The sequence below is a fragment of the Scyliorhinus torazame genome, chromosome 14, assembly GCF_047496885.1.
Source record: "Scyliorhinus torazame isolate Kashiwa2021f chromosome 14, sScyTor2.1, whole genome shotgun sequence".
NCBI lineage: Eukaryota > Metazoa > Chordata > Chondrichthyes > Carcharhiniformes > Scyliorhinidae > Scyliorhinus > Scyliorhinus torazame.
This window is the reverse complement of record NC_092720.1, coordinates 8,289,135-8,361,223: the sequence shown is the minus strand read 5'-3', so window position 1 is coordinate 8,361,223 and position 72,089 is coordinate 8,289,135. Positions and strand designations below refer to the sequence as shown.

General features: G+C 48.2%; 1 protein-coding gene across 1 annotated transcript; it reads left to right on the top strand.

The window, feature by feature from the left end:
* Positions 1-16,259: 16,259 nt before the first annotated feature.
* On the top strand, positions 16,260-53,288 carry LOC140389468 (EEF1A lysine methyltransferase 3-like). The gene is made up of 4 exons (XM_072473597.1): positions 16,260-16,323; positions 16,489-16,726; positions 41,338-41,449; positions 53,227-53,288. The coding sequence occupies exons 2-4, from the start codon at positions 16,559-16,561 to the stop codon at positions 53,286-53,288; spliced, it is 342 nt and encodes a 113-aa protein (XP_072329698.1). The 5' UTR covers positions 16,260-16,323; positions 16,489-16,558.
* The last annotated feature ends 18,801 nt before the right edge of the window (positions 53,289-72,089 follow it).

The window sequence follows — 72,089 nt, the reverse complement described above, 5'->3', positions numbered from 1 at the left end:
AAATACTTTTTTGTTTCACAAAAAAAATACACACGCAAACAGGCATAATAATATAGTCCATTTTTCTTTTCTCATCTTCCTCCAACCAAAATCCTTCTCGATTTACATTCTCTTTGAACAAAGTCTCTGCACGATCCAGCCATTCCTCTACTTCTCGGCATTTCTCTTTAGACTCAGATACGTTAGTTCAATCTGACCACAGAGCCCCTTGCAATTCTCCAATACAGGAACATTGGTGATCACAGCTTTCAGGCAGTCAAATGCCTGTTGAAAGTCTGCAGTCCTTGACATTTTTGACGTTTCATTCGCAAGTCCATCAGTCGAGTAATCACGCCACAAAACTTTTGCACAAATGTTCGATCAAATCCACTCATGCTAAGAAATCACATTATTTCCATTCGTCTTGAGGATATCGGAAACTCCGCAAGGAAAGTGATTCGGGTTTCTCCAAATTCACTTTCGGCTAGGTTCATCACCAAACCCGCCTCCTGATGTCGATCGAAGAACTCCATATGATGTTTTGAAGGTTCTTTCCATGTCCGAAGTTGGAAATAAAAACGGGTTGTCCTACTTTCTCAATGCAATCCTTCAAACGTAGGATAGGGTAAGAGTCCATTCTTGTAACTGCATTCACCTTTCGACAGTCCACACACAACCGTTGGGTACCATCTGGTTTAGGTACCATCACTATGGGTGATCTCCATTGGCTGCAACCCACTTCAATTATGCCATTTTTAAGCATACTCTCAATCTCTCTGTTAACCTGTGCCAATTTCAAAGGATGAAGTCCATATGGATGTTATTTGATAGGAACAGCATTTCCCACATCTACATCATGTATAACCATTTGAGTACTTCCCAATTTATCTCTACAAACTTGCACATGTGATATCAATAACTCTTTCAGGTCAGTTTGTTTTTCCTCTGGAAGGTAACTTAACAATTCATCCCAATTTTTAAGAACATCCTCATTTTCAAATTTAATTTGAGGTATGTCAAATTCACAGTCATCTGGATTTGGTTCGTCACTTTGAGTTAGAATCATTAAAACCTCCTTTTTCTCTCCTTCCCTTTCAAAGTACCTTTTAAGCATATTCACATGACACACTCGGTGAGTCTTCCTTCTATCTGGTGTTTTTACCACATAATTCACGTCACTTAATTTCCTTTCAATCTGATAAGGTCCACAAAACCTTGCTTTTAAAGATTCACCTACCACTAGTAACAACACTAAAACTTTATCCCCACTGGCAAAACTATGAACTTTGGATTTCTTGTCCGCTACCCGTTTCATCACATTTTGTGCAACTTTCAAATGTTGTCTAACCAATTCACCTGCTCTATTTAAACGTTCCCTAAAATTTGACACGTAATCCAATAGTGTAATTTCCGATTTCTCACCCATCAATTTTTCCTTAATCAATTTAAGTGGTCCTCTTACCTCATGACCAAAAATTAGTTCAAAAGGACTAAATTTGGTAAACTCATTAGGTGCATCGCTAATTGCAAACAATACGAATGGAATTCCTTTATCCCAATCCACTGGATAATCTTGACAATACGTCCTCAACATTGTCTTTAATGTCTGATGCCACCTTTCTAATGCTCCCTGCGATTCTGGATGGTACGCAGTTGATTTAAATTGTTAACTTTGAAGTAAAATTTGATGCTTGATCCGATATTGAATTTCTGTGGGTAGTCCATATCGAGTAAAGAATTTAAGTAACTCCTCCACAATCCTTTTTGCTGTAATATTACATCCTGGAATGGCCTCTGGAAACCTAGTAGACACATCCATTATAGTCAAAGGATATTGATTCCCACTTTTTGTTTTAGGAAGCGGTCCTACACAATCAATTATGACCCTCGTAAAAGGTTCCTCAAATGCTGGAATGGGTATTAAGGGCGCTGGTTTTTTCACTGCTTGAGGTTTCCCTATCACTTGACATGTGTGACATGATTGACAAAATTTAACTACATCTTTATGTAGTCCAGGCCAATAAATCTGTTTCTGGATTTTAGCTTGAGTTTTCCTTATTCCCAAATGACCTCCCACTGGTACCTCATGTGCAACTCGCAACACCTCCTTTCTATAGCCTACCGGCAATACTACTTGATGAACTTCTGCCCACTTTTCATCCGCCTGCATATGTACAGGTCTCCATTTTCTCATCAAGACATCATTTCTACGGTAATAACACTCTGGTATACTCTCAGATTCCTCCTCCGCATATGCTTTCTGATATATCCATTTTATTTCTACATCTTTCTGTTGTAACTCCGCCAATTTTCCTGAACTAAAAATAGCCGCCTCACCTTCATAGAATTTACAGTGCAGAAGGAGGCCATTCGGCCCACCAAGTCTGCACTGGCTCTTGGAAAGAGCACCCTACCCAAGATCAACACCTCCGCCCTACCCCATAACCTAGTAACTCCACCCAAAACTAAGGGCAATTTTGGACACTAAGGGCAATTTAGCATGGCCAATCCACCTAACCTGCACATCTTTGGACTGTGGGAGGAAACCGGAGCACCCGGAGGAAACCCACGCACACACGGGGAGGATGTGTAGACTCTGCACAGACAGTGACCCAACCGGAATCGAACCTGGGACCCTGGAGCTGTGAAGCAATTGTGCTATCCACAATGCTATCGTGCTGCCCACATCCTCCACCTGTTCTTGTTCTTTTTCAACCATCTGATCAAAGATCATTCCTGATAATTGCACTTCAACTTCATCTTCACTCTTTGATTTCTCCTCTTGTCTTAACCTGTGGCTTTGCGACCTTGTTACTACACAATCCGGAAAAATCCCAGGATATTCGTCCTTCAACCCTTCAGTTGTCTGATTTTCCACTGGCTTATCAACCACAGTAGGCATCACTCCCACCTGCGATCCAGCTATATCATTACCCAAGATAAACTGTATTCCTGGACAAAATAGTTTATCTATTACTCCGACTACCACTTCACCACTCTTCACTGGACTTTCCAACCTTACCTTATATAATGGAACGCTACTCCGCTCACCCTCAATTCCACATATCACCACCTTTTCTGGCAACATTCTTCCCAAACTACATAATTCCTCATCTCTTCCCATTAAAGATTGACTAGCCCCTGTATCTCTTAAAATTGTGACTTCTTTACCTGCTCCTCCTGATACACATGAGTAAACTTTACCCACACAAGTAAATTCTTTAAATACATCTGGCACCTTCTTAACAAATACTTCTTGAACAGGCTGTACAATCGTTTGCACCTCCTACGCTTCCCTTGGGCTTTCCTTTACCACTCTAACAAACCCCACTGTCTTATCCTGTTTTACCACATCAGCCTTCCCAGTGCTTTTCTTCAACCACCAACACTGTGACTTTACATGGCCTAATTTATTGCAGTGAAAACATCTGAAACTTTTCATTTCTTTTCCACCCTCCTGGATTTCTTTTTTAATCTGAGGTACACTCGCTTTAATGTCTCCCATCAGATCACCTTTACCTTTACCACTTGAGTATTTCTCAAGTCCCCAGTTTCTATCCCTCACCGGCTGAAACTGATGTCGGAAACCAATCTTTAATTTATGAACAAATTCATAATCATCTGCCATTTCCGCTGCTAATCTCACAGTTTTAACCCTCTGCTCTTCCACATGAGTTCTCACTACATCAGGAATTGAATTTTTAAACTCCTCCAAAAGAGGAGCTTCATACGTTTGGTCTATTTTCAAAGCCCTTATCCACCTATCAAAATTACTCTGTTTGAGCCTGTATGTTTGCCCAAATTCTTTCCTTAAATGTCTAAACCTTTGTCTGTAAGCTTCAGGCACTCACTCATATGCACTTAAGATGGATTTCTTCACCTCCTCATACGTTCCAGATACCTCCTCCGGTAGTGATGCAAACACTTCACTAGACCTACGTACCAGCTTTGTTTGAATCAATAATACCCACATATCCTGTGACCATTACATTTGTTTAGCTACCTTCTCAAATGAAATGAAAAAGGCTTCTACCTCCTTCTCGTCAAACCTTGGCAATGCTTGGACATATTTAAATAGATTCCCACCCTGTCTTCGACTATGATGCTCTGTCTCATAATCCTCATCTATCTCCTCCAACTGTACGTGTCCCTTTGCGTCTGCCAATTTTAACTGATTTTCATGTTTCAGAGCCATTTTCCGAAGTTCAAACTCTCTCTCTTTTTCCTTTTCCTCTCTATCTCTTTCTTTGTTTCTTTCTTCTCTCTCCTTTTCTTTTTCCTCTCTATCTCTTTCTCTTTCTTTTTCCGCTCTCTCTTTCGTAATCAAGCCGCTTTATTTCTTTCTCATGTTCCATTTGTTTAATTTGCAACTGAATTATTGCCATTTCCCATGAGTCAAACTCTATCTCAGGCAACTTTAAATGCTTAACCACCACCATAATTACCTCACCTTTTTGCATTTTGTCAGGTAATGATAACTGCAATGTTTTTGCCAGACCCAACAGTCTGCTTTTTGCCTCTGTCCATAAAGAACTGTGTGTGACAGTCTCCACCCCCCAAAAACATCTGAGCCTCTGAAAGAGCCATTGTCCACAACACACTCCCCACTTAAACTAAAATACCACACCGGGAAAGCAACAATCCTTCACTGTCTTTAAGTTCACAAAAGCCAATCTAATAGATAGACTTTTATTCCCCTCGAGCCCCCAATTGTTATGGGCGAGGCATTTTCAGAACCCCAAAATGTATCATGGAGTTCAACCATCCTCCCCCTTTAATGTATTTGTTGATTTTCCTGGCACACGGCTTGTTCCCTAGGTGTGGGATTACAATTATGGACACGTGGGTTTTTAAACACAAAACAATGTTTATTCCATGAACTCAACTTAACATCTTAAATAAACATTGGATCTCTTAACACCCCTTACTTCAAAGATAACTCCGAAAATATTACAACAGTAAATAATTCCTCAAAATGTTCCTTCAAACTTACACAAGACTTACCACCTTTAAACAGAATCACATCAGGTTAAAGGCTTTACTATTATGAGTTTAAATCACCCAAATGATCCAGAGATAGTCTTTCATGGCAGAGATCACAGAAAATCCAGCTCACTGCAAAACACAGACACTCCCCAAGCTCTTTTCCTCCAAACTGCAACTAAAAACTAAAAATGGCTTATCTAAAGCCCAGCTCCACTCACACTCTGACATCACTGCATTTTCTTAAAGGTACATTGCGTAAACATCCACTTCTTAAAGGCACTCTCACTTGACAATTGATAATATATGTACTTAGCGCTCTATTCTTGTTGACGCCATAGGAGGAATGCATTTTGATTCAATAAAAAGGCTCATAAATGGTTAATGATTGGAGGATACGGTGAACAAATTAACGTAAAGGTGCTGATGGAATCTTTTTACTGCGAAAACGATAGCTAGACCTTCTTTGTGCAACTGTGAATGCTCCATACCATTGCGTCCTTTATTTTATATTTGTAATTCCTTTTTCTATAAAATGAACTACCTTCTTGTTTAAGTAGCGATAGAATATCTTTCAATTCATCTTAATATTTCCATTTAACTTTTTCTTGTACCCTAATCTTCGTCCCATATTAAACAATTTGTAATCCTTTGCTGCTCTTTGTATTCTATCCCATGTTCTGACGTGCCATCTGTCCTTCCAAGTATAACAATAATCTTGATTAGTGTCACAGGTATGCTGACATCAACACTGCAATCTAATTACTGTGAAAAGCCCCTAGTTGCCACACTCCAGCGCCTGTTCGGGTACGCTGAGGGAGAATTCAGAATGTCCAATTCATCTAACAGCACGTCTTTGGGGACTTGTGGGTGGAAGCCTGAGCATTGAGAAGAAACCAACACAGACACAGGGAAGAACGGCAAGACAGTGCACAAGCAGTGATCTAAGTCAGGTATCTAATCCGGGTTTCTGGCGCAGTGAGGCAACAGTGCTAAATACTGTATATGCCTTTTTCCCGTTATGTTTGATACTATATTTAGTTACCTAAGCTCAGATAGTGTCCTCTCCTCAGAATGTTTCTTTCCAAATGGAATATATCTATTCTCTGTATTCAGAAATATCGGGCAAAATTCTCCGTTATTGGCGCAAAGTCCGCCGATCGGCGCCAAAAACGGCGCAAATCCGACCTTCATCACGCCGCTCCAAATGTCGCAAAGTCTCCGGCCCGGAATGGGCTAGCAGCGACGTGACGAGATCTGCGCTTGCTCACGTGGTTCACGCCGTGCGGCGTGTACGGCTCATCAGGACGCGCTGCTCCCCCCACCCGACCGGAACACCCGACCGGAACACCCGACCGGAACACCCGACCGGATGGCCGCCCGCCGCTCAGCCCTGAGGTACCAGTCATGGGATGTGGAGGCGCTCCTGGATGCAGTGGAGCAGAGAAGGGACGCCCTGTATCCCGGGCACGGCCGCAGAGTTGCCCCACGCCACAGCCGGCGTCTGTGGAGGGAGGTGGCAGAGGCCGTCACCGCTGTGGGCCTGACACCACGGACAGGCACCCAGTGCCACAAGAAGGTGAACGACCTCGTCAGAGCAGCCAGGGTGAGCCTCCCCCTGCCCGATATCCATATCCCCCATATCCCCCATATCCCCCCTCCCCATATCCCCCCTCCCCCATATCCCCCTCCCCCATATCCCCCCTCCCCCATATCCCCCACATCCCCCCTCCCCCATATCCCCCACATCCCCCCTCCCCCATATCCCCCTCCCCCATATCCCCCCTCCCCCATATCCCCCCTCCCCCATATTCCCCCTCCCCATATCCCCCCTCCCCATATCCCCCATCCCCATATACACCCTCCCCCATATCCCCCATATCCCCCCTCCCCATATCCCCCTCCCCCATATCCCCCTCACCCATACCCCCCATGTACCCCCTCCCCATATCCCCCATATCCCCCCTGCCCCATATCCCCCATATCCACCCTCCCCATATCCGCCCTCCCCCATATCCCCCCTCCCCCACATCCCCACTCCCCATATCCCCCCTCCCCAGATCCCCCATATCCCCCTTCCCCATATCCCCCCTGCCCTATATCCCCCTCCCCATATCCCCCATATCCCCCTCCCCATATCCCCCCTCCCCCATATCCCCTCCCCATATCCCCCCTCCCCCATATCCCCCCTACCCCATATCCCCCCTCCCCCATATCCCCCATATCCGCCTTCCCCCATTTCCCCAAGTGAATCCAGCCCTAACCTTAACCTCTGCAATACACGCGCAACCGATGGCGTGCATTCATATACCTGTCTAACAGTGTTGCCTTTTACCCCTGCCACCACCACCACCCCCCACCCCCCCACAGGAGAAGCGCGCACACAACACCAGGGAGCATGTGAGGACTGGAGGAGGCCCCGCTGATGAGAGGCCACTGACCGAACACGAGGAAAGGGCCCTGGAACTGGCTGGCGGACCTGAGGACCGGGAGGTTGCTGATGCGGAGGTCGGGGGCCCACCAGCAAGTGAGCCACCGACAGCCCGTCCCCATATCCCCTCTCCCCCATATCACCTGATCACTGCCTGATGTCTAACCATGCATGCTTCATTGTGTATCGCAGGAGCAAACGTCTCGGCACCCATCCCCGCAGATGCAGACCGCCCGCAGGATGCCCCTTGGAGGCCACGGGAGACGGAGAGACCCGGACCCTCCGGCATGCGATGCCCGCAGGATGCCCCTCGGAGGCCACGGGAGACGGAGAGACCCGGACCCTCCGGCATGCGACGCCTGCATGATGCCCCTCGGAGGCCACGCGAGACGGAGAGACCCAGACCCTCCGGCATGTGACGCCCGCCGGATGCCCCTCGGAGACCACTGGAGACGGAGAGACCCGGACCCTCCAGCATGCGACGCCCGCAGGATGTCCCTTGGAGACCACTGGAGACGGAGAGACCTGGAGCAACAGGGAGACGACGCCCCTGTCTCATGCGGGTGCGACGACGCAGGCGTGTGCCACCCAGCGACGAGAGGGGCAGCCACAGGCCCCCGTCACAGCCGAGCCAGGACACCACTACCCAGGACACCACTACCCAGGACACCCCTACCCAGGACACCACTACCCAGGACACCCCTACCCGGGACAGCACTACCCAGGAAAACAAAATACCGAACAGTGACACAGATTGGATGGGTGGAGACGAACCGCCACCCCAAAGTGCCATGGACTCAGAGTGGGGCGAAGAGCACGACACAACGCCACTGCTGTCACCAACACCCTCCACCATCGCAGAAACACTCACCTCGGTTGGGCACTTTAGTGATGAGGCGTCTGGTACACTCACTGGTGCGCACAACACAGCCGTCCCGGTACAGCAGGTGGAGGTAGGAGCAGCAGAGGGGCTGGGCGGTCGGAGGGCAGCCCAGCCCAAGCAAACATCTGCCGCCCAGATGGATCCCGGGTTCCTGGAGTTACCACACCCACCCATAGATCCGATGCAACCACCGACCCGAAGACGAGCGAAGAGGGTGACGGGCGGCTTGCGGCGGCTGCAGTCGTAGGTGGAGGAGTCCACCCGCGACCAGGAGCTGGGAGTGGTGCCGGTCATACGTGCCACCCAGGCCGACACCGCACGGGTGGCGTCCGCGGTGGAGGCAATGGGTGCAACGGTGTCAGACATGGGGAACGGTTTGCGAGGCCTGGGGCTTTCCGTGCAGGCGGCGTCTGTGGCCCAGGACATGGCTGCCCTCTCACAGGAAGCCATGAGCCAGTGCCAGCGGCAGATGGCAGAGGCGCTCAACGCTATAGCCCAGTCTCTGCAGGCCATGGCCCAGTCTCAGCAGGCCATGGCCCAGTCTCTGGAGGCCATGGCCCAGTCTCAGCAGGCCATGGCCCAGTCTCAGCAGGACATGGCCCAGTCTCTGCAGTCCATGGCCCAGTCTCAGCAGGCCATCGCTGAGGGCATCGGCGCCATTGGCCATGTGCGAGCCGGCGTCGCACAGTCACAGACAGGGTTTGCCAATCCCCTGAGCTCCATGGCTGCAAACCTGCAGACCACTGTCGATACCAGCACGGGCCTCCAGGACTGGCAGCGCCAGATGTCGGGGGGGCGTCGGATGGCCAGTCCGTTCGCATCCCCCACCCATGTAGAGGCCTGGGGGCCAACGGGCACCCCGAGAGAGGAAGAGGTGCTGTGGTCCGTCCCGGGTCCCCCTGTAGGGGAGGTCCCGGAACACCGCGACACCTCAGACTCCCCCCCTTCCGTCCCAGGTGCATCGGGTGGGCAACGGGCAGGACAGGCTGGCAGCTCGCCATCCCAGTCGCCCGGGCCGCAGCCTGACCCATCTAGGTCAGGACGCCCCAGGAAACGGCCGCCAAAGGGATCCCGTGTCAGAATCAAAGGAGTCCACCTCCAGTTCTGCTGTACCGTCTGGGGAACCACGTAGACGTAGTCATAGGGTCCGTAAGGCCAAACAGCTAGACACTGAGTAAGTTGGCACGGGTGCAGGGCACAGATGAGTTTTAGGGGCTAGGGCACGTGCATGAACTCCTTTGGTTATTAAAGTCAATGTTACACCTACAGAAGCTGCCTTTGTGCTCTGTCCAAAGCGTGCGGTGGTGTCATATACATTGAGCACAAGTATGTGTGTGAGGGGTGGTCTTACCTCAGCCCCAGGTGAGTCTGCCCCCTTCCCCCTGGGCCGCCATCAACATCCCCCCGGGCAGAGGACGGGACCGTGCGCTGCAGTGTCACAGCCGCATGCAGGGATGGTCCGGGTGGATGGCGGTACTGTGGCCATGGGTCAGACATAGTCCAACGATGTGGAGCCAGGAGCTCATCGCAGGGCGGGTTGCCATCATCCTCCATGGCCTGTGATAGACACGCGTCCACACGCAACTGTGTGAGCCCGGCCGATGTGCCGCAGGTGGATCGGCAATAGGGGAGTGGTGTGCATGCGGGTGGGGTAGGTGGGGTTGGGGAGGGGGGTGAGGGTGCTGGGTGGGTGGATGGGTGGGGGGTGTGGGTGGTCGGCTGTTGCCATGGTGTGCGGTCTGTGGCCATACTACCCGATTCCCACGCCCATCTAGTCAGTGAAGCGGGCGGCTATCAGCCTGTCCCGTGCCCGCTGGCCCAGCCGGTAACGGTGGACAGCTACCCGCCCTTGTCTACCCCGTCTGCCCTGACCATTGCCCCCATCCCCCTCATCTGGGGAGGATGGCACCTCTTCCTGCTACTCCTCCAGTCCGCCTCCTCTGCCTGCGGCACATCGCCCCTCTGCTGGGCTATGTTGTGCAGGACGCAGCACACCACAATGATGCGGCCGACCCTATCTGACCGATACTGGAGGGCGCCCCCAGAGAGGTCCAGGCACCTGAAACGCATCTTCAGCACGCCAAAGCACCTCTCTATCACTCCCCTTGTCGCTACATGGGCATCATTGTAGCGGTTCTCCGCCTCATTGCGTGGCCTCCGTACAGGTGTCATCAGCCGCGATCGCAATGGGTAGCCCCTGTCGCCCCTCAGCCGGGGATGGCGTCCCTCGTACATGCCGGTGATGGATGACCGCGACAACACGTATGAGTCATGTACACTGCCCGGGTAACGGGCGCAGACGTGCAGGATCATCATGCGGCGGTCGCAGACCACCTGTATGTTCATCGAATAGGTCCCCTTCCTATTGGTGAACATGGCCCTGTTATCTGCAGGTGGCCGCACGGCGACGTGCATCCCATCGATCGCGCCCTGGTCCATGGGAAACCGGCCACGGCAGAGAAGCCCACGTCCCGGGCATCTTGGCTGGCCCGGTCCACAGGGAAGCGGATGTAGCGGCGCACCATGGCATATAGGGCGTCTGTCACTGCCCGGATGCACCGGTGCACCGATGTCTGCGATATGCCAGACAGGTCCCCACTCGGTGCCTGGAATGACCCCGTTGCATAAAAGTTCAGGGCCACCGTAACCTTGACGGACACGGGGAGATGGTGTCCCCCGCCAGTGCCACGCGGTGACAGGTGTGCCAGCAGGTGGCAGATGTGTGCCACGGTTTCCCGCCTCATCCGGAGTCTCCTCCTGCATTCCCGGTCCGTGAGGTCCTGGTATGACTGCCGGGGCCGGTACACACGGGGCGCCCTCGGGTGCCTCCGTTGCCGTGGGGCCGCGATGTCCTCCACCCCCTCCTCGTCCTGTCGGGTCAGGTGTCCCTCCAGCTTGGGCGGCTGCCGTTTGCCCCTCTGCGGCAGCCTGTGCCGCCTCTCTGGCACGCTCCTCCTCCTCCTCCTCCTCCTCACCCAGGGCAACATCGACATTAGCGGCTGCCGTCACGGCGGCCAACATCGCTGGCTGATCGGAAAACTTGACGGCCTGGTGTGGGGGTGGGGGCGGGGTGGGGGAGGGAACGACGACATGTCATCATTGCCCATACACCCTCCGCCCCCCAGCCAGGTGGCATGGACAGCATGGGTCCAACTGTTGGAGGCTGGCACCTGGCCAGGTGGACCAACTCACTTGCCCTCGCTCCCCCCCTCCCCGGCACGGACCCCCCCATCCTCCTCCCCGGCACGGACCCCCCCATCCTCCCTCCCCGGCACAGGCCCCCCCATCCTCCTCCCCGGCACGGACCCCCCCATCGTCCTCCCCGGCACGGGGCCCCCCCTATCCCCCTCCCCGGCACGGACCCCCCCCCATCCTCCTCCCTGGCATGGACCCCACCATTCTCCTCCCCGGCACGGACCCCCCATCCCCCTCCCCGGCATGAGCCCCCCATCCTCCTCCCCGGTGCCCACCGATCCGCGGGCGGGCCTGTGCCGTGGGGACACTCTTTCCCTTCCGCCTTCACCACGGTCTCCACCATGGTGGAGGCGGAAGAGACTCCCTCCACTGCGCATGTGCGGGAATGCCGTCAGCGGCCGCTACGCTCCCGCGCATGCGCCGCCTGGAGATGTCATTTCCGCACCAGCTGGCGGGGCGTAAATTCGTCCGGCACCGACCTAGCCCCTTAAGGTTGGGCTTGGCCCCCAAGATGCGGAGCATTCCTCACCTTTGGGGCGGCGCGATGCCCGACTGATTTGCGCCGTTTTGGGCGCCAGTCGGCGGACATCGCGCCGATACCGGAGAATTTCGTCCCTGGAGTGTGAAAATGCAAGTTTTCTCAAAGGCCAGTAACTTTCGAATTGCGTGTGCCATGGGCTGGGAGAAGCTGAAGAATTGAGGACTAAAGTGGGGGAATTTGTGATAAGCCACTAGAGTCTTATACAGGAAACAGGCCAGTAAAAATATTGCTAAAGAGCAGGACAAGAGCTGTATTGCTCTCGCAGGAAGGTCAAACATCCATTTGATGGCAGAATGGTAGACGTGTACCATCATTTTTTTCAAATTTAGAATACCCAATTATTATTTTTTCCAATTAAAGGGCAATTCAGCGTGGCCAATCCACCTAACTTGCACATATTTGGGTTGTGGGGATGAAACCCACGCAGACACGGGGAGAATGTGCAAACTCCACACGGACAGTGACCAGGACCATGATTCGAACCCGGGTACTCAACGCTGGAGTCCCAGTGCTAACCACTGCGCCACGTTCCACCCTGGAAGTGTACCATCCTGAGAATCATGTGTTTCGCACCATCTGCCGGCGGGCGATGTGACCTGCACTGATCTGAACTCCCCTGGACTTAATTCCACCTCATCGTTAAATAACAAAATCGCACTGTCCTGGAATTCTTTGGTGACCCACCACCTAATGGTGGAAGGACAAAATTGTGCTAATCTGAATCTCTCGATTGAATCTATTTCCTGGAGGCTGCAACTACCGTAGGGAAGACTCATCTCAGACCTGCCCCTTTAATCTCTATTTTCATTTCCCTGCTGGCCATTACATTGGGCGTCATTCTCCAACCCCCCGCCGGGTTGGAGAATCGCCGGGGGCTGCCGTGAATCCCGCCCCCGCCGGTTGCCGAAGTCTCCGGTACCGGATATTCGGCGGGGGCGGGAATCGGGCCGCGCCGGTTGGCGGGCCCCCCCGCTTGATTCTCCGGCCCGGATGGGCCGAAGTCCCGCCGATAAATTGCCTGTCCCGCCGGCGTGGATTAAACCACCTTTCGAACGGCGGGACAAGGCGGCGTGGGCGGCCTCCGGGGTCCTGGGGGGGGCGCGGGGCGATCTGGCCCCGGGGGGTGCCCCCACGGTGGCCTGGCCCGCGATCGGGGCCCTCCGATCCGCGGGCGGGCCTGTGCCGTGGGGGCACTCTTTCCCTTCCGCCTCCGCCACGGTCTCCACCATGGCGGAGGCGGAAGAGACTCCCTCCATTGCGCATGCGTGGGAAACTGTCAGCGGCCGCTGACGCTCCCGCGCATGCGCCGCCCCGAGATGTCATTTCTGCGGCAGCTGGTGGGGCAACAAAGGCCGTTTCCGCCAGCTGGCGGGGCGGAAATTCCTCCGGCGTCGGCCTAGCCCCTCAATGTTGGGGCTCGGCCCCCAAAGATGCGGAGCATTCCGCACCTTTGGGGCGGCGCGATGCCCGTCTGATTGGCGCCGTTTCGGGAGAATCTCACCCCTTGTGTCTGTTTTATGTGTGTCTGGGTAGAGGGTAGGACGGATGTTTGGGATTATTTAGTCTGGCAGGCAATTATCTTGTCGACCAAGGAACATTCATGTTCATTTTTTCCATTATTTATCAATAATCATGTTGTTAATTTTAAACTTGTAATCTTGTGTCTGTAACTCATTGGAGAAGTCAAGGGTTAAAGATATTCGGAAAATACAAATTAATGGTCTTTTCACTTATTTTGGGACTCCAGGGGCGGCATTTTCCCCTACCCGGCATGATGGAGTGGCGAGAACCACTCCAGCGTGGGGTCGCCCCAAAGGTGCGGATTTCTCCGCCCCTTTAGGGGCCAAGACATCACCTTGAGGGGCTAGGCCTGCCCCGGAGTGGTTGGCGCAACGCCAGCCGGCGGTCAAAAGGACTTCGCCGGGCGGCAGAAGTCCGCGCATGCGCGGGAGCGTCAGCTGCTGCTGATATCATCTCCGCGCATGCGCGGGGGGGGGTGTCTCTTCCGCGTCGGCCATGGTGATGACTGTGGCCGAGGCGGAGGGAAAAGAGTGCCCCCACAGCACAGGCCCGCCCGCGGATCAGTGGGCCCCGATCGCGGGCCAGGCCACCGTGGGGGCACCCCCTGGGGCCAGATCGTCCCACGCCCCTCCCCCCCCAGGACCCCAGAGCCCGCCCACGCCGCCTAGTCCCGCCGGGAAGAGAGGTGGTTTGATCCTCGCCGGCGGGACAGGCATTCCAGCAGCGGGACTTCGGCTCATCGCAGGCCGGAGAATCGCCGGGGGGGGGCTCGTCGACCGGCGCGGTGCGATTCCCGCCCCCGCCGAATATCCGGTGCCAGAGAATTCGGCAACCGGCGGGGGCGGGATTCACGCCAGCCCCCGGCGATTCTCCGACGCGGCGGGGGGTCGGAGAATCCCGCCCAAGGTCTATGAGGCCTGAAATTGACTGTGCACCCACAGGGTGTTGTAACACTTACACCTGAGTTGGGAAACCAATGAGTGGAATAAATAATAATTGAACACAGGAATTAATATCTCTAATTCGAATCACTGGCCCAAATTCACAAACAGCGTGTCACTTTTTCACATGATGCCTAGCTAAAATGGAAAGTTAAATCATGACAGACAATTGAAAACACATAGCATGAATTAGGAAAAGATATTAAAATGAGAAGTACAATGTGCATAACATAGAAATAAATAATATGAATGGTTCATGCTATTGGGAAGACGGCGACATACTGTCTTTTTTTGTTGAACTCGTAATCCACAGGCACAGGTTAATGCCCTGGGGCCCCGAGTACAAATCCCACCAGAATGCAAAACAAATCTGGAATTAAAAGTCCAATGATGACCATGAAATCATTGCTGATTGTCGAAAAAAAAAATCTGTTTCAATAATGTCCTTCAGGGAAAGAAATCTTCCATCCTTGCGGGGTCTGGCCTACATGTGACTGCAGACCCACACAGAGATGCGGTTGACTCTTAATTGCTCACAACTGGAATGACCCAGCAAGGCCACTCAGTTCATGGGTAAATTGGGATGGGCAGCAAATACTGGCCCAGCCAGTGACGCCCACACCCCAAGAACAAATGAAAAAAACATACTCCTGGAATAGTGTTGAAATGGGATGAGACTCGTGGAGTCACAGGAGTCAGAATGGAGTCAATATTCACTATGTCTAACTAATCCCGCACGGATACCAACAAGGCAAGGTAATTCCGAACCAAACAATCAGAAATTGGAACATGTAAGTGGGAATATTGATCAAATGCGTGCATTGGTAGGCCAAATCTGGAATACCATGTCCAATTCGGGTCGCTGCCAAGTCAAAAAGGCATTCTGGTGCGTGCGATACTGCAGAGACTGGTCTTCAATGTAAGGGATGACTTTTGAGCAAAGTATTGGATGAATGTACAAGTTCGAACCAGAAATTAAGTGATCCATGTGATATTTCCAAACCTAGCACATTGTTTGTAATTAAATTGTCAGCATAACCCCAGTAACTGAAGTTGAAACTAAAAAGTGTACCTTAAGGGTGGAGATCAGGACACTGCATTGAGAGAGAGATGCGGGAATGTCATAAATCTTTGATTTGATAAAATAACCAGTGGCTGGTTTAGCACACTGGGCTAAATCGCTGGCTTTTAAAGCAGGCCAAGGCAGGCCAGCAGTACGGTTCAATTCCTGTACCAGGTGCCGGAATGTGGTGACTAGGGGCTTTTCACAGTAACTTCATTTGAAGCCTACTTGTGACAATAAGCCATTTTCATTTCAAATAATCTGTCAGGCTTTTAAGGAAGTATTTGGATGCAGCAACTGGAAGATGTCCAAAGATCAGTTGGATCATTTAGTCCACTTGACTTGCTTTTCCTGCTATTGGCAGTGGTGATAGTTATTTATTTTTGACAGGATCTGAAGGTCGACAATTTGGAGTTGAATATCAGCAACATGTGAAGCACTATCAGCACCGCAAGGTCTAAGGTTTAAATTGTTCATTATTAAACGTACTTTCTGTTTGTGATTGCTTAATGTTTTAAATGTTTCTGGCAACAGTTTCATTTACTTAGAACAAAACTAGACATCGTGTTCAGAGCAAAATATCCAAGTTTCTTTGGAACAGTTATACTTCCCATAGCTGTCAGTGTTATAATTGTGTCAGCTCACTGCTCTACTCTTCCGTTAGTCAATGTTATTTTCAGAGTCACTTGGACATTTGTGGAAGAGAAGTGACATCAAATCCATAATTTGGTCCCCGACCCGCTCGATAGTCATCTCTCTCTGGTTCAATACTGCTGAGGGTGGAGGGTATAACAGACGTCCAGTTGGACACAGCCAATTTTAATTCAACTACGAAGATGAATTTCGACATTAATGTGTCTAAACTTTTCCTAGACTCTGCTTGTTGTTCTGAAAACAGAAAAGGACGTTTCCAAACTTTCTGATTGAAAAATCTAATTTTCTTTTACACAGAAAGAATCAAGTGAAGATACACGGCTGCCTCTGAGATTGGTCCACCAGAAACCGCACAGAATCCAACAAAATGTGCGAGACGAAGGTGATGAAACTGATGGAAAAATCCTCTTTTCAGCTTATCGACAAGGACCATGATTTCATCATGATAGACTACTACCGCACCTGTGGTTTCAAGATAGGAATCGGTGTGAATCCATTTTCTAAGCTAGGCTATGGAGCCATAGTCTGGAGCACTGTAAGTTGACCGCAGTTTCCTTTTCCCTAATGTACAGGTTCAACTGGGTGCATTGATCATGTTTCTAATCTTCCAAAGTTGCATTTAACTGGTAGGGAACATGAGTTGGGTTTGGTTCAGAAGTAGATAATTCACCAGCAGTTGATTGAGCGTGCGGAGAGGTTGACTGGAGTGAATACATTGCAGCAAGGTAGTATGTCCCTTCATTGCTGTTATATCGAAATATGAATACATGGCAAAGGCAGAGGTCGTTGTACATATTGCTATTAACGACGTAGGCAGGAAGGGGCACGAGGCCCTGCAGCAGGAGTTCAGGGAGCTAGGCAGAAAGTTAAAAGACAGGACCTCAAGGGTTGTAATCTCGGGATTACTCCCTGTGCCACGTGCCAGTGAGGCTAGAAGTAGGAAGATAGAGCAGCTAAACACGTGGCCAAACAGCTGGTGTAGGAGGGAGGGTTTCAGTTATCTGGACCACTGGGAGCTCTTCCGGGGCAGGTGTGACCTGTATAAGAAGGACGGGTTGCATCTAAACTGGAGAGGCATAAATATCCTGGCCGCAAGGTTTGCTAGTGTCACACGGGAGGGTTTAAACTAGTATGGCGGGGGGTGGGTACTGGAGCAATAGGTTAGAAGGTGAAAACATTGAGGGAGAACTAGTGAATTGGGCCAGTATGGCTCTGAGGAAGAGCAGACAGGGAGACGTTGCTGAAAACACCGGGTCTGGTGGCCTGAAGTGCATATGTTTTAATGCAAGAAGTATAACGGGTAAGGCAGATGAATTTGGAGCTTGGATTAGTACTTGGAACTATGATGTTGTTGCCATTACAGAGACCTGGTTGAGGGAAGGATTGGATTGGCAGCTAAACGTTCCAGGATTTAGATGTTTCAGGCGGGATAGAGGAGGATGTAAAAGGGGTGGCGGAGTTGAGTTGTGCTTCTGGTTAGGGAGAATATCACAGCTGTACTACGGAAGGACACTTCAGAAGGCAGTGAAGCTATATGGGTAGAGATCATGATTAAGAAGGGTGCAGTCACAATGTTGGGGGTTTACAACAGGGCTCCCAACAGCCAGCGGGAGATAGAGGAGCAGATAGGTAGACAGATTTTGGAAAGGAGTAAAAACAACAGGGTTGTTGTGATGGGAGACTTTAACTTCCCCAATATTGACTGGGACTCACCTAGTGCTAGGAGCTTGGACGGAGCAGAGTTTCTAAGGAGCATCCAGGAGGGATTCTTAAAACAATATGTAGATAGTCCAACTAGGAAAGGGGCTGTACTGGACCTGGTATTGGGGAATGAGCCCGGCCAGGTGGTAGAAGTTTCAGTGGGGGAGCATTTCGGGAACAGTGACCACAATTCAGTAAGTTTTAAAGTGCTGGTGGACAAGGATAAGAGTGGTCCTAGGGTGAACGTGCTAAATTGTGGGAAGGATAATTATAACAATATTAGGCGGGAACTGAAGAACCTAGATTGGGGGCAGATGTTTGAGGGTAAATCAACATCTGACATGTCGGAGGCTTTCAAATGTCAGTGAAAGGAATTCAGGACTGGCATGTTCCTGTACGGAAGAAGGATAAATACGGCAAATTTTGGGTACCTTGGATAACGAGAGATATTGTAGACCTCGTCAAAAAGAAAAAGGAGCCATTTGTCAGGGCTAGAAGGCTGGGAACAGACTAAGCCTGTGTGGAATATAAGGAAAGTAGGAAGGAACTTAAGCAAGGATTCAGGAAGGCTAAATAAGGTCACGAAAAGTCATTGGCAATAGGGTTAAGGAAAATCCCAAGGCTTTTTACATGTACATAAAAAGCAAGAGGGTAGCCAGGGAAAGGGTTGGCCCTCTGAAGGCTAGGCTAGGGAATCTATGTGTGGAGCCAGACGAAATGGGTGAGCTACTAAATGAATACTTGGCATCAGTATTCACCAAAAAGAAGGAATTGGTGGATGCTGAGTCTGGAGAAGGGTGTGTAGATAGCCTGGGTCACATTGAGATCCAAAAAGACAAGGTGTTGGGCGTCTCGAAAAATATTAAGGTAGATAAGTCCCCAGGGCTGAATGGGATCTACCCTAGAATACTGAAGGAGGCCACAGAGGAAATTGCTGAGGCCTTGACAGAAATCATTGGATCCTCACTGTCTTCAGGTGATGTCCCGGAGGACTGGAGTACAGCCAATGTTGTTCCTTTGTTTAAGAAGGGTAGCAAGGATAATCCAGGGAACTCTAGGCCGGTGAGCCTTATGTCAGTGGTAGGGAAATTACTCTTCGAGACAGGATCTACTCCCATTTGGAAGCAAACGGACGTATTAGTGTAAGGCAGCATGGTTTTGTGAAGGGGAGGTCGTGTCTCACTAACTTGATAGAGTTTTTCGAGGAGGTCACAAAGATGATTGATGCAGGTAAGGCAGTGGATGTTGTCTATATGGACTTCAGTAAGGCCTTTGACAAGGTCCCTCATGGTGGACTGGTACAAAAGGTGAAGTCACATGGGATCAGGGGTGAGCTGGCAAGATGTATACAGACATGGCTAGGTCATAGAATGCAGAGAGTAGCAATGGAAGGGTGCTTTTCTAATCTGGGGGCTGTGACTAGTGGTGTTCCGCAGGGATCAGTGCTGGGACCTTTGCTGTTCATAGCATATATAAAGGATTTGGAGGAAAATGTAACTGGTCTGATTAGAAGGTTTGCGAATGACACAAAGGTTGCTGGAATTGCGGAGAGCGATGAGGACTGTCGGAGGATTCAGCAGGATTTAGATTGTTTGGAGACTTGGTGGAGAGATGGCAGATGAAATTTAATCTGGACAAATGTGAGGTAATGCATTTTGGAAGGTCTAATGCAGGTAGGGAATATACAGTGAATGGTAGAACCCTCAAGAGTATTGAAAGTCAGAGAGATCTAGGTGTACATGTCCACAGGTCACTGAAAGGGGCAACACATGTGGAGAAGGTAGCCAAGAAGGCATATGGCATGCTTGCCTTCATTGGCCGGGGCATTGAGTATAAGAATTGGCAAGTCATGTTGCAGCTGTATAGACCCTTAGTTAGGCCATACTTGGAGTATAGTGTTCAACTCTGGTCACCACATTACCAGAAGGATGTGGAGGCTTAAGAGAGGGTGCAGAAGAGATTTACCAGGATGGAGGTCATTAGCTGTGAGGAGTGGTTGAATAATCTTGGTCTGTCCTCACTGGAACGACGGAGGTTGAGGGGGAGACCTGATAGAGGTCTACAAAATTATGAGGGGCATAGACAGAGTGGATAGTCAGAGGCTTTTTCCCAGGGTAGAGGGGTCAATTGCTAGGGGGCACAGGTTTAAGGTGCGAGGGGCAAGGTTTAGAGGAGATGTACAAGGCAAGTTTTTTACACAGAGGGTAGTGGGTGCCTGGAACTCATTGCCAGAGGAGGTGGTGGAAGCAGGGAGGATAGTGACATTTAAGGGGCATCTTGACAAGTACGTGAGTAGGTTGGGAATAGAGGGATACAGACCCAGGAAGTGTAGAAGATTTTAGTTTAGACGAGCAGCATGGCTGTACTTTTCTTTGTTCTTTGTTCTTTGCCCATTCTTCGGTAAACAATGCAATTGGTGGAGAGAAATAATGGAAGGCACTGGCTAATGTCGACCGCATTGGTGTTGTCCTCATCACCGCCCAGAAAACCTGGTCGGTTCCTCAGCCATTTCCTCATCTCCTATTATTAAATCTCCCTTCTCATCCTCTAAAGGACCAATATTTACCTCAGCCACTCTTTTTTGTTTTATATAATAGTAAAAACGTTTACTATCTGTTTTTGTATTCTGAGCAAGTTTACTCTCCTAATCTATCTTTCTCTTCTTTATAGCTTTTTTAGTAGCTTTCTGTTGCTCCCTAAAGTTTTCCCAGTCCTCTAGTCTCTCACTAATCTTTGCCACTTTGTATGCTTTTTCCTTCAATTTGATACTCTCCCTTAATTCCTTCGATATCCTCAGTCGATTTTCCCTCTTTCTACCGTCCTTCCTTTTTGTTGGTAGAAACCTTTGCTCAGCACTGTGAAAAATCGCTTGGAAGGTTCTCCACTATTCCTCAACTGTTTCACCATAAACTCTTTGCTCCCAGTCTACCTTAGCTAGCTCTTCTCTCATCCCATTGTAATCTCCTTTGTTTAAGCACAAAACACTAGTGTTTGATTTTACCTTCTCACCCGCCATCTGTATTTTAAATTCCACCATATTGTGATTGCTCCTTCCGAGAGGATCCCTAACTATGAGATCATCAATCAATCCTGTCTCATTACACAGGACCAGATCTAGGAACGCTTGTTCCCTCATAGGTTCCATTACATACTGTGCTAGGAAACTATCGCGGATACATTCTATAAACTCCTCCTCAAGGCTGCCTTAAATGACCTCGTTAAACCAATCGACATGTAGATTAAAATCCCCCATAATAACTGCTGTACCATTTCTACTTGCATCAATTATTTATTTGTTTATTGCCTGCCCCACCATAATGTTACTATTTGGTAGCCTGTGGACTATTCCTATCAGTGACTTTTTCGCCTTACTATTCCTGATTGCCACCCAAATGGATTCAACCTTATCCTCCATAGCACCGATGTCATCCCTTACTATTGTCTGGATGTCTTCCTTAAATAACAGAGCTACACCACCTCCCTTGCCATCCACTCTGTCCTTCTGAATAGTTTGATACTCTTGGATATTTTACTCCCAGTCGTGACCATCCTTTAACCATGTTTCAGTAATGGCCACTAAATCATAGTCATTCACGATGATTTGCGCCATCAACTCATTTACCTTATTCCAAATACTACGAGCATTCAGGTAAAGCTTTTATACCTCTGTTTTGAATCTTAACACCTTGATCAGTAACCTCTCCAAAGTTATTTTTTCTCTTAACTTTTCTCCTAATTTTCCTTGTCGTTGAACCCATATCTTCATGTAACAACCTGCCGCGTCGCTTTCCATTTATGTTTTTACTTCCCATTTTATTCCTTTCAGTATTACTCCGCCTATTCACTGAGCTCCCCTCAGTCACAATACCTTGTACTGTCGCCGTTTTTGATTTTGACTATGGCTTCTCTGTCTTATGCTTTCCCCCTTACTGCCTTTTTTTTCTGTCCCTGTTTTACTACCTTCCGACTTCCTGCATCGGTTCCCATCCCCCTGCCACATTAGTTTAAACTCTCCCCAACAGCTCTAGCAAATTGGACATCAGTTCCAGTCCTGCCCAGGTGTAACCCGTCCAGTTTGTACAGGTCCCACCTCCCCCAGAACCGGTCCCAATGTCCCAGGAATCCAAAGCGGTATATCTGTTCTGCAGGGGAATGGCCACAGGAGATTCCTTCACTACCTGCCTGGCTCTCTTGCTCTGTCTGGTGGTCGTCTATTCCCTTCCTGCCTGCGGAGTCTGAGCCTGTGGTGTGACCACCTCTCTATACGTGCGATCCACGATGCTCTCCGACTCGCAGATGCTCCACAGTGTCACCAGTCGCCGCTCCACCTCTGAAACTCGAGCTTCCAGGAGGTGTAACTGGAGACACTTCCTGCACACATGCTGACCCTGGGGACTGGAAATGTCCCCAACCTGCCACATGGAGCAAGAGGAGCAGACCACGCCTTGGAGCTGTCCTGCCATAATTTATTCCTTTAAATTAAACTTTTGAAATTAAACTTTAGAAAGATCTTGTTGTGTCGGATTACATCCGATCTCCTATATACTATTTAATTAGCTTTATCCCTGAGGATTTATATTTCTTGATCTGACAACAAATTAAATAGTTATTTAATTGAAATTTAAAAAGTTATTTAATTAAAATTTAAAAAATTATTTAAATCAACTTAAAAATAGTAATTTAAATCGACCCAAAATACTTATTTAAATGAGATTTAAACATTTAAAAATAGTAATTCAAATCAACTTAAAAATAGTAATCTAATTCAAATTTGAAACATAGTAATCCAAATCAAATTAAAACTAGTAACTCCACAAATATTCAAATTTAGCCCAGTCTGCCTTGCAGCCAATCAGGTGACCGTCTCCTGTGACGTCACTTTACCGGGTTTACACTGTACCAGAGGACTAGAGAATAGCTAATATGGCAGACTGTTTAAGAAAGTTAGCAGGGATAATCCTGGAATCTATAGACCGGTGAGCCTCATGTAGAAGGAAATTTATTGGAGATAATTCTCCAGGACAGGATGTATACCCATTTAGAAACAAATTGGCTCATTAGCGATAGACAGCATGGTTTTGTGAAAGGGTGGTCGTGCCTCACGACATGATCGAGTATTCGGAGGAGGTGACAAAGATAATTGATAAGGGGAGGGCGGTGGGTGTTGTTTACATGGACTTCAGTAAAACCTTTGACAATGTGCCTCATGGCAGATTTGTACAAAATGTGAAGGCACACGGGGTCAGAGGTGAGGTGGTAAGATGGATACAGAACTGGCTCGGTCACAGAAGGCAAAGAGTAGCTGTAGAATGTTGTTTTTCTGAATGGAAGGTTGTGACTTGTGGTGTTCGACAGGGATCTGTGCTGGGGCCTCAATTGTTTGTAGTACACATAAACAATTTGGAGGAAAATTTAGCTGGCTTCATTAGTAAGTTCGCAGGTGATGTCAAGGTTGGTGGCGTGGCAGATAGGGCTGCGGATTGTCAGAGAATACAGCAGGACATGGATAGGTTTGAGACTTGGGCAGAGACTTGGGGCTGTTTAGCACAGGGCTAAATTGCTGGCTTTGAAAGCAGACCAAGGCAGGCCAGTAGCACGGTTCGATTCCTATAACAGCCCCCCCGAACAGGCGCCGGAATGTGGTGACTAGGGGCTTTTCACAGTAACTTCATTTGAAGCCTACTTGTGGCAATAAGCGATTTTCATTTCAAAATGGTGAATGGAGTTTAATCTGGACAAATGTCTGGTAATGAATTTTGGTGGGGCTCACATAGAGGGAAATGTACCATAAATGGCAAAACACTTTAGAATATTGAACATCAAAGAGACCCAGGGAATGCAGGTCCACAGCGTTTTGCAAGTGGCAACACAAGTTGACAAGGTAGTCAAGAAAGCATATGGAATGCTTGTGTTCATTGGATGGGGCAGTGAGTATAAAAACTGGCAATTCATGCTGCAGTTGTATGGAAACTTTGTAAGGCCGCATTTGGAATATTGTGCACGATTCTGGTCGCCACACGACTAGAAGACTATGGAGGCTTTTGAGAAGGTGCAGAGGTGTTTTTTCAGGATGTTGCCTGGTCTGGAGGGTGCCTCTATGCGGAGAGGCTGAATAGTCTTGGACTGTTTGCATTAGAACAACGGAAGCGGAGGGGTATCCTGATCGAGGTCTACACAATTATGTGCCAATGGATAGGGTGGATTTGCAGGTACTCTTTCCCAGGGTGGAGGGGTCAGTCTCAAGGGTCATAGGTTTAAGGTTCTTCGGGCAATGTTTAGAGGCGTTGTGCAAAGAAGGTATTTTACACAGAGGGTGGTAAATGCCTGGAACACGTTGCCAGGGGAGGTTTTGGAAGCAGATACATTGACGGCATTCAAAAGGCATCTTGACAAACACATGGATAGGTGGGTGTGGCGGGATACGGCACTAGAAAGTGCGCAGGGTTTTGGCCAAGGTAAGTATCATGACCAGTACAGTCTTGGAGGGCCAAAGGGCCTGTTCCTGTGCTGTATTGTTCTTTACTCTTTGTTCAGAAGATTTATCTTCCTCAAAGTCCATCTCTGTAAAGCAGACATTCCTGATTGCTAACTGTTGAACAGTGAATTGAGACTGAAATTTTTTTTGGGTTGTTTGAGTGTGAATAAAGATAGCAGTTAAGCATTACTGTAATCATTTTATTGTTTAAGGGGTAATTGTAAGCTATTTGTTGGTGTGATGTTAAAGGTATTTTGATACTGTGTTGGGAATAAAGTTTGTTTTAACATTGTTTTAACTCCTGGAGCGAGACAACCTTTCCTCACAGTCTTACAAAATTCAGATAAAATGTTGGGGAGTCTGTTCAGTCGCCGAGCCACTGTCTGGTCAGAGATCGTGAAACACATTCTGTGCTAAGTCGCACTAAAATGTTTCTTTGTATCCTGCTGAAACTAAGGATTTTGCTCACCCCAGTTAGAGAAATACTGGACTGGATTCTCCATTTCTGAGACGGTGTTGGCGCCGGCGCAGGCCTCGTGGAGCTCCACGGCTGGCAAAATTGGTGCCGCACCAGGACCGTTCTAGCTCCCGTTGAGGGGCTAGCACCGGCACTGGATGGAACACAATCTATTGCAATGAAAAATGTTGCGGGACTGACACTCAGGTTGCTGACAAGCTGCATTCGCATCTAGACACATCACTCCCCGCAAAAACCGTCCCTGCCAACAAGATGTCGGCAAGGCACACAGCACCATGCTTCAGTGATGGGAACTGGAGACGCTCCTGGATGCGGTGGGGGAGAGCCCGTTGACCCTGTACCCAGCCCGGGAAGAAGGCTGCCAGCCATAGCCATTCGTCGTGCCTGGGGCAGGTGGCAGAGGCGGTCAGTGCCACCAGCAACACTGTCCGGACCGGCCAGCAGTGCCGGAAACAAGTGGACAACCTCACCAGGATGACTAGGGTGAGGAGGCAACACTGCCCCTAGCACTAACCCCCTCAGACACACCTGTAACCCTACTGCCCCCAAACCCGGAGGACAGCTGAACCCCCATCCTGCACCACATACTGGCCAACATGTCCGGGTGCCCTGGCCAATGAGGCCAACAGCTACCCAAACGCAGGACTGCATGCGTCATCAGACTGCCTAACACTGTCGTTTTCAGTTTGACCCCCGGCCCCCAGAAGCAGGCCGTCCAGAACCGCCGGGAGCAGTAGACAATTGGAGGGGGACCGCCGGGCATGCTGTGATGATATGCATAAGCAATCTTGTATATAATGCTGCACATGACCCCGAACAGCAGATGGCAGTGTAAACCTACTCTATGACTCTGTGCCTCGGGGAGTTGGGAGTAAGTCTTGTTGGTGGATAGACATATTGTGCAGTAGCTCTAGGATAGTGACCCCTTACCGTGGCATCACCACCACCGTCACCCTCACACCATCCTCACACTCACCATTCCCGCACCCCCACATCACCCTCACCCTCACCTCCTTCCCACACGACTTTCACCCCACATCACCCTCACCATCCCCGCACCCCCACATCAACCTCACCCCTACCGTTACTCCAACCAACCGCACTCACCAACCTCCCCAGCCCCCGTCATCTAGTCATGGATTTCCTGTCACAGCTGTCTCCAAAAGCCTCTGCCATCCCAGAGCCAGTCACCTCGGTTGGTGCTGGCACTTTAGTGAAGAGGTTTCCCGGACACTATCTGGTGTGCACTACACAGCTGACCCAGTACAGCAAGTGGAGGCAGGAACTCCCGAAGGGGCAGACGGTCGGAGGGTTGGCCAACCCAGGAACTGCCTGCCACCCTGGCGGGATTTGGAGGCCTGGAACAGACGTTCCCATCGAGTGTAGAGATTGTGGAGATTCGGTTGCAGAGCCAGGGACAACATGAGGGGTTGTCGGTGAGCATCCAGCATCTATAGGCACAGTTGGAGATGTCCAACCACGTTCAGGAGCAGAAGGTGGTACAAACCATGCATGCCACACAGGCCAACACCGCACAGGTGGAGGCATTGGGGGCGATGCTTTTGCCTATGGATCTGCATGTCCAAGACCTGGGGCAATCTGTGCAAGCACTGCCCGAGGCCTAGGGCAGGGTTGCCACCTGACAGGTAACCATACGCCAGCGCCACCTGTAAATTGCAGCTTCTCAGCGTGACCCAGACACAGTCACAGTAGATCAAGGTTGGGAACATCGGTGGCAACGCCCATGCGATGACCGAAATGGGACAGAGACAGAGGGAGGTGGCCCAGTCCCAGAGGGAGATGGCACAATCACTGGCTGATGTGACAGAGACCTAGAAGGTGGCACCACAATCAATGGGTGATGTGACGCAGTCCCAGGTGGAAGTAGCCCACTCCCTTTGCTCTATGGCCGCAAACATGCAGACCCTGTTCGCAAAATGAGTAAAACTCCAAGAGTGGTAGTTCCAGGTGGCAGGGGAGCGTCAGATGATAGCTCCACTCACACCCCCGTCCCACAGATTAGCCAGGGTTCAGCAGTCTCCCCGAAGGAGGGGAAGTGATGCGGCCATGCCAGTGACACCCACACGGAAGGTACCGGAACACCGCAGCACTTTGGACTTCCCCACCTGCTGTCCGTGGTGCATTTGGTGGACAGAATGGGGCAGCACCACACACCTGGGGCGCCCGAGCAGCTGCCAGGCCCATCCACGCTGAGTCACCCCAGAAGACGGCCACCAATGGGGAATAGGTAGCAGGGCAGGAATCACAGGAAGCTGCCTCTAGTCCTTCTGTACCATCTGGGGATCTACCAAAGCGTCGTTTAGGGACCTTTAAGGCTAGAAAAGTGAACATCAGTTAAGTTGGCATGGGTGCAGGGCACAGTTCAGTGACAGGGGCTAGGGCACGAATCTGTATATACATTGTCACATTAAACACCTGTTCACACTTTTACAACCTGCTTCGCTGTTCTGTCAGATGGGTGTGTGGGTTGGTCTGGTCAGAGAGGGGATGTGAGAGGGGGGTTATGTGCAGTCGTTGTGGGTGGCCTGAGCGCGTACCCTCCCTTGCCGATCGTCCCCATCACCGCATGGATCTGATGTGATGGAATGCCCACCTCGCATGCAGGGATCACCCAGCTAGACCGTGGAAAATACAACCAGGGGCAGGACTCAGACGTATTCAAATGATGCGGAGCACCAGAGGTCATCACGGACCGGGTTATCATCATCCTCCATCCCATGGACCAGACCCGGGACACTGCAAACCCAGGACCCCCACCCTGTAGAATGAAGGTGTCATGCACATTGTCGGGTGCCGGGCACAGACGTGCATGGTGTGCAGCTCATGGTCACATATCAGCTCCACGTTCATTCAATGGAACCCCTTTCTGTTTTTGTAGAGTGGCCAAGAATCTTCAGGTGCTCAGAGATAGACATGCATCCCGCAGACCACCCCCTGGACCCTCGGTATGTTGCAATAGCAACGAGTCCAGCTGCCTGGGCATCCAGGTGGTCTCTGTCCACAATGAAATGGATACAATGAGCCACCTGGGCATATAGGCCCTCTGTGACTGCGCGGATGCACCTGTTCACCAGGTTCTGTAAGATCCCGGACAGGTCCCCACTCGGTGCCTGCAAGGACCCCATGGTGTAGACGTTCAGTGTGACCATCAGCATGACTGCCACCGAAGCCGAGTGCCTCCCCCATACCCTCGCAGTGCCTGATGCGCCATGATCTGGCAGATGTGTTGCACTGTCTCCCTGCTCAGCTGGAGTATTCGATGGGTTGGCCAAAGAACAAAGAACAATGAACAAAGAACAATACAACACAGGAACAGGCCCTTCGGCCCTCCAAGCCTGTACCTGTAATGATACCAACCTTTGCCAAAACCCTCAGCGCTTCCTTGGGCAGCATGATAGCACAAGTGGATAGCACTGTGACTTCACAGCGCCAGGGTCCCAGGTTCGATTCCCCGCTGGGTCACTGTCTGTGCAGAGTCTGCACGTTCTCCCCGTGTCTGCGTGGGTTTCCTCCGGGTGCTCCGGTTTCCTCCCACAGTCCAAAGACGTGCAGGTTAGGTGGATTGGCCATGCTAAATTGGCCTTAGTGTCCAAAAAGGTTATAAGGGGTTATTGGTTTATGGGGATAGGGTGGAAGTGAGGGCTTAAGTGGGTCGGTGCAGACTTGATGGGTCGAATGGCCTCCTTCTGCACTGTATGTCTATATCTATGTTCTATCCCTCGAAAACCATCTTTTCCATGTATTTGTCAACATGTTATTTGAAAGCCGCTAATGCATCTGCTTACACAGCCTCCCCTGACAACGCGTTCCAGGCACTCACCACCCTCTGCATAAAAAACCTGCCCGCACATCTCCTGTAAATTTTGCCCCACGGATCTTAAACTTATGCTCCCTGGTGACTCACCCCTCCTCCCTGGGAAAGAGTGCCTGCCCATCCATGCTATCTATGCCGCTTGTAATCGTGTAGATCGCTATCAGGTCACCCCATCTTTCTGATAAAAACAGTCTGAGTCTTTCCAGCGTCTCGACAAAGCTAACACCCCCCGGATTAGGCAACATCCTGGTAAACCTTCTCTGCACCATATCCACAGCCTCCACATCCTTCTGGTAGTGTGGCGACCAGAACTGTGCACAATATTCCAAGTGTGGCCTTACTAAAGTTCTATACATTGCCAGTTTTTATACTCGGTGCCCAGTCCAATGAAGGCAAGCATTCCGTATGCTTTCTTGACTACCGTGTCCACTTGTGTTGCCATTTTCAAAGATCTGTGGACCTGCACGCCCAGATCTCTCTGACTTTCTATATTCCTAAGAGATTTGCCATTTACGGTATATTTCCCCTCTATGTTAGAAGCACCAAAATGGATTACCTCATATTTGTCCGCATAAAACTCCATTTGCATTTCGCTTCCCAAGTCTCCAACCTATCTATGTCCTACTGTATCCTCTGACAATCCTCAACACTATCTGCCACTCCACCAACATTGGTGTCATCCATGAAGTTACTAATCAGACCAGCTACATTTTCCTCCAAATCATTCATGTACACTACAAACAACAGATGTCCCAGCACAGATCTCTGTGGAACACCACTAGTCACAACCTTTCATTCAGACAATCACTCTTCTATTGCTACCCTTTGCCTTCCGTGACTGGGCCAGTTCTGCATCCATCTTGCCACCTCACCTCTGACCCCGTGTGACATCACATTTTTTACCAGTCTGCCAGGAGGCACCTTGTCAAAGGCTTTACTAAGTCCATGTAAACAACATCTCCTGCCCTCCCCTCATCAATCATCTTTGTCACCTCTTCAAAAAACTCAATAAAATTAGTGAGCCACGACCTCCCCTTCACAAAACCATGCTATCACTTATAAGTCCATTTGTTTCCAAATGGGTATAAAATTCTTTCCAATTATTTACCGACTACCAATGTGAGGCTTACCGGCGTACAGTTTCCAGGATTATCTCTGCTATCTTTCTTAAATCGCGGTACCACATGTTAGATGTTTTAGTTGCTGTGAAATGAAGAGTCTAAAGTTCTTGTTCCTTTTCATCAAACACCATTTATTTCACTTCCACAGCCTCTGGACAAAACTCTTAACAACACACCACCTGGCAGAGGCCACCTGAAGCCCTTTCAGTGTCAATGAATGGATACTTAACATAAATGAGACAACTAATTGCAATGTATCTTAACCCATTACTTAACAGTCTCCCCTTCCTTGGAGAAAAAAAAAAATTAGGTGAAAACAATGTGCAAGAAACTCAAAAACACACACATGATGTCCCCCCCCTTTTTATTTTGTTTGGACGAGAAAGAAAAAAAAAAAGTCACAGAAACAAGCACCCTTCATTAACAATATCCAAAAGTTTCTGTGATCTCGCCCCTCTTTTCGTAAAACAGTCTCACAGGTGATAGCTCCTGTCGACCCATTTAATTTTTGTTATTTCCCCTCTGTCCAACATCTGCTTCAAACTTGCGATGTCAATCCGTAACCTCTTTTCATTTACACTTTTTTTTAGAGTGCACATTTTCCCACAGCGATTTATTGTCAATGTGACAGTCAATAGGTATTTTACTCAAATCCCCTAATCCCAAAATTTCTGTCAATATCATACTTATATAAAAAGCCATATCCACCACCTCTACAAGGCTTAACGACTCAGCAGCCAAAGCGCTTTTTACCACTCTCCTTATTTTCTTTGTTTCCCACACAAGTGGGCAACATTTACCATTGTCCCCCAAAAGGAAAATTATAAAACCTCCTGCGCTTGAAACCCCATCACATAAATTTGCGTAGGACGCATCACTATAAACTATGAGTTTCAAGTGCTTAAGGTCACCTAAAACCGGGAACTTCAAAACACACTCCTGCATTTTTAGTTAGGCCAATGCTTTATTTGCTCTTATTATGTCTTCCACTTCAGGATCATTCATTTTTGTACTGAACTCTAAGACATCAAAACTCATGTCCGGTCTAGTCTGTCTACCTAACCAGTTCAGTTGCCCAATTAAACTTCATAGTTGCTCTTTTTCTATCTTTGAAACCATTGCATCTTTTTGTGAAACTCGGCCACGACTAATTGCTATTGGGGTGATGCTTTCCAAATAAGATTGCTGACGCAAAGTTGCCCTAACTTAGTCTGTCCAATTTCCAGTCCAATATATTTAAATCCACCGGAAGCCTGACTTCCAACCCTGAATTCTTTCCTCAAACCAGAGATTACAATAGCTTCAAAATCACTAGTCCCACCCCACAAAAAATCATCGACATGCATCATAAAAAAGCCAGAACGATTTCCTTTATAGTGCCAGTAAAACATTGCAGGATCTGCTTTCAACTGGCAACAGCCTTACTTTAACAAAACTGACCTTTCCGAAAAATACCAGACTCTAGATGCATCATTTAATCCATATACACATTTGTTCAACTTCCAAAGTACCCCTTCTGTGTTAGCTGCTTCTTTACGAGGACGGAGAAAAATGTCTCTCTGGAGCTGATGCCCCTGCAAAAAGGCAGCTTTTACATCTATAGATTTGCATTCCCATGCCTTTGTGGCTGATAGAGCCAAGAAGATCTTTAAAATAACCTTTCCTGCTGTAGGTGAATATACCCTTAAATCCTGATCTTCTAAGCTTTCTTCAAATCCCCTTTGCCACGAGCCTGGCCTTTGCCTTATAAGTTCCATCCGGAAGAACCTTTTCCGTGCAAATCCATCTGTGGGATAGAGCTCGTTGTCCCCTATCTGGTACTTCCGTGTATACCCCAAATTCACTCCAACTATGCAATTCTTGCTGTATAGCTTCTTTGATAAAATTTTTATCTAATTTATTTGAAGGCACCAAAATCTCACGTGCATGTGGGCTTCTATTCCTATTAGTATTCGTAGTCTTACTCATGTTCCGAGATCTTGACAAACTACGTCCCGCCTCCCGCCTGGTATCTCGTTCTGTACTGCTACTGCTTGATCTTTCCCTTCTGCTGTGGGATGTCCTTTCAATAGTTCTCGACCTTTTCCTGCAGACCTGTTTACTATCCGATGTACTATCTGAACTGACACTGCGTTTCTGTGCCTTCCATTTTTGAACTTCGTTTTCCCAATCCATTGTCTTGACTCCTTCCCCTGAATGCTGTACATTCAACCAATGCATATACTTTCCAGTGGCCTTCCCTGCTCTACTAATAACAGTTGCATCCTTCCATTGACTAGACCCTTCAGGCAAGTATGTCACTTTTGTACCAACTTTTGGCAGTTGCCCTTTCGGAAAAATGGCCTGTTTTAATTCACCAGAAGTGTTGTGTTCCTCCACAGAAACCCTGTCTATATCAGTTAATTGGTCCTCATAATTCTGTAACACATGCGTACCAGATGACTCTGGTTCCTCATCATGTCTTTCTGCTCTGTCTAAATTTGAAAATTTGTAATCTGTCCCCATTATCCTTGATGAATGTACCCTAACAGTTTGATTACCATGTTGCAAAATAATTGTTTTGCCATCTATGCCTATGATCTTTCCTGGGCCTTTCCATTCATTAGAATTGTCTCACTTATAGTATACCATGTCTCCTTGCTGAAAAACGGCATCTGATGGCCGTACGTTTTGTCTTAAAGCTCTGTGAATTCTTTCAGAGACTTCTGCTTCCAAAAAAGCTTTTCTACTGTTATGTAATGCATTTAAATGTTCAGCAAAACCAGAGCTAATTGTAGTTCCCTCCCAAGCTGGAGGCTGGTCATCCAAAACGGATGGAAGTTTAGGATTTCTACCAAACACTAATTGATAAGGACTATAGCCCCCAACCATCTGCAATGAATTCTTTGTATGTACTGCCCATGCTAAAGCTGAATTTAGCCTGCAATTTGGTCGATCTGCCAAAAGTTTCCGAAGCATGTCATCGATGACAGCATGATTTATTTCACAGACACCATTACTAAATGGGCTTTCTGCAGCCGTATTCATAACTCTGATATTTATGTTTTCACACATATCCCTAAACTCATCATTAGCAAATTCTCCCCCATTGTCCGTATGGAATTTTGCCGGTGGACCCATTCCTGTCCCTATCCATTTTTCCACGATTTGATCCAGAATTACTCGCTTTTCTTTGCTTCGTACAATCGTTGATTGACTAAATCTGGTTGCTAAATCTACAAAATGCTAAATAAATATATTATTTGCTTTATCCTAGATCTTATGGTCCATGGCCACAATGTCGTTAAAATCCCTGTCCAAAGGTAGGGTTACTATCGGTCGTGCTGGTGTCCTTCTGTACTTCCTACAAACTTCACAACGGTCACTAACCTGTTCTATCAGTTTAGTATAGTCGTCATCCCTTACCCCTGCATCCTTTAATAAATTTTTCAGCCTCCAAGGAGACGGATGTGCAAATTGCCTATGCAGTTTTAATACCACAAGCTTTTTATCAGCTAAAGTCCCATTTTCAACTGCCATTAACACATCCTTAACCACTCTACTTGAAAAATTATTTGTCAGTAATGGAATCCAATAGTGTCCCGACTGTGTAAATTGTAAGTCCACAGTCCTTCCAAAAACTGTTGCCTTATCCTGTTCCATATCCAGTTTCATTTGTGCTTTCTTCATCGATGGTCTGCTCAGAAGCAAAGGTATCTCACTTGATACAACATCCGTGCTGATGAAATGATTCACTCCGGCAATATTGCAAGGGGTCACCACTCTTTTCAGCGACTTCAGAGTATTATCATCCCCAAACCTGAAACTTGTGGAACTTTCAACTTCCTTAACCTTGTTTTCTCTTTCCCAAAGCAGTTACTTTAGTCCACATAACTACTGCACTTCTCCATTGGTTGCACGATTCCCTTTCAGAAAATAAGGGAGGATAGTCATATCCAGCCATCTTTATCCTGGGTTCAGCCATGTATCTTTTTTTTTTCCTTCTCACTCACTCCTTGGTTTGATCAGGAAAAGTTGTATCTTTCAAACCTTCACATTTGCACAGCAACCATCCTCTGCTACCATTGTTAGACGTTTTAGTTGCTGTGAAATGAAGAGTCTAAAGTTCTTGTTCCTTTTCACCAAACACCATTTATTTCACTTCCACAGCCTCTGCACAAAACTCTTAACAACACACCACCTGACAGATGCCACCTGATGCCCCTTTACATATCAGTGTCAATTAATGGATACTTAACATAAATGAGACAACTAATTGCAATGTATCTTAACCCATTACTTAACACCACATTACTATTCTCCAGTCCTCTGCAATCTCACCTGTAGCCAATGAGGATACAAAGATGTCAGTCAAGGCCCCTGCAATCTCGTCCCTTGCATCCCTCAGTATTATGGGCTAAATCTTATCCAGCACAGGAGACTTATCTACATTAACATTTTTCAAAAATACCCAGAAAAAAAATACACAGAGTAGAAATTCAAGAATAGTCAGAATGAATATGTGACTTGAGAGATAGTGCAGGAGGGAGGGGTTCAGATTTTTGGGACATTGGAACCGGTTCTGGGGGCGGTGGGACCATTACAAATCGGATGGTCTGCACCTGGGCAGGAATGGATCTAATGTCCTAGGGGGTGCTATTGCTAACACTGTTGGGGAGGTTTTAAGCTAATGTGGCAGGGGGATGGGAACCAGATTAGGAAGTTAGAGGTCAGTAAAAAGGCAGCAACTAAAGCCAGTAAGATACTAGATAATAAACTCAATGTGCCTAAGGGGAAGAGTAGACAGGGAAGAGATGATGAACGCAAAGGGACAGATGGTCTGAGGTGCATTTGTTTTAATGCGAGAAGTGTAGCAGGTAAGGGAGATGAACTTAAGGCTTGGATTAGTACCTGGGAATATGATGTTATTGGTATTACTGAGACTTGGTTGAGGGAAGGGCAAGACTGGCAACTAAATATCCCAGGGTATAGATGCTTCAGGAGGGATAGAGAGGGAGGTAAAAGGAGTGGAGGAGTTGGATTACTGGTCAGAGATGATATCACAGCTGTGATTAAGGAGGGCACGATGGAGGATTCGAGCACTGAGGCAATATGGGTAGAGCTAAGAAATAGGAAGGGTTCGGTAACATTGTTGGGACTTTACTACAGACCTCCCAAAAGCGAGCGTGAACTGGAGGTACAAATATGTAGACAGATTATAGAAAAAGGTGGTCATGATGGGAGATTTTAACTTCCCCAACATTGAATGGGACACATGTAGTGTTGGAGGCGTAGATCGAGCAGTATTTGTTAGGAGCATCCAAGAGAGTTTTTTAGAGCAGTATGTAAATAGTCCAACTCAGGAAGGGGCCATACTGGACCTGGTATTGGGGAATGATCCCGGCCAGGTGGTTGAAGTTTCAGTCGGTGATTACTTTGGGAAGAGCGATCACAATTCCGTAAGTTTTAGAATGCTCATGGACAAAGACGAGAGTGGTCCTAAAGGAAGAGTGCTAAATTGGGGAAAGGCCCAAGTATAACAAAATTCGGCAGGAGGTAGGGAATGTGGATTGGGAGCAGCTGTTTAAGGGTAAATCCACATTTGAAATGTGGGAGTCTTTTAAGGAAAGGTTGATTAGAGTGCAGGACAGACATGTCCCTGTGAAAATGAGGGATAGAAATGGCACGATTAGGGAACCATGGATGACGGGTGTAATTGTGAAACTAGCTAAGGTGAAAAAGGAAGCATGCATAAGATATAGGCGACTTAAAACTGATGAAGCTTTGGAGGAATATCGGGAAAGTAGGACAAATCTCAAATGCGCAATAAAGAGGCTAAAAGGGGTCATGAAATATCTTTGGCTAACAGGGTTAAGGGAAATCCCGAAGACTTTTATTCATATATAAGAAGCAAGAGGGTAACTGAAAGGATTGGCCCACTCAAAGACAAAAGAGGGAATTTATGCGTGGAGTCAGAGGAAATGGGGAGATTCTTAATGAGTACTTTGCATCGGTATTCACCAAGGAGAGGGACATGACGGATGTTGAGGCTAGGGATGGATATTTAAATACTCTAGGTCAAGTCGGCATAAGGAAGGGGGAAGTTTTGGGTATTCTAAAAGGCATTAAGGTGGACAAGCCCCCAGGTCCGGATGGGATCTATCCCGGGTTTCTGAGGGACGTGAGGGACGAAATAGCTGGGGCCTTAACAGATATCTTTGCAGCATCCTTGAGCAAGGGTCAGGTTCCGGAGGACTGGAGAATTGCTAATGTTGTCCCTTTGTTTAAGAAAGGTAGCAGGGATAATCCAGGGAATTATAGACCTGTGAGTTTGACGTCAGTGGTAGGCAAACTGTTGGAGAAGATACTGAGGGATAGGATCTATTCACATTTGGACGAAAATAGACTTATCAGTGATAGGCAGCATGATTTTGTGCAGGGAAGGTCATGTCTTACAAACCTAATAGAACTCTTTGAGGAAGTGACAAAGTTCATTGATGAGGGAAGGGCTGTAGATATCATATACATGGACTTCAGTAAGGCGTTTGATAAAGTTTCCCATGGCAGGTTGATGGAAAAAGTGAAGTCGTATGGGGTTCAGGGTATACTAGCTAGATGGATAAAGAACTGGCTGGGCAACAGGAGACATAGACTAGTGGTGGAAGGGAGTGTCTGAAAATGGAGAAAGGTGACTAGTGGTGTTCCTCAGGGAATCCGTGCTCGGACCACTGTTGTTTGTGATATACATAAATGACCTGGACGAAGGTATAGGTGGTCTGATTAGCAAGTTTGCAGATGATACTAAGATTGGTGGAGTTGCAGATAGTGAGGAGGACTGTCAGAGAATACAGCAAAATATAGATAGATTGGAGAGTTGGGCAGAGAAATGGCAGATGGAGTTCAATCCAAGCAAATGCGAGGTGATGCATTTTGGAAGATCTAATTCAAGAGCGGACTGTACGGTCAATGGAAGAGTCCTGGGGAAAATTGATGTTCAGAGAGATCTGGGAGCTCAGGTCCATTGTACCCTGAAGGTGGCAACACAGGTCGATAGAGTGGTCAAGAAGGCATACAGCATGCTTGCCTTCATTGGACGGGGTATTGAGTACAAGTGTCAGCAGGTCATGTTACAGTTTTATAGAACTTTGGTTAGGCCACATTTGGAATACTGCGTGCAGTTCTGGCCGCCACATTACCAGAAGGATGTGGATGCTTTAGAGAGGGTGCAGAGAAGGTTCACCAGGATGTTGCCTGGTATGGAGGGTGCTAGCTATGAAGAAAGGTTGGGTAGATTAGGATTGTTTTCGTTGGAAAGATGGAGGTTGAGGGGGGACCTGATTGAGGTCTACAAAATTATGAGAGGTATGGACAGGGTGGATAGCAACAAGCTTTTTCCAAGAGTGGGGGTGTCACTTACAAGGGGTCACAATTTTTTTAAATTAAAAAAACATTTTTTTTTATTCTCCTCCTTTTTCACATTTTCTCCCACATTTACATCCATCAACAATACACAATAATCAGCAAGATATGTCAGTCCCCATAATAACAAAGATCCCATCTCCCCACCAACCCCCAAACCTCAACCCGCATGTTTACATAAACAAATGACAAAAAGGGATCAGGGATTACCCGTAGTCACCCTTAATCTTGCACAGCTCTCCCCCCCCCCCCCCCCCCCCACCGCAGGTCTCCAGCTCCTCCTGTCCACTGCCTCTTGTAAACCTCCTCCTCCCAACCTCGGTTCCTTCCCCCCAACTTTCCACCCCGGCTAGACCACTCGGACCCTGTTCTGCCAGGCTCCGATGGCCCCAGCCCCTCCCCCCACCTCACTCCCGTTCACTGGCCGGCTTAAACCGGCCAGCGTGGAGGCCCCCGCCTGGGTCCCTTTCCCACTTGCCCGGCCCTAGGAAAGCCCAAAGATCCCCTTTTAGCACACAAACCCCGCATATCCACCTACACCCCAAAGAACTCTCATTTCGAGTGAAAGTCCCGTACCCTCCCTTGTCCAAATATATACGACATTGGCTCCTTTAATCTCTACACCCGCGCGCAGTGATACAAAAAAGAAGAAAATCCAGTCATGAGGTTACATCGGCACATGGCCATTCCTCAGTTTGTCAGTTCTGCCACAGTCCTTCTGCTTTCGCAAACTCCTCCGCTGCTTCCGCCGTTCCAAAATAAAAGTCCCTGAGCTTGTAAGTCACCCTCAGCTTCGCTGGATATACAGTGCCGCACTGCACCTTGCTAATGTACAGTGCCCTCTTCACCCGGTTGAAGGCAGCCCACCTCCTTGCCAGCTCCACCGTAAAGTCCTGGTATACACGTATCCCAGCTCCAGCCCACTGCACAACCCGCTTCTGCTTGGCCCAGCTCAGGACCTTCTCCATCACCCTGTACCTACGGAAGCACAGAGTCACTGCCCTTGGCGGCTCACTCGCCTTTGGTACAGGCCTCCACGACCGGTGAGCCCGATCCAGTTCATATCGGGAGGGATCCTCCCCCTCCCCCAATAGTTTTGCCAGCATCGCGGCAAAATACTCAGTCGGCTTCGGTCCTTCAACTCCTTCGGGCAGCCCCACAATCCTCAAATTCTGTCGCCTGGATCTGTTTTCTAGATCTTCCATTTTTCCTCGCAGATTCTTGTTCGTGCCCATCACCTTCCGCATCTCTTTCCCCATCGAGGCAAGTTGATCACCGTGCTGCAATACCGTCTCCTCCACTTCCTTCAGCGCCTCCCCTTGCTCTCGCACCTCCGCCACTGCGCTCGCCACCGCCGTCTTCACCGGGGAAACAGCCTCCTCCACCAGCGCGCTCAAAACCTCCCTCCCAGGTTCAATTCCGGCTTGGGTCACTGTCTGTGCGGAGTCTGCACGTCCTCCCCGTGTGTGCGTGGGTTTCCTCCGGGTGCTCCGGTTTCCTCCCACAGTCCAAAGATGTGCAGGTTAGGTGAATTGGCCAATGATAAATTGCCCTTAATGTCCAAATTGCCCTTGGTGTTGGGTGGAGGTGTTGAGATTGGGTAGGGTGCTCTTTCCAAGAGCCGGTGCAGACTCAAAGGGCCGAATGGCCTCCTTCTGCGCTGTAAATTCAATGATAATCTATGATTAATCTAGGACAAAGGCTCGGCACAACATCGTGGGCCGAAGGGCCTGTTCTGTGCTGTATTTTCTATGTTCTATGTTCATCTCCTTCCTCACCATCTCCATACATTTCTCAATCTGTGCCAACTGCTTTTGGAATTCCGCAGCCATCACCTTAGTTATTTCTTCAGCCGTAAGCAGTGCGGCCTTCCCTGGCGCTCCAGCCTCCATTTTCTTTGTTGACCCCGCGGTGACCTTTCCCCTCTCCAACAGACTTTCAGCCGCTTTTTTCCCGGCCGTTTTTTTTGGTGTTTTTTGACATCCTTCTTCTCTTTGCGCTATCCCCCGACTTTTACTGCCGTCGCTGGCCCTAGGACAGGGCGTTACTCCCCGAAAATGCCGTTCCCGAATGGGAGCCCTCCAATGTGCGGCTGCCTCCCGCCCGCCGTCACCGGAAGTCCCCGTCCCCACCCTTCTAGACTGTACAAAAGTCCACTTTTTCTTTTTGAAGGGGTTCACAACATCCCTCGTTATCCAAGACTCCCTAAACTTCATATACTTATCCTTCATTCTCTCATGAATTTGACTTTTCTGAATCCTAATCAACTGCTTGAAAGACTCCCACATGTCCAATGTTGTTTTACCTTCCAACGCCCTCGAAAGACAGGCGCCGCAGGTGCACACAAGGCCTCAAGTGGCGCCGCCTTGATACTTCCTCCTCCTCGCTCTGTTGGGTGGCTGGCTCGCCATCCTGGATGACTGCCTCCTGTGCCGCTGTGGCACGCTCCTCTGCTGCAGCTTACTCCTCCTGGAGCAGCGCCAGCTCGTACAGCTACAGGACATCCCCCAGGGCTGCGGCACCAAGCAGGAAGGCTACCTTTGCTGGTTGAATTCCAATATTCATTGTCTGCAGTGTGTGAAAGGCCGTTATAATAACATGGTGCGTATCCCCGTGCCCGACCAGGTCTAAAGGCCTACATGCTGTCTCCGGTTGGAACTGCGGGCTCTGCCCCCGCATGTACCCTCCCCACCTCCCCGCACACCTCGCCCCATTGGTGCCTGACACTTTGGCTGGGGTGGGAGGGGGCTCTGGCCCTGGAGATGTAATCATGCACTCAGCTCTTTCTTTCAGTCTTATAACCACTTGGTTCTGCTCTTAACTTCACTTTTCTTTTCTTTGCTATTTCTTTCCTTTACAAAGAATGCAACCATGTCGCTTCTGAGGGAGCAAGGCATCACTGACAGCAACATTTGGGAGCCGATTTAAAAAAGGATATGCCCAGTCAGCTGAAGTAACTGTCCGTTTGACATTGAAATGGGGGAAAGTGCTGAACTTCAAATGTTACAGCCAAATCAGGACCATTCCTGATGCCAAGTGAACTTGTAGGATCAGTAGGAAAGTAGTATAGAAATGATGAAGGATTGTAAAACAACACGGGTCTGACTGTCCTAATACATAAATCACAAAAAGTTAATATGATGGCGCAGCAAGAAGTTAGGAAGGCTGATGGAATGACAGGTTATTGCAAGGGGATTAGAAAATAAAAGTACAGATGTTTTGTTAAAATTGTATGAGGCTTTTCTGCAATCGATCTTCAGTACTGTGCACAGTTTTGGTCTGTTTACTTAAGCAACCAGAAAATAGCTGTGGTGAATGTATAATTACTGATAATTCACCAGTGCACTGTGTTATGTTATTAACCCTGTGGGCTCTACCTATGGGCCATTGTGTGGCTTCACCCACAGGGGATATGTTGGGGCATGTACGGGCTCCGCCCATGGCTCCAGCCCCTTTACAGGAAGTATAAGAGCTGCCGACCTGCGGGGCCGCCTTCAGTGTTGTACCGGTCACAGGCAGGCTCAGTTCTAAGCTGATTAAAACCACGGTTTACTTCTCCATGTGTCTTCGAGTGAATTGATGGTCGCATCAATAGTCTCAGAATCAAACCAGGGAAGGTTTACTCCGGGGAAGATTCTGGGGATGATGGTGTTATATTATGGCCAAAGGTTGGACAGTTTGGGCCTATGTCTATTCAAGTTTAGAAGAAGGAAATCTTAGTGACATGTAAAATGCTGAGGTAAGTTGATGAGATGGACACTGGATGGATATTTCCCCTGATGGAAGAGTTTAGAACGAAGGGATATAGTTTCAAAAGTAGTGGCCTCCCATTTACAATGCAGATATACTGGCCATTTCTCTCTGAGAGGATTGTCAGCCTGTGGAATTCCCCCTGTAGAGAGTAGCACAGGCTGGGTACTTCAATATTTAAGCTTCTAAATTGACAAGGGTCGACCATATAGGGGGAAGACAGGAATGTAGGTTTGAGAGCACCTCTGATCAACAATACTGTTCTATATATTGGAGCAACTCGATGGGCTGAATGGTTTACTCCTGCTCCTCAATTCTATGTTCACATGCTCATATAATGCTCTTTCACTGCTGCATTGTAACAGAAAAATGCTGTTTCATGTTATAGGCCCTTGGTCTGTGTCAGTACTTTGAGAAAGAGCGAATACATTTTTCGGATAAGAAAGTGATTGAACTTGGAGCGGGCACTGGAATGTTGAGCATTCTTGCTGCTCTTCTGGGTGAGTAAAAGACACTATTTGTAGCCACAGGGGGAAACGACATATGGGGTGGGATTCTCCGCTGGCTGACGTCTAATCACAATTCTCCGTCACCTCAAAAGCAGCATCACTGCGATCCGGAACGCAGGTGCAGTAAACACCGTTTGCATGTCATTCGCGGGCCCGACCCGGTATTCTCTGGGGCCTCCGCGATGCTCCACCTCCAGTGGGCCAAGCACCCGATGGTATGGTTCACTTGTCCATTTAAAAATCGCGAAACTGGCTTGGCGGTTGCTGAGGGAGAGAGTGTGGTTAGGAAAGTATCCAACATCGTCATTCTTTCTTGACAGTTGTGCTGCTGGCAGGGGGGCCTCTGCCAGGGCCGGGGGGAGTAATGGGCGGGTGGCCAGGAGGTGGGCTGGAGGTTCGGGCTGAACGGGCATGAAACCCCATTGCTGCAGCCAGCAAGACAGGCATGCAGCTGTGTACACCGCCAAAAGCCCACTGGGAACCTCTCATCACGGGTCATATAGGTCCAGGCCACACCCCAAAGTGCCCTCTGGCCCCAGCCGACCCATCAGCTGTACGGGCGCGCTCCAGCACAGCCAGTGCCATCTTGTTGTCTACGATGAGTGTGTGTGGGAATTGTAAAGGGTATATGTAGCTGCATCTTGTCAGCCTCCCGAGTGTCAATCATGGACCCGGCGAATCCCGTACCGTTTTAAAACGCTATCAGTTGTGTTTCACGTGGGGCCAGTGTTACCCCCTCCACAGTTGGTGAATCGATCGAGGTTCGGCACAAGTTTCTGTCATGCAGGTCCATGGACTGGACTCTCTGCCGTCGGATTTACCGACAGCCTGGGGTTTCCCGACGTCGTGGGCCTGCCCCACAATGGGAAACGCCATTGACCAGTCGGCGAAATGGAGCATCCCGCCGGCGTGCTGAACCAGAAATCTGGCGTGGCGGGGCGGAGCATCCCGCCCCACGAATTCTGCGTTGGTGTCAACACTTAGGGCGGGATTCTCTGATTCGCTACGCCGAAATCACGAAACGCAATTGGGTGGAGACTCGCCTCCGATGCCCAAATTGCGAGAAGCATTTGTTTGATGCCAAATCGCGATGCTCCGGCACCCCGAAAGTGGTGTATATGTGTCGCTTGCTGCGTGGTGTTAAAGTACAGTAGGCATATATTTAGTGGGCCTGACATCCTATTCTCCGGGGCCTCCGAGATTCACCGCATCTATTGGGCTGAGTTCCCAACGGGGTGGTTCACTTGTGGTCTCAAATATCTTCAACCTGGCATTGTGGCTGCTTAGCGAGAGATAGAGGAGGTAGGACACAGAGTGGAGTGACAGCGGGCTGCCGTCCCGGACCCTGGTCCTGCTGGTCCTGCTGGCTGCGGTGGGGGAGCACCTGCAGGGGCCAGGGAAGGGGAAGAACAGGCCGAGCAGCTGGGGTGCCCACTCACAGGACTGGGGTTGTGCCCAGGCACTGACCACCATTACGACAGCCACCTTGCTGCACACCAAATGACCACCCACCCCGGCCCCTGCTTCTACCATAACACCGGCTGTCTGGGTGCGCCCACACCGATATCACAACCCCCAGCCACAGCGCGCCCGCCCTCGCCCCAAACGCCACGCCGAACCGGCCGCCACCCACCAGCGAATGAGGAGGAAGGGCAGGCCACTGCCGATGAGGAGGAGGCAGGGGAACGATGAGCATGTGGCCAAGGCAGGCAGGAAAGGCAGCACGACGTGTATGCCAGGGCCAATGCGCACAGGGCGCTCTGAGCACCTCCATGTTCACTGACAAGGAGGGCAGGGGTAGAGGGGGGTGCTGGCCATGTGTACGGACACCACTTCCCAAACCCACACCTCATCACTTCCCACACCGCCAAACCGCCCACTTGTATACCCCTTTGTTATACATATCTGCGATGCAACGAGCTGGGGGTCCTGGGTTGCCAGTAACAGCAGGTCTGGTCCATGGGATGGAGGATGATGACAACCCGCTCTGCACTGAGCTCTGGTGCTCTTCACCATATGAAAACGTGTGACTCAAGCCCATCGGTAGCATCTTCCACCTCTGTGATCCCTGCATGCGAGGTGACCAGTCCATCGCATGGTCCTGTCGGATCCCAGGGGTGGGGCTGCTGGGGCCGGTCTGGGCGCAGGGGTAGGGGGGTGGAAGGCTGAGGTGGGGAGCACGGTCCTCCCACAGTGTGTGTAGTGGTCCCCTGACCCCCACGCCCCCTGCCAGTGCCCACCAATCCACCCCTACACCCATCAGACAGAGCACCGAGGCAGATTGTAACGGTGGTAATAGGTTTTTATTGTGAACAAATACAAAGTCTGTGCTCTAACCGCTATAAGTAAACTGTGCCCTGCACCCGTGCCGACTAACTGGTGTCTAACTTTCTGGCCATAGGGGCCCCAACACTGCGCCTAGGTGGTTCCCCAGAAGGTACAGCAGGAGTGGAGGCGGCCTGCTGTGACTCCTGCTCTGTCACAAAGAACCGCTCTGGTCTCGACCAGGGTCCGCACGCACATAGCGACATAGATACATAGAAGATAGGAGCAGGAGGAGGCCTTTTGGCCCTTCGAGTCTGCTCCGTCATTCATCACCATCATGGCTGATCATCCAATTGAATAGACTAATCCTGCTTTCTCCCCATAACCTTTGATCTCATTCGCCCCAAGTGCTCTATCTAGCCGCCTCTTGAGTATATTCAATGCTTTAGCATCAACTACTTCCTGTGGTAATGAATTCCACAGGCTCACCACTGTTTGGGCGAAGAAATGTATCCTTATCTCTGTCCGAAATGGTTCACACTGAATCCTCAGGCTGTGACCCCTGGTTCTGGACACACCCATCATTGGGAACATCTTCCCTGCATCTAACATATCTAGTCCAGTTCAAAGTTTATAAGTTTCAATGAGATGCTGCCTCATTCTTCGGAACTCCCGCGAGAACAATCCTAACATTGTTCAAACAGGGGCTGGTTTAGCACAGTGGGCTAAATAGCTGGTTTGTAATGCAGAACAAGACCAGCAGCGCGGGTTCAATTCCTGTACCGGTCTCCCAAAACAGGCGCCGGAATGTGGCGACTCGGGGCTTTTCACAGTAACTTCATTGAAGCCTACTTGTGACAATAAGCGATTATTATTAACAGTAGTCAACCTCTCCTCATATGACAGTCCCGCCATCCCTGGAATCAGTTTGGTAAATCTTTGCTGCACTTGCCTGAGAGAAAGAACATCGTCCCTCAGAAAAGGAGACCAAAACTGCACAAATATTCTGGGTGTGTCCTCACCAAGGCCCTGTACAATTACAGCAACACATCGCTGCTTCTGTACTCAAAACCTCTCGCAATGAAGGACAAAATACCATTAGCCTTCTTTACCGCCTGCTGCACCTGCATGCTTACCTTCAGTGACTGGTGCAGAAGGACACCCAGGTCCCGCTGCACACTCCACTCTCCCAATTTACAACCATTCAGGTAGTTATCTGCCTTCCTGTTTTTGCTTCCAAAGTGAATAACCTCACACTTATCCAAATTATATGGCATCAGCCATTGATTTTTCCACTCGCCCAACCTGTCCAGATCATGGTGTAGGATCTTTGCACCGTTGTCACATTTCACCCTCCCACCCACCTTGGTACCATCTGAAACTTTGAGATGTTACACATTGTTCCCTCACCCAAATCATTAATATATATTGTGAATAGCTGGGGTCCCAGCACCGATCCCTGTGGCACTCCACTAGTTACTGCCTGCCAATTTGAAAAGGACCCATTAATTCCTACTCTTTGTTTCCTCTCTGCCAACCAGTTTTCTATCCACCTCAATACATTTCCCCCAACCCCATGCACTTTTGAAAATAATCTGTTATGTGTGTCTTTCTCAAACACCTTCTGAGTGTTCATAAAAACCACATCAACTGGCTCTCCCTTGTCAACTGTACTTGTTACATCTTCAAAGAATTCCAACCGATTTGTCAAGCATGATTCCCCTTCAGAAATCCATGCTGATTCTGACTGATCCTGCCACTGCTTTCTAAATGTTCCGCTATAAATTCCACGATAATGGATTCAAGCATTTTCCCCACTACCGATATACGGCTTACTGGTCTATAATTCCCTGTTTTCTCTCTACCTCCCTTTTTGAATATCGGAGTGATGTGAGCTACCCTCCAATCTGCAGGGACAGTTCCAGAGTCTATAGAATCCCGGAAGGTGACCACTAATGCATCCACTATTTCCAGAGCCACCTCCTTAAGCACTCTGGGCTGCAGATTCACAGGCCCTGGGGATTTATCCACCTTCAATCTCATCAATTTTCCCAGCACCTGGGGCTAAATTCTCCCGAAACGGCATGATGTCCGCCGACTGGCGCCCAAAACGGCGCCAATCAGACAGGCATCGCGCCGCCCCAAAGGTGCGGAATGCTCCGCATCTTTGGGGGCCGAGCCCCAACATTGAGGGGCTAGGCCGACGCCGGAGGAATGTCCGCCCCGCCAGCTGGCGGAAACGGCCTTTGTTGCCCCGCCAGCTGGCGCGGAAATGACATGTCGGGGCGGCGCATGCGCGGGAGCGTCAGCGGCCGCTGACAGTTTCCCACGCATGCGCAGTGGAGGGAGTCTCTTGCGCCTCCGCCATGGTGGAGCCCGTGGCGGAGGCAGAAGGGAAAGAGTCCCCCACGGCACAGGCCCGCCCGCGGATCGGTGGGCCCCGATCGCGGGCCAGGCCACCGTGGGGGCACCCCCCGGGGTCAGATCGCCCCGCGCCCCCCCCAGGACCCCGGAGCCCGCCCACGCCGTCTTGTCCCGCCGGGAAATAGGTGCTTTAATTTACGCCGGCAGGACAGGCAATTTATCGGCGGGACTTCGGCCCATCCTGGCCGGAGAATCGAGCGGGGGGGGGCCCGCCAACCGGCGCAATTCCCGCCACCGCCGAATTTCCGGTGCCGGAGACTTCGGCAACCGGCAGGGGCGGGATTCACGGCAGCCCCCGGCGATTCTCCGACCCGGCGGGGGGTCGGAGAATGACGCCCATTTCTCTACAAATATTGATCTCCCTCAGTTATTCCCTCTCACTAAATCTTTCATTCTCCAAATTTTCTGTTATCTTAGTTGTGGCCTCCTTTGTGAAGGCAGAATCAAAATAAGAATTCAATTGCTCAGCCATTTCTTTGTCTCTTATTATACATTCCCCTGTTTCTGTCTGTCGGGGGCCTACATTTGCCTTTATCAATCTCTTTCTCTTCACACATCGATAGAAACTCTAAATGTCAGTCTTTATTTTCCATACAAACTTACTTTTGTGTTGCATTTTCCCCTTCTTAACTAATCCCTCGCTCTTTTGTTGCTAAATTCTAAGCTGCTCCCAATTGTCAGACCTGTTATTTTTCTTGGCCAATCTGTATGCTTCTTCCTTGGATTGGATGCAATTTCTAATTTCCTTTGTAAACCATGGATTGGTCCTCTTATCCATTTGCTTTTGTACCAGACAGGAATGAACAGTTGCAGGTCCGCCATGCGTTACTTGAATATTTACCATTGCCTATCCACTGTCATCCTTTTAAGTAACGCTCATCAATCTATCAAGGCCAACTCAAGCCTCGTATCTTCATAGTTTCCTTCATTAAGATTCAGTACCCTAATCTCCGCATCTATTACTTCACTCTCCATCTTGATAAATAATTCTATCATGTTATGGTCGTTCTTCCCCAAGGGGTCTCGTACAGCCAGATTGGCAATTATTCCCTTCTCATTACACAGTACCCAGTCTAAGATGGGCTGCTCTCTAGTTGATTCCTCCACATATTGGTCAAGAAAACCATCCCGTATACACTCCAGGAATTCCTCCTCTATGGCATTGTGGCTAATTTGATTTGCCCAATCCATGTGTAGATTAAATCACCCACGATCACCGATATTCCCTTACTACGTGCACCTCTATTTTTGTGTTTAATGCCATTCCCAACATCACCACTGCAGTTTGGGGGTCTATATATGACAGCCACTCATGATTTTTGCCCTTGGTATTTCTCAACTCTACCCATACAGATTCCACATTGTCAGAGCTAATATCCTTTCTCACTATTGTGTTAATTCCCTCTTTAACCAGCAGTGCCACACCACCACATTTTCTTTTATGCCTGTCCTTCCTAAATACTGAAAACCCTGGGACATTCAGTTCTCATCCCTGGTAACCCTGCAGCCATGTCTCCGTAATCCCAATTATGTTGTACCCATTTGTATCTCTCTGTGCGATTAGTTCATCTACTTTATTGCATAAAATAAAATTATGAAGGGAATAGATAGGATAGATGCGGGCAGGTTGTTTCCACTGGCAGGTGAAAGCAGAACTAGGGGGCATAGCCTCAAAATAAGGGGAAGTAGATTTAGGACTGAGCTTAGGAGGAACTTCTCCACCAAAAGGGTTCTGAATCTATGGAATTCCTTGTCCAGTGAAGCAGTTGAGGCTCCTTTATTAAATGTTTTCAAGAGGCAGCACGGTGGCACAGTGGTTAGCACTGCTGCCTCACGGTGCCGAAGTTTTCATAGAATTTACAGTGCAGAAGGAGGCCATTCGGCCCATCGAGTCTGCACCGGCTCTTGGAAAGAGCACCCTATCCAAGGTCCACACCTCCACCCTATCCCCATAACCCAGTAACCCCACCCAACACTAAGGGCAATTTTGGACACTAAGGGCAATTTAGAATGGCCAATCCACCTAACCTGCACATCTTTGGACTGTGGGAGGAAACCGGAGCACCCGGAGGAAACCCACGCACACACGGGGAGGATGTGCAGATTCCGCACAGACAGTGACCCAAGCCGGAATCGAACCTGGGACCCTGGAGCTGTGAAGCAATTGTGCTATCCACAATGCTACCATGCTGCCCCGGTCCCAGGTTCGATCCCGGCCCTGAGTCACTGTCCGTGTGGAGTTTGCACATTCTCCTCGTGTTTGTGTGGGTTTAACCCCCACAACCCAAAGGTCTGCAGGGTAGGTGGATTGGCCACGCTAAATTGCCCCTTAATTGGAAAAATGAATTGGGTACTATAAAAATTTTTTTTTTTTTTTAATGTTTTCAAGGTAAAGATAGATAGTTTTTTGAAGAATAAAGGGATTAAGGGTTATGGTGTTTGGGCTGGAAAGTGGAGCTGAGTCCACAAAAGATCAGCCATGATCTCATTGAATGGTGGAGCAGGCTCGAGGGGCCAGATGGCCTACTCCTGCTCCTAGTTCTTATGTTCTTGTACTCCCGTGCCCAACCAGGTGCCTTGGGCTACTCGGTGGCCCAGATTCGCACTGTGCAGGCCCCACCCACGCATTCCAGCCCCGTCGGTGTCTTTGGTCCAGACACCCGTCCCTGTTGCCAGGGGTACCGTTGGCTGGTACTGCCCTCACTAGAGGCCACCGTCGTTGTGGCCCTGGCTGGACCCCGGTGGGTGGCTGCCGATTGGTTGGGGTGTCGCTGTGTAGAGCCAGGGCTGGCATGGGTGGCCAGCAAGATGGCCGTTGTAATGGCGGTCGGTGCTTGGGCACCATCCCAGTCCTGTGTGGGGGGTTCCCAGGCTGCTCGGCCCGCCCTCCCCCTCCCCCTGTGCTCCCCGGTCATGTCAGCGACCCCCCCCCCCCCCCCCACAGCCGAAGCATCGGGTGGCAGGCCTGCTGATGATATGCCGACTGTACTTTCAGGCCGCGCAGCGAGCGTTGCATTTAATCCAGTTTGGGGGTGCCGGAAAATCACGATTTGGCTTCAAACCGGCGTCTCCTGCAATTTTGGCGTTGGAAGCTAGTCTCCACCCAATCGTGCTTCCCGATTTGGACGTCAGCTAATGGAGAATCTACCCCCAGATTTCTGGTGCGACACGCTGCCAGGACTCGCTGTTTTGCCGGATGGCCAGATGGGGGGCTGGATTCTCTGACTGCCGATGCCCAAATCATGTCCCGCGATCGGCCTTGAATCTCTTTTTATGCCGAAATCGGGTCGGCGCCATTTTTCCGATGCTCCGCCCCCTCAAAAACTGCATGCCTGATGAGTACGCAGCACCCCGTTGGGACGACCTCAGGGCGTCACCTGAGGCCCCGTCCACGAGGCTCCACCCCTGATGGGCTGACTTCCCAATGACGCCTGTCGTGTGTCCTCTCAACTTTCGTAAAACTGGCGTGGCGCCTGCGGACTGTGTCCAGCACTGCCATAGTCGGGGGGGGGGGGGGGGGCTACTGGTGTGGGGTGGTCCGGGGTGGTGAGGGGGTTTATAAGGTGGCAGTTTTTGGCAGGCTGGGTCCACGCGCCGCGGCGCCATGTTGTATGTATGCGCTCACACGGACCCGGCCATTCTGTGTCCATATCTGAAGGTAAAGCTTGGGTATTTACGTGCTGCAGCTGCTGGCCCCCCAATAGGTGGAGCATCAGGGCGGGGCGGGTCAGACAATTTGTTCATAAGACCATATGCATCCTTCGGACATAGCCGCAGATTCGGAGAATCCAGCCCGGGGTTTCCCATTGTGAGGCAGCCCCATGCCGTCAGCAAACGGGCAGCATGGTAGCGCAGTGGCTAGCACTATGGTTTCACAGCACAGGGTCCCAGGTTCGATTCCCTGCTGGGTCACTGTCTGTGCGGAGTCTGCACATCCCCCCCGTGTGTGCGTGGGTTTCCTCTGGGTGCTCCGGTTTCTTCCCACAGTCCAAAGACGTGCAGGTTAGGTGGATTGGCCGTGAGAAATTGCCCTTAGCGTCCAAAAAAGGTTAGGAGGGGTTATTGGGTTACGGGGATAGGGTGGAAGTGAGGGCTTAAGTGGGTCGGTGCAGATTTGATGGGTCGAATGGCCTTCCTCTGCATTGTGTTCTATGTTCTCTGTTTTAATCCCCCGGGCTGCCGGCAAATTGGAGAATCCTGACGGCAGAGAAGTCACCCCAGGGTCTCTCACCTGGCTCCTCTCCACTCCCGGACGGAAGGTCCGAATCCCCGGGTCCTTGCCTTTTCCAGGCGGTCTTTGTCTCTCACTTAGCTGTTCTCCACTCCCGGAGGCCATGGACAACAGGGGGTGGACCATCTCCGTCTGGGACTGCACCACATCACGCTGCGACTGTGCCACCACCCTGTGGATCTGTGCCACATCGGCCAGTGACTGGGCCACCTACCTCTGGAATTGGGCCACCTCCCTCTACGTCTGCACCACGCCAGCCAGCGCCTGGGCAATTCCGCTGACATTCCCAGGCATGGCCCGCTGGGACAATGTCCAGGTGGCTTTGGCACTTGGCTGCCTGTGAGAGGGCAGCCCTGTCCTGAGCCTCGGCCAGCGCCTGCACAGAATGCCCGAGGCCCGGGGCACGCTGATCCATAGCCGAAACGCCGCCCCCCCAATGCCTCCACTACGGACGCCGCCCGTGTGGTGTCGGCCTGGCTGGCAGGCATGGGCAGCACCACACCCTGCTCCTTTCTGCACACGGATAGGCTCCTTCACATGCACCTGCAGGTGCTGGACGCTTGCCGTCATCCCCTCTTGTAGCCCCTGGCTGGGGGGAACTGGCTGTGCCATAGGCTGGGGATGAGGACGCCAGATTGACCGGCCCCATATCCAGCAGGTCCTTCAAGGCACAAGATGAAATTTATGATTCGACAGCAAGCCGAGGGGCATTGGGTGGGGTGAGGGAGTGTGGTGTTGAGGGGTAGGGGTGAGGGGGTGGGCGATGAGGGCTGGTGGTGGTGGTGAGAGGGTGAGGACGTGTGGGAAGAGGTTCGTGGGGGAGATAATTGTTGTGGGCAACCGCAACTCAACGAGATCTCACTTGCTCGCCGATCACTGCACTCCACCCCAGCACCATCCTTCCCTCTGAGCCACCGACAACATTCAGGGCACTATGCTCGGGCATGGTGAGGGTCCGCAGTGCTGCTGGTCCACCTCCAATCTTCTCCCGCTCCTGGCGGTCGTGCATGGTCCTCTTCTAGGCAGGGAAACACAAACAACAAAACCGTTAGACGGTCCCATGCAGGCAGCACAGGGCCTGGGTAGATTATGGCCTCGATAACCAGGGCACCCAGCCACGGCGGCTGGCATGAGGGGCAGGGTGGGGGTTCGGCTGTCTTTCGGGGTGGAGGGGCCCGGTTATGGGTGTGTGGGGGGCAGGGTTCGTGCCAGAGGAACCGAGCGAGCAGCTCACTCACCCTGGCCACCCTGAGGAGGTTGTGCATTTTCTTGCGGCACTGGATGGCAGTCCCGGCGACGTCGTCCAAGGCGCTGACCGCCTCTGCCACCTGCGCCCAGGCACGGCGAACGGCGGCGCCTGGCGGCCTTCCTCCCGTGCTGGGGCATAGGGTCATCCTTGTCTCCTCCACGGCGTCCAGGAAGGGGTCCAGCTCAGCGTCCCTGAACCATGGTGTTGCTCTTCTTCCAGCCATGTTGTAGGCAGAGATGGTGTGAGTGAGGGCAAGGACCGTTTAAGTGCGGCTGCGGCGTGTGAGCCTCATGAGTGCCAATCACGGACCCGACGAATCCGGCCTCGTTTTTCATGGAATTGATAGCGTTCCAAGTGGCAACGGAGCTGGTCCATTTTAAGTAGCTGAATTGGTGCAGGTGTTGCCCCGAATTTCTTTTCGTAAAATGCCACACATACTCCACTGGCATCACCACATAGCCTCAGAAATGGAGACTCCCTCCCAATATTTTTGAAATGTGAATGGATGTCATGACCAGCGATCTGTGTGTGTGGTGCTTGTGCATTTTTCAATTATTTCATGGGCTGTGGTTGCCATTCACCAATCATGAATTGCCCTTGAGAATGTGGTGGTCAACCACCTTCTGGAGTTGCTGCAGTCCGTGTGCAGTAGAAACCCCGCAGTGCTGTTCGGGAGGGTTTTCCAATGATTTTCATAGAATTTACAGTGCAGAAGGAGGCCATTCGGCCCATCGAGTCTGCACCGGCTCTTGGAAAGAGCACCCTACCCAAGGTCACCACCTCCACCCTATCCCCAGAACCCAGCAACCCCACCCAACACTAAGGGCAATTTTGGACACTAAGGGCAATTTATCATGGCCAATCCACCTAACCTGCACACCTTTGGACTGTGGGAGGAAACCGGAGCACCCGGAGGAAACCCACGCAGACACGGGGAGAACGTGCAGACTCCGCACAGACAGTGACCCAAGCCGGAATCGAACCTGGGACTCTGGAGCTGTGAAGCAATTGAGCTATCCACAATGCTACCGTGCTGCCCTAAATCTAAATACCCTTATTTTACACAATAACAGTGAAGGAACAGCAATATATTTCCAAGTGAGGGGAACTTGCAGCTGGTGGAGTTCCCGGACATCTGTTGCGTTTGTCTTCCGAGCTTTCAGAGGTCACAGGTTTTGAAGGTGCTTTCGAAGGAGGCTTAGTGAGTTGCTGCAGTACATCATGCAGATTATGCTCAGCGCTGCCAGTGTACACCACTTGTGGAGGGAGTAAAATGTTGAAGATGGTGCATGGTTTGCCAGCCCAGTCGGCTGCTTTGTCTCAGAACCACAGTCTCCTTACAGTGCTGAATGAGGCCATTCAGCCCATTTGGTCTGCACTGACCCTCTCAAAGAGCACCCTACCTAGGCCCAGTCCCCCACCGTATACCCGTAACCCCACCTTCCCTGCATATCTTTGGGCACAAAGGGGCAATTTAGCATGGCCAATCCACTTACACTGCACACAGGACTCATACTGGGCGTTTTGAGTATTGTTGCCGCTGCACTCATCCAGGCAACTGGATAATATTCTCTCACACTCCTGTCTTGTGCCTTGCAGATGGTGAACAGGCTTCACAGTGTTTGGGACGAGTTTCTCGCCTTAGAATTCCCAAGATCTGACCTGCTCTTCCAGCCACAGTATTTATATGGCAAGTGCTATGGGACAGGGTTTAGAGAACCCCAAGGTGTGTCATGGAGTTCACCTGACCCAAAGCTTTTAATAGATTGTGGTTTGTGGAGCACACGGCCCACTCTACAGGTGTGGTACAGCAGAAATCGCATAGTATTTTTTTTCATCAAAACAATGTTTATTCTATGAACTCAAGTTAACCGTTTTAAAACATACAGTGAACATCCGAGCAACCATCAATTCAAATACAACCCCCAAAGAATACAACACTAAGTAATCCTTACTTGCATTTTAAGATCCATAAGACATTAAAAAAAAACTTTTCACAGAAGCACATCAGGTTTAAATTCACTACTGAGAACAGTTCAACTCTAAATTCACCAAATGATCAAGAGACAGTCTTTACATGGGAGAGGGAACAACATTACACCTTTTGTGGCTGACTGCAGCTCCAGCACTAAAACAAAACCAAAAAAAAAACACAGACACACCCAAGCTTTTCTCAAAGTGAAACTAAAAACTGACAGACAGCCCAGCTCCACCCACACTGTGACACCACTGCAGTAACATAAGCAGACAAACATTTCTTAAAAGTGACATTCTCATGACACCTCCCCCCAAGAAATAAAAAAACCATCAACTTCAAGTTGGTTTCATTTTTCACCTTTTCACTATCCTTTAAGAAATGCACACAGGAAATATTATTTTTCGATTAAAAAAACAACACACGCAAACAGGTATGATAATATAGTCCATTTTTGTTGTTCTTCCTCCAACTGGAATCCCTGTCCATTGACAGTCTCTTTGAACAAGAAGGCCTCTGCATAATCCATCCATTACTCTATGCCTCGGCATGTCACTTTAAAGTCAGATACTTTAGTTTAATCTGATCACAGAGTCCCTTGTAATACTCCAACACAGGAGCATTGGTTATCACAGCTTTCAGGCAGTCAAATGCCTGTTGAAACTCCGCTGTTGAAATTTTCGACGTTTCTTCAGCAAGTCCATCAGTGGAGCAATCACGCTACAAAACCTTTGCACAAATGCTCGATCAAATCCACTCATGCCAAGAAATCGCTTTATTTCCCTTTGTCTTGAGGGTATCAGAAACACCTCAAGGAAAGTGACTTGGGCTTTTCCAAATTCACTTTTGGCTAGGTTTACCATCAAACCCGCCTCCTGAAGTCGATTGAATAACTCCATCAGATGTTTTAAATGTTCATTCCATGTCTGGCTAAAAATTACCAGATTGTCGATGTATACCGCACAATTGGGTAATCCTGAAACAACTGTATTAGTTAACCGTTGAAATGTGGCTGGAGCGTTTTTCATGCCAAATGGCATAACTTTGAATTGGTATAGACCATCTGGAGTCACAAAAGCTGAAATCTCCTTCGTCCTTTTGGATAAAGTGCCTGCCAGTAACCTTTGAGTAAATCCAATTTGGAAATACAAGCTGATTGTCCCACTTTCTCAATACAATCCTCCAAACGTTGGATAGGATAAGAGTCCGTTCTTGTAACTGCATTAACATTTCTATAGTCCACACACAAACGTTGGGTACCATCTGGTTTAGGTACCATCACTATGGGTGAGCTCCATTAGCTGCAACCCACTTCAATTGTGCCATTTTTAAGCATATTCCCAATCACTTTGTTAACCTGTGCCAATTTTAAAGGGTTAAGTCTGTATGGATGTTGTTTGATTGGAACAGCATTTCCCACATCTGCATCATGTATAGCCATTTTAGTACTTCCCAATTTACCTCCACAAACTTGCCCATGTGATATCAATAACTCTTTCAGGCCAGTCCATTTTTCCTCTGGAAGGTAACTCAACAATTTATCCCAATTTTAAGAATATCCTCGTTTTCCAATTTAATTTGAGGTATGTCAAATTCACAGTCATCTGGATCAGGTACGTCACTTTGAGTTAGAATCATTAAAACCTCCTCCTTTTGCTCCCCTTCCCTTTCAAAGTACCTTTTAAGCATATTCACATGACACACTCGGTGAATCTTCCTTCTATATGGCGTTTTTACCACATAATTCACCTCACTTAATTTACTTCCAATCTGATAAGGTCCACAAAACCTTGCTTTTAAAGGCTCACCTACCACTGGTAACAACACTAAAACTTTATTTCCACTGGCAAAACTACGAACTTTGGATTTCTTGTCCGCTACCCGTTGTATTTCTTGTCCGCTACCCGTTCCATTACATGTTGTGCAACTTTTAAATGTTGTCTCGCCAATTCACCTGCTCTAATTAATCGTTCCCCAAAATTTGACACATAATCCTATAATGTAATTTCTGATTTCTCACTCACCAATTTTTCCTCACTCAATTTAAGTGGTCCTCTTACCTCATGACCAAATATTGGTTCAAAAGGACTGAATTTGGTTGACTCGTTAGGTGCATCCCTAATTGCAAACAGTGCGAATGGAATTCCTTTGTCCCAATCCTCTGGATAATCTTGACAATAAGCCCTCAACATTGTACACAGTTGATTTAAATTGTTTTATTCCTAAGCTATCCATAACTTCTTTGAATAACCTCGAGGTAAAATTTGATCTTTGATCCGATTGTATTTCTGCGGGTAGTCCACATCTAGTAAAGAATTTAAGTAACTCCTCCACAATCTTTTTAGCAGTAATATTACATACTGGAATGGCCTCTGGAAACCTAGTAGACACATCCATTATCGTCAAAAGATACTGATTCCCACTTTTCGTTTTAGGAAGCGGTCCTATGCAATCAATTAGGACCCTTGTAAAAGGGTCCTCAAATGCTGGAATGGGTATTAAGGGCGCTGGTTTAATCACTGCGTGAGGTTTCCCTGTCACTTGACATGTGTGACATGATTGACAAAATTTAACTTCATCTTTATGTAGTCCAGGCCAATAAAAATGTTTTGGTATTTTAGCTTGAGTTTTCTTTACTGCCAAATGACCTCCCACTGGCACCTCATGTGCAACTCGCAACACCTCCTTTCTATACCCTACCGACAATTCAATTTAATGAACCTCTGCCCACTTTTCATCGGCCTGCATATGTAAACGTCTCCATTTTCTCATTTTTACAGTAATAACACCCTGGTATACACTCAGATTCCTCTTTTGTATATGCTTTCTGATGCATCCATTTTATTTCTATGTCTTTCTGTTGTAACTCCGCCAATTTCCCTGAACTAAAAATATCCGCCTCATCCTCCACCTGTTCTTGTTCTCTTTCAACCATCTGATCAAAAATCATTTCTGATAATTGCACTTCAACTTCATCTTCATTCTTTGATTTCTCCTCTTGTCTTAACCTGTGACTTGCGATCGGGTTACTACACACTCCGGAAAAATCCCAGGATATGCGTCCTTCAACACTTCAGATTTTCCACAGGCTTATCGACCACAGTAGGCATCACTCCCACCTGCGATCCAGCTGTATCATTACCCAAAATAAACTGTATTCCTGGACAAGATCGTTTCTCTATTACTCCTACTACCACTTCACCACTCTTCACTGGGCTTTCCAACTTTACCTTATCGAATGGAATACTACTCCTCTCACTCTGAATTCCACATATTACCACCTTTTCTGGCAATATTTGTCCCAAACTACATAACTCCGCATCTCTTACCATTAAAGATTGACTAGCTCCCATATCTCTTAAAATTGTGACTTCTTTACCTGCCCCTCCTGATACACATGAGTAAACTTTACCCACACAAGTAAATTCTTCAAAGACATCTGGCACCTTCTTATCAATCACCTCTTGATCAGGCTGTACAATCTTTTGCATTCCTTCGCTTCACTTGGTCTTTCCTTTACCACTTTAACAAACCCCACTGTCTTATCCTGTTTTACCACATCAGCCTTCCCAGTGCTTTTCTTCAACCACCATCACTGTGACTTTACATGGCCTTGTTTAGTACAGTGAAAACATTTTAAACTTTTCATGTCTCTTTCACCCTCCTGGATTTCCTTTTTAATCTGAGATATACCCTCCTTATTGTCTCCCATCAGATCACCTTTACCTTTACCACTTGGGTATTTCTCATGTCCCCAGTTTCTAGCCCTCACAGGCTGAAACTGATGTTGGAAACCAAGCTTTGATTTATGAACTAATTCATAATCGTCTACCATTTCTGCTGCTAATCTCGCGGTTTTAACCCTCTGCTCTTCCACATGAGTTCTCACTACATCAGGAATTGAACTTTTGAACTCCTCCAAAAGTATAATTTCTCCGAGAGCTTCATACGTTTGGTCGATTTTCAAAGCCCTTATCCACCTATCAGAATTACTCTGTTTGATCCTTTCAAACTCCATGTATGTTTGACCAGGTTCTTTCCTTAAATTTCTAAACCTTTGTCTGCAGGCTTCAGGCACTAGTTCATATGCACCTAAGATGGATTTTTTCACCTCCTCATACGTCTCAGATACCTCCTCCGGTAGTGATGCAAACACTTCACTCGCCCTACCTATCAGCTTTGTTTGAATCAGTAATGCCCACATGACCTGTGGCTATTTCATTTGTTTAGCCACCTTCTCAAATGAAATGAAAAAGGCTTCTACCTCCTGCTCGTCAAACCTTGGCAATGCTTGGACATGTTTAAATAGATCCCCACCAAGCCTTTGACGCTCTTTCTCTTTATCCTCATCACTATCCTCAAACTGTTTGTTTCCCTTTAAATCTGCTAATCTTAACTGACTGTCATGTTTCATGGCCATTTTCCGTAGTTCAAACTCACTATCTCTTTATTTTTCCTCTCTCTCTCTTTTTCCTCTCTATCTCTTTCATATTCAAGCATCTTTAATTCTTTCTCATGTTCCATTTTTTAATTTGTATCTGAATTTTGACCATTTCCAATGAGTCAAACTGTATCTCAGGCAACCTTAAATGCTTAGCCACCGCCATAATTACCTCATCCTTTCACATTTTGTCAGGTAATGTTAACTGCAATGTTTTTTGCCAAATCTAGCAGGCTGCTTTTAGTCTCTGTCCGTAAGGTACTGTGTGCGACCTCTCCACCCCCAAAAACTTCACAGCCTCTGAAAGAGCCATTGTCCACAACATATTCCCTACTTAAACTGAAATACCACACCTGAAAAGCAACCACAATATGCTCAACCCTCACTGTCTTTAAGTTCACTAAGCCAATCCAATAGATAGACTTTTATCCCGGATGAGCCCCCAATTTGTCATGGGCCAGCGTTTAGATAACCCCAAAGTGTATCATGGAGTTCACCTGACCCACAACTTTTACTATATTGTTGTATGGGGAGCACACAGCGCACTCTACAGATGTGGTACAGCAGAAATCGAAAAGTATCTTTTTTAAGCATAATGATGTTTATTCTATGAACTCAAGTTAACCTTTTTAAAACATACAGTGAACATCTTAGCAACCATCAATTCAATTACAACCCCCAAAGAATACAACACTAAGTAATCCTTACTTTCCTTTTAACATTTTTCCATAAGACATTAAAAAAAAACTTTTAACAGTAGCACATCAGGTTTAAATTCACTACTGAGAACAGTTATCACTCTGAATTCACCAAATGATAAAGAGATAGTCTTTAGATGGCAGAGGGAACAACTTCTGTGGCTGACTGTAGTTCCAACACTAAAACAAAGCCAAAGAAACACAGACACACCAAAGCTTTTCTCAAAGTGACACCAAAAACTGACAGACAGCCCAGCTCCATCCACACTCTGACACCACTGAAGCAACATGAGCACATTTCTTAAAGTGACATTCTCATGACACTAGTTCAGAACCGTTCCTAGCCAATCTTATTCTAATTATAATAATCTTTATTGCCACAAGTAGGCGTACATTAACACATGAGGTTACTGTGAAAAGCCCCTCATCGCCACATTACGACATCTGTTTGAAATGAAATGAAAATCGCTTATTGTCACAAATAGGCTTCAAATGAAGTTACTGTGAAAAGCTCCTAGTCGCCACATTCCGCGCCTGTTCGGGGAGGCTGGTACGGGAACACTGAGGGAGAATTCAGAATGTCCAATTCACCTAACAGCCCGTATTTCAGGACTTGAGGTAGGAAAGCAGAGCACCCGGAGGAAACCCACTCAGATACAGGGAGGGCGTGCGGACTCCGCACAGACAGTGACCCAAGTAAGAAATCGAACCTGGGTCCTTGAAGCTGTGAAGCAAAAGTGCTACCCACTGTGCTATCGCGCCGCCCTGCCCAGGATATTGATGATGAGTATAATGCCTTTGAATGCTAAGAGGAGATAGTTGGATTCTTATCTTGTATCTGGCAAAATGGTACTTGTACAGCCTGGGAGGGTGGTAGAGCTCTCACATCCCTTAAAATTACCTGGAAGAGCATTTGACATGAAATAACAATCAGCACTATGAGCCAATTGCTGGTAAATGGGCTTAAGTAGGTGGGTCAGTTCTTGTTTACATGTCAGTGCAGACTCGAGGGGCCAAAGGGCCTCTTATGCGCTGTGTGGTTCTGTGATTCTGAGATACTTACCTGCGCAAACCTGAATGTTGTACAAATCTTGCTGCCCATGCCAGCATCGGATGAGTTACGAATGGGACATGCCTTCTGCAATCATCAGCGAACATTTCCATTTGTGACCATATGAAGGAGGGGGAGGGGTGAAATTGCTAACAATGTTTGAGCCTGGGACACTACCCTCAGCAACTCTTGCAATCATGCCCTGCGATTTAGATGGCTGGTCACCAAAAACCACGCCCATCATTCTTTGTGCGAGGTATGATTAGATATAATGTTATGTCAACTATCACTGCAGATATATTTTGCCAGCTAGGATTGCGGAACAAGAGAGCAATTTAAGGTGATCAGCACAATATCCTTAAAAACGTCTCTACATACATATTATTCAAAACTCCGGAGAAATGTTGGCCTTTAATTCAGAGGAGAGGAATACAAAGGAGTGTGTGATAGACCATAAGATCATGGGACATATGAAAAAGTAAGCTATTCGTCCCATAAATTCTGCTCCAACAATCAATGAGATTATGACTAATCTGTGCTGGTTCGGTGGATTGGGCATGGTAAATTGCCCCTTAGTGTCCAAAGATCATAGAATCCTTACAGTGTAGCTGGACGCCATTCAACTCATCGTGCCTGCACTGACCCGACGAAAGAGCACCATACCTGGGCCCAATTGTCCACCCCATCCATGTAACACCATCTAACGTTTTTACACGAAGGGAAAATTTAGCACAGCCAATCCACCTAACCTGCACATCTTTGGACATGTGAGGAAACCTGTGCACCTGATGGAAAGTAACCCAGACACGGGGAAAATGTGCAAACACGGTCACGTCTTTTGGGACCTTTTGGGAGGAAAATGGAGCACCCGGAGGAAACCCACCCAGACAGGGGTAGAATGTGCAGACTCCACACAGACAGTGACCCAAGCCGGAATCCAACAGTGAAGCAACATTGTTAGCTCGGGGCTAAAGGGATCAACGGATATGGAGGGTAGGTGGGATCAGGCTATTGAAATTGATAATCAGCCATGATCATAACGAATCAAGGAGCAGCATCCAAGTGCCAAATGACCTCCTCCTGCTTCTCTGTTCTATACATGTTTCTATGTAGCTCTCTCTTTTTCTTGTTTCAGGTGGGAATATCACCATTACAGACAAATCGGAGCTGCTGATGCAAATACAATGGAATGTGTCTCTCAATATCCCTCCTTCCTACAGGCATCGGGTCCAAGTCCGTGCCCTCCGCTGGGGCCATGATCAGATGCTGTTTCCCTCGGACTATGACTATATCCTCTGCTCGGACCTTATGTATTTTCCTCACAACACTCCTTTAATTCTCAAAACTCTTCTACACCTCAGCAACGAAAAGACTACCATTTATTTTGCCTCTGCGATGCCCTACGGCCAGAATGTGGCCAAAGAGGGCCATGTGACCCTGTCTCAGTATTTTCACCATGAGCTTGTTTGCAGATACGATTTCGAATGTGTTGAAGTTTACAGAATGCGTCTCAATACTCCTCCCAAAGTACATCTCAATTCTTAGAGAAGTTGATTTGTAATTCAATTGGATCATTCTAAAGCTGAATCTCGTCCACTAAATATTGTTCATTGTTTGCATTTGTAATTTACTTTTCTCCCATTCTACATAAAGTCTTGCAGAGTAACTTGAAGCAAGAATTATACTGTTCAGTAATTCACATTTCAATCCAACAATAGGCTCACACATAATTTTCCAATGAAAATGTTCACTTACCTATCCCTTACATTGGTTGCCTCAGGTAGATATCAGAAGGTGAAGGTGTGTGAAGGAAAATAAATAGGATAAAAGTCTATGTTTCAGATGGACATCTTCCAGTACAAACTTTCTTCAGTCGACATCATCAGTTCGACGTTTCTGCTTTCAGTCTGTAATGGTTTTGGGTGTAGATTAGGTCCCTAAAATGTCTTTGCATCAGAACCAGGAGCAGCAATCTAAACATCAAAATAACAGTGGCTGAATAGAATTAGAACTAACGGCCGTGCAAAACGAATATACGCTGGAAACAATTCATGATGTCACAGCGCTAATTGATGGCATCAGCAATGGGTTTAAATAAAAAGAAGCATGATAATAACACTGTATAACAGTTTTCCACCCTTCTATCCTAATCCCCTTTAAGGACAGAATTACCAGGAAACAAATGTCAGTCTTTCAGGACCTTTGTGACGACACTGCGATCTTTGCAGTTCCACTGCAACTCCATCAACTCTGGTGCTGCTTGACTAAGTTCAACTGAACTTGTGGTTGCAGGGATAGGCTGAGGATCTTTGGAGGAGTGTCCATCTGTTGAAGCCTAGCCCACCGAACGTTTTGGTCCAACCAGAAAAACTTTGTGACGAATTTCACAGCAGCACTTCATTTTATTGTGTTCCCTGGAACATTTACTGTCTGAGTCATGGCACAGACGAATATGATCTTGGGTGCCTGGAACAATTCTTCCATTGTACAATTTTGCTACAAAAGATACTGGACCACTTTGATTTAAAATAGCCACAAGTAGTGTGGAAATGTAGGTTTGGGCTAATATAACCAATGCATGATGCCATAATTATAATGTCCCCACAAAACTGCTGACAGGGGAAGAATAAGAAACGGCCCATTTGAAAAACATATTTGCAGTATCAATTAACATAAATTGACACCTAAACCACAGACCTTGTGCAAAGGCAGCACGGTAGCATAGTGGTTAGCACAGTTGTTCCACAGGTCCAGGGTCCCAGGTTCGATTCCCGGCTTGGGTCACTGTCTGTGTGGAGTCTGCACATTCTACACATGTCTGCGTGGGTTTCCTCCGGGTGCTCCGGGTTTCCTCACACAGTCCAAAGATGTGCAGGGTTAGGTGGATTAGCCATGCTAAATTGCCCTTAGTTAGGTGGGTTTACTGGGTTACGGGTATAGGGTGGAGGTGTGGGCTTAAGTGGGATGCTTTTTCCAAGAGTCGGTGCAGACTCGATGGGCCGAATGGCCTCCTTCTGCACTGTAAATTCTATGAAAGCGCTTTGACCTTGTTAAAGTGAGTATGCAGGCAGAAATGAAGCAGACACCTTAACTGTGTTAACCCAGTCTTTAATCATATCAACGGGACAAAAAAAAAAGATATATCTGGTTACCACAACTGTCACGTACGGATAGACAACCTTGCTCCTTACATTGCAGTTTTGTTTCTTAAATCAATATATTTCTGCCTATAGTTACACACATATGTTTACTACAGTGTATAAATAATGCAAAATAATCATTATAGTGTGGAGTCTCATCCTTACCGTTAATCAGGTGCAGTCTCCCCTTGTGCAAGAAAAAAATAAAACTAACTGTGGATGTTATACTTATATTTTATTGTCGGAGTCTAACTCGGAGTTGTGTTTTCGACAGTAGCCAACTGCTAAAATTCCTGATATGAACACAATCATTCAGGTGTGAAAGTGTACAAACTCAGCAATAGCATGATGGGAAAAATAGCCAACTTATGTAACCATGTATAAGAAAGCTGTGTCAGCTATTGCCAAGACCAGACCCTGACAAACTAGACAAAGCTAAGAATCCACATAATCGTATCATACAAGGCCAGAAGAGGGAAAATAGTGCCTGACCTTAGTAAAACCTGATAACAAAGTCACGATCTAGGTATGTCCTAATAACACAACCTCCTCATGACCTAGGTCCATCTGCGTCAAGGCATCATGAGGGCAGAGGTAAAAGCAAAATAGGACCACGTCTTAAACCCTCTAAAGACAAAATACTGCAAATAAGCCGAGTCAGGGTCTTTCCATGACAACATGTTTGGTCAGAAGTTATGACTGTATTGATTCCTTACTACTGATTTCTCACTAACTGATTACATTTTTGAACAAGGTCTGTTTTTGTAAAATGATACAGCTTTTGTATAAATATTGAATCTTTTCTCCATGTCTTTGCGAGCTTGAGAAGGAATGAGCAGTTTTGCTTTAACTGCTCTCTCTCTCTTCAAACTGTAGCCATACTGCCTGCAGACTTTGGTCAATAAAGACAAAGTTATTTTGATTGAAACAGAGTTGTAAAGTTGTTTTCTTCACAGTCTCGAAGTAGGAAAGATTATAAAGACGACATTGGCGCAGCGAGCCCTCACCAATACCCTGAGTGGCTTCCGTGGGGGAGCGAACAAGTGATCGAGCACGAACCCGGAGAGCAGAGACGGACGGCGCAACAAGGTAAGCTTTAACCTTGGTCTCTCTCTCTCTCTCGGATCGGTGCTGTGACCCCCTCGTGCCTGACGGATAACGCTGACAGGTGACGGTGTTTGAATCTAAATTTGACTGTGAGTAAAGTTCTTAGGGTCTGGGACCCGGTTGTCGTTCGTAGCCTAAGGTCAGGGACCCCCTGCTCTTGTTTTGTTTCCCCAGGACAGGGATACAGAGGCTTGGATAGGGTCAGGGACCAGATTTTGATTTTTGACTTTTAAATTTACAAGGCAGTTTTCCCCCATTTTTTTTCTCTTTTAATTTTTTTCCCACTCCTTAAAAGTCATGGGCCAGAGCCTGGACAAAACGGAGGCCAATTCTCCCTTGCTTTTTATGTGCACCATGTTCCCTGATCAGGAACGCAATTTACGCCTCTTGTCTTTAGCTTTAAATAAGAAATTCGGATCTGAAATTTGGCTACTAGGTGGTACCTGGAATTTAGAAAACTGCACCGCGGCAGAGACAGCCATTTGGTCTTGGAATGCCGGAGCCAAATGGAAGAAATTAATTACCAAATGGCAAAAAGAATCAGACAGACGACACAAACTGTCCTTGTTAATGAGTTGGAAGGACAATGCCCGTAGGAGAGGGATTGCTGATTATAAAGACGGAGAAACCAAAGACTGGGAAACGTTGAAATTCGAATGTGAACTATGGGACAGGAAAGATCCTAAGAATCAAGGGGGGGATAATACTGCATCGGGCGGTAAGCAGGTCGGAATAGCCCATCAGATTAAAAATCAGGAGGATCCTCCCACTACCTCTGGCATGCCGTTGTTTCCCTATTCGGTTGATACGGAGGAGGAGGAATTAAATCCCACGATGCCCCCATATCCGCCTCTTCCCCCCTCCACGGTGCGGCAGCCCCGTTCTCACCCTCCCCCTTGTAACAACCTTGCTGCCGATAATCTTCCTGCTGCTATTTCTCCCGTTGCGACACGCACTCGCTCAAAAGCACCAACCCCCTTCCTCAGTCAGCCGGTTACCTCTGTTAGTCAGGCTTTCCAAGAATTAACTATCCGCACAGCACCGGTAGAGGAGCCTTTTCCACTACCGCCTCCCCCTGCAAATTTTCCAATCCGACATCTCGTTAACCCTCGAGCGACTGATGACGACGACCAATTTATTGAGACATGGCAGGCTTTTAAACCTCAGGAGCTCTGTTTGATCCTGGCTCACTGTCCGTCACATAAAACGGACCCAGAGGGCTTTACTGAATATCTGAGGAGAACTGCGACTGTGTATGGTGCTATCCCTAGGGATCAGTATTCCCTTATTTTTTCATCCCTTCCCCCAGATTTAGGTGAGAAATGGAAACGGGAATTAGGGGATCATGGGACCACATGGGATGCGTTTAAAACCAACAATCCATCAGATGAGGCTCAACTCACTTTAATGTTCCCAGCACTTAAGAGTGCTCGCCATAAACCTGTAGATATCTCCAAAATTCTTGATTGTACACCCACTCCTAAGGAGGAGGGTCCTGAATTTTTTGACCGCTTTTGTGGAATTTACACTCTTTATTCCGGTGATGAGACTTTTAATGCAGGCTTGAAATCTCCCCAGTTCAATGCACTGCTTATGCAGGTCGTGCCTGACCGCATAGCAACCAGTATTAAAACTAATAATATGGATTGGTCTGATAGCTCCAAATCCCACATGCAACATGCTATCGCTTATTACTGGAGCAATGGCCGTGACCGCGAAGCTTTCGGAAGGGACCCTCCTACACCCAAAATAAAGTCAGGGTTTGTCCAGCGACCCCCTCGCAGGAACCCCCCACCATATGAACGTCACCAAGGCCCTCCCCGGCCTTGTCCTCCAACCCGAGACAGTGTCACTTGCTTTAAGTGCTTCACTGACTCCCACCCCTATTGACTGGCCCGCTCCAATTTCCCGGTTCTCTCTGGCGACCACTCTGAGGAACCCACAGCTACAATTCACATTGAGGGTATTCCCGTCCCCTTCCTCATTGACACAGGGGCAACTGCTTCTACGTTGAATTTGACGTTAGTTAAACAATATTGTTTTCCTCTCTCAGACGATTATGTGGAACTTTCTGGTTTTATGGGTGAGGGGGCTACATACCAACTCACGAAACCCCTTCTGGTTCAATTTAATGACCGTCAATGTTGTATTCCCTTCACTGTCACGCGTATCCTCGGTGTTAATCTTGCTGGCCGTGATCTGTTATGTCCCTTACAAGTTGAGATTGTTTGCCTTGACGACGGCATCGCGATCTCCACGGCTCCACAAGTCCAGCCTCGAAATTTACCCCTTTTTTTCACTCCCCAATGGTGGTCCGTTGATTTTGATCCCTCCAATTTTTCGCCTCCCTTGCATGTTCCTCATCCACACGTGACCCTTTGCTATGACCACACGGGGTGCTCGCCCGATTTAGAGACCGTCTACCAGGACTCCCTCGGGTCCACGGTGGCGGTTACTTTCATCGCTCATGCTGAGGGAAAAGAGGGCTCTGCATTTCTTGTTGAAGTGCCCCTCGTATTCTGGAATCAGTCTGGACTAGTGGCACCTCACGTTACCCTCACTGTCAATGCAGGCTACAGTGCCAGGTCACTGGGCTTTCTGGTTGCTACCCTCCAAGGAAAATGTGATCCTTTTTATACTGGACGACAGACCTTCCCTGAAGGCACGTTACAGTATTTTTCACAGCCCTTTTGTGTTGATGGTACATTGAACCACCATCGGACCAATCGTTCCCCGTCCCCAGAGATTCCTGCAGACTTATGGGCTGCGTCCAAACACGAAGTTGGTCTTACCAATGTGCCTCCAGTTCTCATTAAGGTTAAGTCCGGTGTGCCCCTGCCCTCCATTTCTCACACCCTATTCGCCCTGACGCTGAGGAAGGAATCTCCAGCATGATACAGTCCTTCCTTCAACAGGGAATTTTGGTTCCGTGCCAATCGCCCTGTAACACTCCTATTCTTCCGGTTCCTAAGGTTGGGCGGCCGTCTGAATGGCGTTTGGTCCAGGACCTCCGCCGTATTAATCAGATCGTTGAACCCTTGCATCCCCTGGTCCCTAACCCGGCTACAATCCTCAGTCATATCCCGCCTGAGGCAGCTGTCTTTACCCTTGTGGACTTACAACACGCCTTTTTTGCGATACCCCTTGTTGCTGAATCCCAGTATTTGTTTGCCTTCACATTCAAAGGGCACCAGTACACTTGGACTAGGCTACCGCAGGGTTTCATTCATTCACCAACACTCTTCTCACAGGCACTGCACTCCCAATTAGCTACTTTGACACCCCCAGGGGGGATCTACTATTATACAGTATGTCGATGACTTACTCCTTGCTAGCCCTGATTTCGCTTCTAACGAGAGCGACTCCATTTATCTGCTCACCCGTCTCCATTCCTGGGAATATGTAATACCACCTAATAAAGTACACAAAGGACAGAGGCAGGTTAAATTTCTGGGCGTTCTGATAAGCGCTACTGAACGTTCCCTTACGCAGGATCGTATTACTCCCATTTTGCAAACCGCACTTCCTACCTCGCCAAAGCAGATGAGAGCCTTTTTAGGTTTAGTGAACTTTTGCAGACAATGGATTCCGAATGTTACTGCTCATACTAAGGAGCTTACTCCTTATTCCTCCCAGAATTCACCCCTTAAGTTTGAACTACCCGATTTAGCACAGCAATCTTTTGTTACTCTCAAGAACGCTCTGGCTTCCGCCCCGGCTCTAGGACGACCTCTTTATAACAGGCCCTTCCAGTTGTATGTTAATGTCCTGGACCTATGTGCCATGGGTGTCTTGACACAGGAACATGGTGACCAACGCCGTCCGGTTGCCTATTATTCTACTAAATTGGATCCGGTAGCTTGTGGTTTGCCCCCCTGCACTCAAATTCTCACTGCTGTACATGTGTTAGCTCAGGCAGCCTCTAATTTGACCCTTCATCAGCCCGTGCATGTGTATACCTCACACTCTGTTGTGGCTCTCCTTACATCTCAGCAGACCCAGCATCTGACACAGGCCCGCTTGAGCCGATATGAGGTCTCACTATTACAGAACCCATATCTGTCTTTCCATTACTGTTCCACTTTAAATCCCGCAGCATTCCTCGAACATCCCCCTGATGTACTTGTTGATCCACCACATGATTGTTTGCTTAGGAATCACTTCCTTACCGCACCTCGTCCCGATTTAACTGACCACCCTCTTGATAATCCTGATCTCACTTTTTATGTTGATGGCAGTTCTTCTATTTCCAAAATGGGTGTCCCGCAATCGGGATATGCCATTGTTACAGACACTGACATTCTGGAAGCAGCTGCTTTCCAGATTCCAGTCTCGGCGCAGAAAGCTGAGCTATTCGCCCTTACTAGAGCTTGTGTTCTGGCCAAAGACCAAAGTGCGAATGTGTACACAGACTCTAGGTACGCTTTTGGTGTCACCCACGATTTTGGCCGCCTCTGGCAGCAACGTGGATTCCTTACCTCTGCAGGCTCTCCCATTCTAAATGCTCTTTGGGTTAAAAATCTCCTCGTTGCTATTCAACTTCCTCGTCAATTGGCTATCATTAAATGTGCTGCGCACACTTCCGGGGACACTCCTGTGCAATTAGGAAATGCCCGTGCGGATTCAGCCGCTAAGGCAGCGTCTGCATCAGCCTCTATGATTGTTCCCGCAGGGGGTACACAGGCTTTAAATCAGCTACCTATTCTAGCAACAAAGGGCATGTCAGAGTTAGCTGAAATTCAAAGGTTACAGAGGGACGCCTCTGATTCTGAGCGCACACTATGGAAGTCAATGGGGTGTTCGCACTCGTAGACACAAAACCTCTGGCTTACCCCAGTAGGTCAAATTTGTGTTCCAGATTCGTTATTGCCGATACTTATTGATTATTTGCATTCTTGTACCCATCTTGGCAAGGAGGCAATGGTACAGCTACTTTTGAAAACTTGGTGGCACCCAGATCTGAATACAGCAGCACAAATGCGGCTGGATCGATGTCTTATTTGCATGAAAAATAATAAGGGTAAAGGCATTAAATGCCCTCCCGGAACAACCCCCTTGCCAGATGGTCCTTTTGCCTGTATACAGCTTGATTTTATTGAATTACCTAAAGTCCAATGCTATAAATATTGTTTAGTGATCATTGATGTACTTAGTAAATGGATTGAAGCCTTCCCCACCACCAACTGTACTGCACATACGGTGGTAAAATTACTATTGACAGAAATTATTCCCCGATTTGGGATTCCCAGAACGATGAGCTCAGACAATGGGACACATTTTGTGGCTCGAATCAATTCTGAATTATGCGAAGCACTCAAAATTAAACAACAACTGCACTGCGCGTATCATCCACAGGCAGCAGGAATTGTAGAAAGAGCAAATGGGACCTTAAAAGAAAAATTATCTAAATTGACCGAAGAAACTGGATTAAATTGGCTAAAGATATTGCCTTTGGCACTGTTTCACATGAGGGTTACTCCACATTCGCGGTCCGGACTGTCAGCTGCAGAGATAGTCTACGGTCGGCCAATGAGGACTCCCTGGGATGCCCATGAAGAACCCCTAGAGGGAGTAGACCTCCACGTTATGGGAGATAAAATGCAGAGTTATTTGAAGCAATTAACATTTTCTTTGAAGTTTCTCCACTCGCAGGTAAAACAGGCCCATCTCCCAGCAACAGCCGGAACAAAGATCCCTCGATATCCAGTAGTCAAACCAGGAGACTACGTGCTGATAAAGAATTGGGACAGAGAGAAGTTAGGGCAACGCTGGAGCGGCCCTTTTCAAGTATTGCTGACTACACCGACTGCCGTTAAACTCGAAGGACGTTCGAGTTGGGTACACCTATCGGATTGTAAGAAGATTGGTTCCAGCCCCAACGAGGACGCAGAATGAGGATCTTCATTATCACATTTGGACTATTTGGGCTAATTGGTCTTAATGGCCATTCGACAGTAGGCGAACAAACTGACAAAGAGCTGCGTGCTAATAGCTTTCTATATATGTCATATATTTATGCTGACAGATTGAATGTAAGTAACTGTTGGGTTTGTACCTGTATCCCCATCCATTCCAAGGAGGGGCTACCTCTCCAATCACTCCCATTCCACTTAGCAGAAACAGTTGAGTGGATACTGCGTCAAAACCGAACAGGGGTTCGGTGGAGATATGAAAATTGGGAGATCGGCTGGCTATGGGATGACTAGATTTTCAGCCTGGTATCAACCTGGATATCCCCATGTCTCGAATCCCCCTGCCCTTACCATCCCATCGAGCACTGCGCAAGGATCCCTATGTTTTAGTAAATCAGGAGAAGGACCATCAATGGGGCAGAGTAGGTGTAATCTTACAACTGAATGGCAGGGACCGACACCAAACCTCTCCAACAAGGGTATGTTTGTTCTTGATTGGTCCAGGGTGTGGAATAAAACATCAAATAGCTCATGGACGCTTAATCCCCAGGTACCCTGGATGACAATGGCTGAGAATTTTACGGCCTATAACGGGACCTATTTCATATGTGGCACTAAAGCATACTCCTCCTGGCTTCCCAGAAATTGGACAGGGTCCTGTTATCTAGGATATGTCGTACCCTGCATGCACCACCTACTCTCCCTTAAACAACACTCCTCACGAATCAGGAGGACCATTAGTAAAATCGAGGAGTTCTTTATGATCGCCTTTCCACAATACGGAACAGGCAAGGCAGCAAACAAACTGATCCTTATGGCCTCAGCATTGGAACAACTGTCGAACATAACAGCAGCAGAATCCAGGGCAACCGGACGGGCACTAGCCGAGGTCTCGGCTGAGCTGGTGGCTGTCCGGACTGTGGCATTACAAAATCGAATGGCTCTGGATTATCCGTTAGCCTCGCAGGGAGGAACGTGTGCCATTATAGGTCAGGAATGCTGTACTTATATCCCAGATGCCTCTGAAAATATTACCAACCTAGCTGACCATATAAGAAGACAGGCGGATCAACTTCAAGAAATTGGCCCAGAATTTCACGATTATAACCCACCAGGTTGGTTAGGTTGGCTGGGACATGGATTGTTCGATTGGATCTTTAAGGCCTTCATACTATTACTATTATTACTATTAGCAATAGGATTGCTTGGATGCTTATGTCAATGTATTTACACCCGTCTCCTGAATATCCCTATTTGAATAATTGAGTGGTTGTCCTGATGGGACAACAGGAGGGAATGTGAAAGTGTACAAACTCAGCAATAGCATGATGGGAAAAATAGCCAACTTATGTAACCATGTATAAGAAAGCTGTGTCAGCTATTGCCAAGACCAGACCCTGACAAACTAGACAAAGCTAAGAATCCACATAATCGTATCATACAAGGCCAGAAGAGGGAAAATAGTGCCTGACCTTAGTAAAACCTGATAACAAAGTCACGATCTAGGAATGTCCTAATAACACAACCTCCTCATGACCTAGGTCCATCTGCGTCAATGCATCATGAGGGCAGAGGTAAAAGCAAAATAGGACCACGTCTTAAACCCTCTAAAGACAAAATACTGCAAATAAGCCGAGTCAGGGTCTTTCCATGGCAACATGTTTGGTCAGAAGTTATGACTGTATTGATTCCTTACTACTGATTTCTCACTAACTGATTACATTTTTGAACAAGGTCTGTTTTTGTAAAATGATACAGCTTTTGTATAAATATTGAATCTTTTCTCCATGTCTTTGCGAGCTTGAGAAGGAATGAGCAGTTTTGCTTTAACTGCTCTCTCTCTCTCTAACCTGTAGCCATACTGCCTGCAGACTTTGGTCAATAAAGACAAAGTTATTTTTATCGAAACAGAGTTGTAAAGTTGTTTTCTTCACAGTCTCGAAGTAGGAAAGATTATAAAGACGACACAGGTTAAAACGTCTCTACTCAGCATGATAACCATGTGTTTTCTTCTTATTTTTATGACTCCTTCCCAATTTTGCTTTGACATCTGGATCTATCAGATCCAGTTGGGTGTTTGGTCTTCTACCCATCAATAATTCAGCTGGTGAGAGTCAGATAGTTTTTTGTGTTTTTTT

Excerpts from the sequence above, each read along its gene's own strand:
- LOC140389468 (XM_072473597.1), top strand. The coding sequence starts at position 16,559 with ATGTGCGAGACGAAGGTGATGAAACTGATGGAAAAATCCTCTTTTCAG. Across the intron at positions 16,727-41,337 it reads GAGCCATAGTCTGGAGCACT|GCCCTTGGTCTGTGTCAGTA; the intron begins GTAAGTTGACCG and ends TTCATGTTATAG. Across the intron at positions 41,450-53,226 it reads CATTCTTGCTGCTCTTCTGG|ATGGTGAACAGGCTTCACAG; the intron begins GTGAGTAAAAGA and ends TGTGCCTTGCAG.